This window comes from Rattus rattus, chromosome 7 (genome assembly GCF_011064425.1).
Source record: "Rattus rattus isolate New Zealand chromosome 7, Rrattus_CSIRO_v1, whole genome shotgun sequence".
Classification (NCBI taxonomy): Eukaryota; Metazoa; Chordata; class Mammalia; order Rodentia; family Muridae; genus Rattus; species Rattus rattus.
In genome coordinates this window covers 31,413,240-31,485,328 of record NC_046160.1, presented here as the reverse complement: position 1 = coordinate 31,485,328, position 72,089 = coordinate 31,413,240, and the positions used below count along the sequence as shown (strand labels likewise).

General features: G+C 39.7%; 2 protein-coding genes and 1 pseudogene across 2 annotated transcripts in view; 1 reads left to right on the top strand and 2 right to left on the bottom strand.

Moving 5' to 3' along the window:
• Positions 1 to 27,173: 27,173 nt before the first annotated feature.
• Positions 27,174 to 33,935, bottom strand: Rad51ap2 (RAD51 associated protein 2). Its single transcript, XM_032908690.1, has 4 exons — positions 32,712 to 33,935; positions 30,884 to 32,384; positions 30,238 to 30,312; positions 27,174 to 27,292 (listed from the first exon to the last, which is right to left on the bottom strand). The coding sequence occupies exons 1-4, from the start codon at positions 33,933 to 33,935 to the stop codon at positions 27,174 to 27,176; spliced, it is 2,919 nt and encodes a 972-aa protein (XP_032764581.1).
• Positions 33,936 to 37,381: 3,446 nt separating this feature from the next.
• Positions 37,382 to 37,885, bottom strand: LOC116906027 (annotated as a pseudogene).
• Positions 37,886 to 64,147: 26,262 nt separating this feature from the next.
• Vsnl1 (visinin like 1) overlaps positions 64,148 to 72,089 on the top strand; it is a 111,266-nt gene continuing 103,324 nt past the window's right edge. The window contains exon 1 of the mRNA XM_032907481.1: positions 64,148 to 64,425. The gene's annotated coding sequence lies outside the window, so the exon portion shown is untranslated. The remainder of the gene's footprint in view (positions 64,426 to 72,089) is intronic.

The following is a 72,089-nucleotide window of genomic DNA, read 5'->3' as shown; positions in this document are numbered from 1 at the left end:
GAAGACCCAAGCAAGGGTATTGACTCCATTTAGAAGGGGGAATAAGATGGTTATCGGATGCAAATGAATGGAGAGAAGTGAGCGGGAGAGGGGATGGGGAAGGAAATGGGGACATCCAGGATCAGGTGTGGGGAGAGACGGGAGACATGGACCAGAGGGCTGGGAGAGTAAATGGAAATTGGGAGCTGGCAGAGTAGGAGCATCTCTATGACATGCCAGAGACCTGAGATACAGGACGTTACCAGAAGCCTATGGCAATGACTCTAGATGAGACTCCTAGCAGTGAGGCATATGGAAAGTGAAGTGGTCACTTCTTGTGGCTAGGCAGGACCCCCAGTGGAGGAATAAGGACACCAACATACCCACAAAACTTTTAACCCAAAATTTTTCCTGTCTACAAGAAGTGCAGGGGCAAAGATGGAGCAGTGACTGAGGGAATGGCCAAACAATGACTTGCCCAAAGGCAAAATCCAATCCCTGACACGACTAGTGATACTGTTATGACAGGAACCTAGCATAACTGTCCTCTGAGAGACTCTACCCAGCAAGTGACTAAAACAAATGCAGAGACCCATAGCCAAACATTAGTCAGAGCTTGGGAACTCTGAGGGAAGAGTTGGGAGAAAGACTGAGAGCCCAGAGGGAATAGGAAGTCCATAAGAAGACCAAAACGTCATCTAGCCTGGACACTTGGGTGCTCCCAGAGACTGAACCACCAACCAAAGAATGAGCACAGGCTGGACCTAAGCTCCTGCACATATGTAGCTGAGTCTTCATGTGGGTTCCCCAACTGGAGCAGGGGCTGACCCTAAATCTGTTGACTGCCTGTGGATCTTGTTCCCCTTACTGAGCTGTGTTGTGCAGCCTTAGAGGGTGAGGATGCAGTTAGTCCTAAAGAGACGTGATGTGCCAGGGTAGAGTGCTACCAAGGGGGCCTCCAAACTCTCAGAGGAAAAGGGGAGAGGAAGTAGAGAGAGATGCTGTTTGAGGGGTTACTTGGAGGGGGCCGTGATCAAAATGTAAATAAATTAATTAGTGAATGAAAAAATATTTAGAAACAGAAGAGAAGAAAACAATAATTAAAGAGGAAAGTATTGAAATGGTCATTTATTGAATAATTATTTTAATGCTGAGAGAGACAATTCTAAGACAAAGAATCTAAAATGCATTTCATCCAAGACCTCACAGTTGTATGAGAGAAATAGGACAGTAAAATGTCCAGTAGAAGTTAAAGTAATAAATCTCATACTACTGTGAAGACATATACCACAATGTCTCAGTACTGAGTTCATTTTACATTCCCATGCATAAACAGCTTCAATCAGGAACATTATAAAAGTCAACAAGGAAGCAGAGAGTAACTATAAAAAGAGTGATGTTTGGGGAGGAAGAAGACGACTGAAAGGCAAAGATAAAAGTTGAAGGAAGTGAATAAAGATGGAAAGAAGAGAAGAGACGCACAGGAGGAGCAAGGACCCTACAGGCAGGAGAAGAGGGAGCTGGTGTGCTAAGCAAATGGAATTTGTACCCATGCTCCTGAGATTCCCAGTCAGTTTGCTAAGATATATAGCAATGTGTTGGCCATAACTAGGAAATCTACCATAATACATGCTTGAAGAAGGAAGGAAGAGAGGGAGAGAAAAGAAGGAAGAAAGTGAGCATCGTGCCTTAGATTTTTATTATGAACTTTGCATTCATTGGCAATTTCATACATGTATATATTTTTTGTTCATATTACCCTCCCATTTCCTCTCTAACCCTTCCAAGACCCAGTAACACCTCCCTCTCCAATTCCATAGCCTTTTAAAAGTGAAAAATAGCCAACTGAATCTGATCAGTGGTCTCCTTGTGTTCATGGGTACAGAGCCATTCACTAGAACATGAGCCATTTCTCTGCAAAAAAACTGACTCCCCCTACCCCAGTAGCTTTCAGTTGCCAAAGCTCCTCAGGTAGAGGTGGGATATCATGAGCCCCTCCTCCATCCAAATTTTGACTGACTTGCTCTTGTCCAGACCTTCTTTATGATTTGTGCAGACAAAAAGAACTATTGTTGATTCCATGAATGCAATGACCCTGACATGGCCAGATTACAGACTGATAACAGTCCTCCCTTATCTCTTGCTCTTACAATCTTGCCCTCTCTTCTCTGTGAGCCATGCAGGGAGAGAGTATACTATAGATACCTCATTCAGGGCTGAGCACTCCACAGCTACTTTATCTGCATTCCAACTAGCTATGGGTCTCTGTAAAAAAATTGTTGTACACTGCAAAAATAAACTATCCTGATAAGAATTGAAAGCTTCTGCAGCCAACCATTGAACTGAGAATGGGGTCCCCAATGGAGGAGTTAGAGGAAAGAGCTTAAGGGGTTTGCAACCCCATAACAACAATACCAACCAACCAGAGCTCCCAGGGACTAAACCACCATCCAAGAGTACACATGAACAGACCCATGACTCCAGCTGCATATGTAGCAGAAGATGACTTTGTTGGGCACCAATGGGAGGAGAAGCCCTTTGTCCTGCCAAGACTGGACCCCTCAGTGTAGGGGAATGTCAGGGCGCAGAGTCAGGAAGGGGTGGGTGGATGGGTGGGGGAACACCCTCATAGAAGAAAGGGGATGGAGATGGGATATGGGGCTTATGGATGTGAAACCGGGAAAGGGGATACCATTTAAAATGTAAATAAAAAATCCAATAAAAAAGGTTTTTTTTTTTTTTTGGTTCTTTTTTTCGGAGCTGGGGACCGAACCCAGGGCCTTGCGCTTCCTAGGCAAGCGCTCTACCACTGAGCTAAATCCCCAACCCCCCAATAAAAAAGTTTATATATATATATATATATATATATATATATATATATATATATATATATATATATCAGTGCATTAGCCCAAAAGCTCAAATTACCCAAGATACAATCCACAGACCACACACATGAAGCTCAAGAAGAACAACCAAAATGCGGATGCTTCAGTTCTTAAAATGGGGAACAAAAATATTCATAGGAGGGGATATGGAGACAAAGTTTGGAGCAGAGACTGAAGGAATGGTCATTCAGAGCCTGCTCCATTGGTTACACAGCCATATATATATATATATATATCTCCACCAAAACTAGATAAAAAAAGTACATGCTGACAGTAGCCTGATGTCTCATTGGTGAAATATGATGAGAGGCACAGCCAGAGCATGTCAAATACAGAGGCGAATGTTAGCAGCAAACCATCGAACTGAGAACATGGTCCCTGGAGGAGGAATTAGAGAAAGGATTGAAGGAGCTGAAGGGGTTTGCAACCCCATAAGAACAACAATACAACCAACAAGAACTCCCAGGGACTGAACCACTACCCAAAGAATACACATGGACAGACCCATGGCTCCAGCTGCATATGTAGCAGAGGATGGACTTGTTGGGCACCAATGGGAGGAGAAGCCTTGGTCCTGCCCAGGCTGGACCCCCAGTATAGGGGAATGTCAGGGAGTAAAAAGGGGGTTGGTTGGGAAGGGGGAACACCCTTATAGAAGAAGGGGAGGCAGATGTGATAGGGGGGCTTATGGTCAGGAAACTAGGAAAGGGAATAACATTAGAAATGTAAATAAAAAATATCCAATAAAAAAAAAGAATTGAGAGCTTCACTAATCAGTGGGTATACAATATTTAGAAGTAGTTAGTTTGATAGTCTATCTATTTAACATAATAATAGTAGCAGTTTCTCCTCAATAGTCTATGGCCTACCCATCAAGTATTCTTGGCCAGGTTTAGTACCAGGCATGAATTTCCTTCTGTGGAGTAGTACTTAAATCCCATCAATATTAACCCTATATTGAATAAACCAAAACTTTCGTGTTACTATTTCACCAATGAGCATATCTTTTTATAAGGACAGTTGTTATTGTAGCTCAAAATGTTCACAGCTGCGTAAGAATTGGTGATTTTTCTCCTTCAACAGCCTGCATAACACCTTCTGGCACTATGAAAGCTAACTAATGGAGATGATGGTTGCAAATCAGCTCCAGATTAATATTTCCATGCCCTCTGACTCAAGTGTGCGATGTTTTCAAAAATAAGCCCTTAGCATCTAGTTTTGGTAGGTAGCCAAGAACGATGCCTTGCTTTTGAAGTATGCATAATTAAATAGGAGACTCTTGGAGAAAGAATTTCTCAAAAAACTCATGAATCACTATAAAATGAGAATATCCATTATTCTTCACTAGCTTTGTGATTTGTAAGGAACCAAAAATAACTTGTTCTAAGTCCTGATATTTCAGTATACATCTGCTTAACACAGAAAGCCTCTTTAAATTGTTTGGCTTACTGAAACAAATTAAATTCCAAAAATTAGAAGGGGCATCAAAAGGTTAAATAAGGAATTTTTACCATAAGATGACGTTCATGAATGATAAATTCTTCGTGATCTAGAATCCTTCATGGTTTTATATAAAAATTGAAGATTTGCCCCATTAACAATTTTATAAACTTCCAGTTAAAATAAATTATTTATTACTTTCTGTTCTAAATATAACTTTCTGCTACCTTCCTCTGATCTATAATTTTAACCTTTCAAGGTTTAACTACCATATATATTATACAAATCCCCTTCCCAATCAGAATAAATCTTCTCCCTCCAGACTGTTTGACTAGTCTGTTGCCTGTTAATGTGTTCTGCTCTTTGGTTAGATTGAAATGTCATATTTTATCTCCCTTTGAAACCATCATTGTACTTAGAATAGTACTAAATCTGAAAGACAGTAAGACAAAGTCTCCCAGTGAAACTGACAGCCACCAATTCAGCTAGACAACTGGCCAGAAATTCTCCAGGAGCCACCTGTTTCTGTCTCTGATCCTCCAGCACAGGAGAGGGGACAGGGGACTTTACAGATTGGTGCTCCCACACTAGGTGCTAGGACATGGTGCTTATATAGGTGCTAGGACATGAACTCAAGTCCTTATGATTTAGCCAGCACCTTATCCACTGAGCAATCCCCTATCCTCTTGTCTCATGTAGTATTATATTCAAACAATACTTCACACTTTCAATTTTGTCAATATTCAATTTATTTACAGGCCTAAATATTTTTGAAATTTTAATTGCACTTCAAATGCAATTTTATTTCCATTTTTCAATTCTCATTTAAAATTTTCCTTAGTCTAGTCTTTATAAGAAAAAAATATGAAACAGAACTTTGTCTTCGAGTTCTAACACATTGCTCAGCAATGTCTTCAAAGACCTATGGGAATGTGTGAGTCACAGCTAAGAATCCATCCATAAAATCAGCTAGAGTCAAAAACTAGAGCGAATTGCATAATTGAGAGCTTTTACTTTTTTTGTCATGTTGTCACTCATGATAAAAAAAAAGGAAAAAACAAAAAGTGTAAACTATACTTTTTAAATAAAGAAGACTTCAAAGGTTGTACACATAAATAAAGTGAATATAATTAGAATCTGGCTGCAGATAACACTTGAAGAGCTTCAAATGTTAAAGCTAAATATCAGTGTAATAATTAATGTGCTTGTAGCTAAAGGTCCTCCATGACACTGGACATAGTCTGTGACACTTGTCAAAACAAATTGCCCCAAACATGTGTATTGTTTGAAGCCTATGTTAACAAAATAGGTATTCTGATAAATAAATATTTAAACCATATGATGGATACTTCTGAAATAAATGTAAATAATTTCATTCCCATGCTTCAGATATGGATTTTCTTTTTAAGGCAAGAGACAAAATGCAAATATTTTTCATTTATAACATGCAAGAGATGAGAAAACCTATTTTCTAAAACATGGACCATGCTAATTATTGGGAAACTATGTTCCAGGAGTTGTATTGGACATCATATACCTACACTCTCTTAGTGTTGTTCTCATGAAAACCAACTAAGTAATCTCTTTCACACCCATGTTTCCAGTCACCACAAACTTTTTTCCAAATTGAAAAGTAAGTCACACCTAAGATTTTCTTCCCAGCGTAAATGAAAAGGTTGAAGCAGCCATTTATTAGTTTGTCTTGTGTTATCAATACAGACTGGCAATCAAGTTACAAACGTGTCTTATCAGTTGAACAGATCTGAACAATTTGACAGATAGAGTCCTTTAAACATTATTTTATGAAGGATTGATTAATATAATGAGTTTTATACATGAAAGAATTTAGATATAAAGTCTTTTATTCGGTTTCAAGTTCACACCACACTCTCAATAAATGTTTCTTGAAACCATAAATGAATGAGTTAAGAAAAAGAAGATATTTCCTGTTTAAAACACATGAAAGATGAATTATAAGAACTACCCTAATCTCTATTTCTTTTATTTTTAACATCCTTTAATAGTGTGATAAACTTACTGAGATACCTAACTATATTATATGTTCTTTATTGTTTATATTTAGTTTTCATTTATATAATTCCTTTTATTTCTCCTAAAAACCCACATAGTCTGCTGAGTAGATAAGCAATCATTTTAGTGACCACAGTAACAGACCAAAGGAGGAAACATCTGAAAACCAGTGAGGCTACAAGACATATTCTAGGTCATGAACAGTCAGAACAGATGTTCATGTCTCTTGACAATTTTCATAGCTTTTAATTAAGGTAGTTTATGTCTTAAATTTTTGTCAACTAAAGTTGCATACTCTCTAAAACCAAGAGATGTGCAAATTCTACATGGTACTTGGGAAGCAGCAAGGCATATTAGGTTTCAGTTTCTGATGGTCAATATTAACATCCCTGTAGTCACAGGTTTCTAGGCCAGTGTTCCAGGCTCACATGGAAAATCATGTTGTCTGTCACACAAGACACCACAGAGCAACGCACCACAGTATCCCCTTATGTTGCTTAGCACTATGGGTTGTTTTTTTTTGTTTTGTTTTGTTTTTTTGGTTCTTTTTTTTCGGAGCTGGGGACCGAACCCAGGGCCTTGCGCTTCCTAGGCAAGCGCTCTACCACTGAGCTAAATCCCCAACCCCAGCACTATGGGTTTTAATTCACAGGGATTTTGATGTTTACTTTCATGCTGACCACTTTAGTCTGTGGCACATTTCAGCTCCTAAAAACAATTCCTGATAACAAAATAGAAGAGAAAAACCTTTTGGGGGCCATTTTTCAAGAGTTAACATGTTTTGAAACATCTCTTCTCATAGGAAATCTTTTGTTAATGTTCACGGTGTAATTTTCTTAAAATTCAGAATGCCTGTATGGAAAAATCCATAAGGAATCCATTCAGGGGACACAGCCATAATTTAAAGTAGAACTGTTTTTCTTTAAAAGGCAAAAATCTAAAATGGTTTCACTGTAAGTCTGTATTAAGCAAAAATCCATTGCTAGAAAAATTCACTATTGTGGGAGCTAAGTGCCTATTGGTTTGTGAAAAGAAGCAATCTTGGAAAGCTGCAAAATACAGTGTGCTCCCAGCTCTCTGATGTTCTGGGAAAGCAAGAATATAGTGGCAATAAAAAGACCAATGGTTACCAGCGCTTTTAAAGGGAGAATGGGGAGAAATAAATAAATGAAATAGAGGAAATTTTCAAGCAAGTAAACCTATTTTCCTCTTTGATACTATGGTGGTGCATGTATGGAAGTATGTACTCAGAAACCCTTTGGAACTTTACAAAGCAAAGGTTAAACCTACTATAAATGTGGGATTCAGTGAACAATAATATATGAATATCAGTTTGTCATGTAGATTGCGTAGACCAGTGCAAGGTGTTAACAGTAAAGAAGCAGGAAGCCACGTGCAGAACCCCTTTAATTTCTGCTCTATTTTTCTGAAAACCCAAAACTATTCTAATAAAATCCATTAATTTTTTACAAGTCACAATTATAGACATGTTAATGGCCTATAAAAGCTGTACTCTCCTGTCTTAAGAAGAGTTTTTGATCTCTGAAGCATTTGTAGCTCTTAAGCAAATACATTTGTAGCCTACTCAACTTTACTATACTGTACCTTTAGGAATTACTGTTGTGGTCACTATTTATTCTTTGGTCATTGCTTTCAAAGTACTTTGTATTCAGTACCCAAAATATATCTGGATATAATGGTACTCTACAGTTTTATTAAAGTCAATGAACTTTCCAGTTAAAAATAATTTTTATTATTAAAATTTGAAAAATATGTGTTGGGGCTGGGGGAACAGTTTAATGGTTAAGAGCATGCTACTATTTCTCTAGAGAACCCGAGTCAATTCCCAGCATCCACATTTGATGGCTCACAGCCCCTGTAACTCTAGCTCCAGGCCAGAGCCTCTGTGAGTACGTACACTCAGGTGTACATACTTACATTTAATTAAAAATATAATAATAACAACATCTTTTAAAAAAGAAAAAATGTGGGCTGGAGAGATGGCTCAGCTGTTAAGAGCACTGACTGTTCTTCCAGAGGTCCTGAGTTCAATTCCCAGCAACCACATGGTGGCTCACAACCATCTGTAATGGGATCTGATGCCCTCTTCTGGTGTGCCTGAATACAGCTACAGTGTAGTCATATACATAAGATAAATAAATAATTCTTTAAAAAAAAAAAAAGAAAAAATGTGTGAATAAAGTTTGTGCTGGGAGAAATGAATCAACATATACCCCCAAAAACATTGGGCTAAATTTTATATTATAGAACTATTAAAGTTAAAATTTTCCATCAGTAAATTTGTTGTTTGTCATTCTCTCCTCCACGGCAACTCACAAAATGAGGGGAAGTGTGAGACAGAAAGAGATATTTTGAAAATATATACTAAAGTATGGATGAAACGTGCTACCCAAACGATTTTTTAAAAGTTAAGTACCAACTGGAACAAGTGTCTGTGTAGCTGACAACAAGGTATCAACTGGCTCCATGGTTGGTTCTTGTAAAGAAGCAATCGCCAAATGTCGATTGTTGATGCCAATTCTATGAAGCATTTTGCAACTTCTCCTGCTCAGGAGAACAGTTGGTGACTGATGGCCATGACGACAGAACAGTAGCAGTATATGTAGGAGATCATGTGTTGTACCATAAACTCAAAAAGGTAAGAAGAGAACCAACTTTAATTTTTGCCTATTGATGAAAATATTCAAATATTTTCAAAGAGTTTGTTGAAATGTAATAAAATAAATAAGTGCCTAACTAAATTTAAGTAAGTTTTAGTCTTATGAAAAGGTCATTTAACAACACACTTGGGAAAGGAAAGTTTTACTTTGAAACTGGCCAAAATAGTAAAAAGATATAGAGTCAGGAAGAAGGAAGAAGATAGGTATAGAGGTCATTGCCTGTTATCTGAGCATTTGGAAAGAAGAGGTAGGAGGATCAGGAGTTAAAAGTCAGTTTGGAAGAGGAATGCTGCAAACTCCTAGACTTATCAATATAAATATAAGCCCAAACATAAGAAATTATGAAGTAAATGCTTAAGTGATACTAAGTATATAATCAATAAACAACGTCAGTACAAAGCACTGACCAAGTGCTTTGGAGACTACCAAGAAGTTTCTAAGACAGTTTCATGCACAACCTCAGATAAACAAGGAGGCAACAGAAGTGTAGTAAGTGCCTAGCTAGCGAAATTTAATAGTGTATTATTCATTCAGTGCACCCAGCAAGCAGGAAACGTTCAGAAACTTGGAAACAGTGTTATAAAAGTGAATGGATTAAGAACAGAAAAAAGATTTAAACAGGTAAGTGAGAAAAGTACAAAGAGGAGAGGAAAGATTGTGGGCAAATGAGAAAATATTAGTTGGGAAAGAGTAGAACATCAGTAGGCTAGTTTGGTTGTAGGGAATTGTGGTCAGTCTCAAAAGCTACATTAGGCAAGGCCCCATTATTAAGGTACTGACTTTAAAAGAATGCATGGATTAGAAAATCCATTATGAGGAAGTGTCCACCTATTTCACAATGTGCAGAGCATGTCAAGAGTTAGACTGCATGAAGAAAGATGAGATTTTTAGATAAACTGAATTCAAGTTAATGAACTATAACCAAAGAACCCATATAAAATAAGAGTCGGCCATGTTTGTCTGACCGAGCACTCTCACCAAGTGTTAGAATGCTGATTCTCCCCACTCCAGGATTCTCTTGAATCCCCAGAAGCTCAAAGGTGAGTTAGTCTCACATGTGCAGCAGCAAGAAACCTTGTTTCAAACCAGACAGGTGAGAACCACACCTGAGACTTTCCTCTGGCCCCTACACATGTACACATGCCTTCATACACAAGCATGCTCATGTGCACACATACACACACACACACACACACTCACACACACACACATACAAGACATAAATAAATAAATAAATAAATAAATAAATAAATAAAGGATTTAATGAAGATAGATGAATAAACAATAAATAAATGTTGTTAAGAAAAACATAGTAATTGAAAGTTTGACTCTCCAGTCATTCTTTCTAACCATTGAGTCAATGTAACTCACAATCCAAAGTGAAAAATGCAATTATAGCTGACAGGAAGGTTACTTGAGGAGTAAGGGTTTAATCTATGTACAAACTGTTTTGAAACACACGCCTAATAAAAATTGGTGTTTTCAAAATTATTGGGCTATTGAAATAAAGTTTGAGAAAGAAAAATTTTGCTGTCAAACTCATACAGTTGAGAGCTGATAAGATGGATAAAGATGACCGGAAGTCCCATACCCGCGGATCCCGGCCCGCAGCAGCTCTCTGCTCCCAGACCCCGTGGGAGACAGACCTTACCGCCTGGTCAGGTGGGCACTCCTGAGGCTGCAGAGCGGAAGAGACCACCAACACTGCCCACCCCTGCCCACATCCCTGGCCCAAGAGGAAACTGTACAAGGCCTCTGGGTTCCTGTGGGGGAGGGCCCAGGAGCGGCAGAAGCCCTGCCTGAGACACCGCCGGAACCTGAAGGAAACAGACCAGATAAACAGTTCTCTGCACCCAAATCCCGTGGGAGGGAGAGCTAAATCTTCAGAGAGGCAGACACGCCTGCGAAACCAGAAGAGACTGCTCTCTGCACACATTACTGATTCCAGAGGAAAGCACCAGAATCCATCTGGAACCCTGGTGCACGGAGGCTCCCGGAAGGGGCAGCGCAGATCTTCCTGGTCGCTGCCGCCACGGAGAGCCCGTGGGCAGCACCCCGCGAGTGAACTTGAGCCTCGGGACCACAGGTAAGACCAACTTTTCTGCTGCAAGTGACCTGCCTGGTGAACTCAAGGCACAAGTCCACAGGAACAGCTGAAGACCTGTAGAAAGGAAAAACTACACGCCCGAAAGCAGAACACTCTGTCCCCATAACTGACTGAAAGAGAGGAAAACAGGTCTACAGCACTCCTGACACACAGGCCTATAGGACAGTTTAGCCACTGTCAGAAATAGCAGAACAAAGTAACACTAGAGATAATTTGATGGCGAGAGGCAAGCGCAGGAACCCAAGCAACAGAAACCAAGACTACATGGCACCATCGGAGCCCAATTCTCCCATCAAAACAAACATGGAATATCCAAACACATCAGAAAAGCAAGATCTAGATTCAAAATCATATTTGACCGTGATGCTGGAGAACTTCAAGAAAGACATGATGAACTCCCTTAGAGAACAAGTAGAAGCCTACAGAGAGGAATCGCAAAAATGCCTGAAAGAATTCCAGGAAAACATAAATAAACAAGTAGAAGCCCATAGAGAGGAGACACAAAAATCCCTGAAAGAATTCCAGGAAAACACAATCAAACAGTAGAAGGAATTAAAAATGGAAATAGAAGCAATCAAGAAAGAACACATGGAAACAACCCTGGATATAGAAAACCAAAAGAAGAGACAAGGAGCTGTAGATACAAGCTTCACCAACAGAATACAAGAGATGGAAGAGAGAATCTCAGGAGCAGAAGATTCCATAGAAATCATTGACTCAACTGTCAAAGATAATGTAAAGCGGAAAAAGCTACTGGTCCAAAACATACAGGAAATCCAGGACTCAATGAGAAGATCAAACCTAAGGATAATAGGTATAGAAGAGAGTGAAGACTCCAAGCTCAAAGGACCAGTACATATCTTCAACAAAATAATAGAAGAAAACTTCCCTAACCTAAAAAAAGAGATACCCATAGGCATACAAGAAGCCTACAGAACTCCAAATAGATTGGACCAGAAAAGAAACACCTCCCGTCACATAATAGTCAAAACACCAAATGCACAAAATAAAGAAAGAATATTAAAAGCAGTAAAGGAAAAAGGTCAAGTAACATATAAAGGCAGACCTATCAGAATCACACCAGACTTTTGGCCAGAAACTATGAAGGCCAGAAGATCCTGGACTGATGTCATACAGACCCTAAGAGAACACAAATGCCAGCCCAGGCTACTGTATCCTGCAAAACTCTCAATTAACATAGATGGAGAAACCAAGATATTCCATGACAAAACCAAATTTACACAATATCTTTCTACAAATCCAGCACTACAAAGGATAATAAATGGTAAAGCCCAACATAAGGAGGCAAGCTATACCCAAGAAGAGGCAAGAAACTAATCATCTTGGCAACAAAACAAAGAGAAGAAAAGCACACAAACATAGCACATCCAAATATGAATATAACAGGAAGCAATAATCACTATTCCTTAATATCTCTCAACATCAATGGCCTCAACTCCCCAATAAAAAAGACATAGATTAACAAACTGGATACATAACGAGGACCCTGCATTCTGCTGCCTACAGGAAACACACCTCAGAGACAAAGACAGACACTACCTCAGAGTGAAAGGCTGGAAAACAACTTTCCAAGCAAATGGTCGGAAGAAGCAAGCTGGAGTAGCCATTCTAATATCAAATAAAGTCAATTTTCAACTAAAAGTCATCAAAAAAGATAAGGAAGGACACTTTATATTCATCAAAGAAAAAATCCACCAAGATGAACTCTCAATCCTAAATATCTATGCCCCAAATACAAGGGCACCTACATACGTAAAAGAAACCTTACTAAAGCTCAAAACACACATTGTACCTCACACAATAATAGTAGGAGACTTCAACACCCCACTCTCATCAATGGACAGATCATGGAAACAGAAATTAAACAGAGACGTAGACAGACTAAGAGAAGTCATGAGCCAAATGGACTTAACGGATATTTATAGAAAGTTCTACCCTAATGCAAAAGGATATACCTTCTTCTCAGCTCCTCATGGTACTTTCTCCAAAATTGACCATATAATTGGTCAAAAAACGGGCCTCAACAGGTACAGAAAGATAGAAATAATCCCATGCGTGCTATCGGACCACCACGGCGTAAAGCTGGTCTTCAATAACGATAAGGGAAGAATGCCCACATATACGTGGAAATTGAACAATGCTCTACTCAATGATAACCTGGTCAAGGAAGAAATAAAGAAAGAAATTAAAAACTTTCTAGAATTTAATGAAAATGAAGGTACAACATACCCAACCTTATGGGACATGATGAAAGCTGTGCTAAAGAGGAAAACTCATAGCGCTGAGTGCCTGCAGAAAGAAACAGGAAAGAGCATATGTCAGCAGCTTGACAGCACACCTAAAAGCTCTAGAACAAAAAGAAGCAAATACACCCAGGAGGAGTAGAAGGCAGGAAATAATCAAACTCAGAGCTGAAATCAACCAAGTAGAAACAAAAAGGACCATAGAAAGAATCAACAGAACCAAAAGTTGGTTCTTTGAGAAAATCAACAAGATAGATAAACCCTTAGCCAGACTAACGAGAGGACACAGAGAGCGTGTCCAAATTAACAAAATCAGAAATGAAAAGGGAGACATAACTACAGATTCAGAGGAAATTCAAAAAATCATCAGATCTTACTATAAAAGCCTATACTCAACAAAACTTGAAAATCTGCAGGAAATGGACAATTTCCTAGACAGATACCAGGTACTGAAGTTAAATCAGGAACAGATAAACCAGTTAAACAACCCCATAACTCCTAAGGAAATAGAAGCAGTCATTAAAGGTCTCCCAACCAAAAAGAGCCCAGGTCCAGACGGGTTTAGTGCAGAATTCTATCAGACCTTCATAGAAGACCTCATACCAATATTATCCAAACTATTCCACAAAATTGAAACAGATGGAGCACTACCGAACTCCTTCTATGAAGCCACAATTACTCTTATACCTAAACCACACAAAGACCCAACAAAGAAAGAGAACTTCAGACCAATTTCCCTTATGAACATCGACGCAAAAATACTCAACAAAATTCTGGCAAACCGAATCCAAGAGCACATCAAAACAATCATCCACCATGATCAAGTAGGCTTCATCCCAGGCATGCAGGGATGGTTTAATATACGGAAAACCATCAACGTGATCCATTATATAAACAAACTGAAAGAACAAAACCACATGATCATTTCATTAGATGCTGAGAAAGCATTTGACAAAATATAACACCCCTTCATGATAAAAGTCCTGGAAAGAATAGGAATACAAGGCCCATACCTAAACATAGTAAAAGCCATATACAGCAAACCAGTTGCTAACATTAAACTAAATGGAGAGAAACTTGAAGCAATCCCACTAAAATCAGGGACTAGACAAGGCTGCCCACTCTCTCCCTACTTATTCAATATAGTTCTTGAAGTTCTAGCCAGAGCAATCAGACAACAAAAGGAGGTCAAGGGGATACAGATTGGAAAAGAAGAAGTCAAAATATCACTATTTGCAGATGATATGATAGTATATTTAAGTGATCCCAAAAGTTCCACCAGAGAACTACTAAAGCTGATAAACAACTTCAGCAAAGTGGCTGGGTATAAAATTAACTCAAATAAATCAGTAGCCTTCCTCTACACAAAAGAGAAACAAGCCGAGAAAGAAATTAGGGAAACGACACCTTCATAATAGACCCAAATAATATAAAGTACCTCGGTGTGACTTTAACCAAGCAAGTAAAAGATTTGTACAACAAGAACTTCAAGACTCTGAAGAAAGAAATTGAAGAAGACCTCAGAAGATGGAAAGATCTCCCATGCTCATGGATTGGCAGGATTAATATAGTAAAAATGGCCATTTTACCAAAAGCGATCTACAGATTCAATGCAATCCCCATCAAAATACCAATCCAATTCTTCAAAGAGTTAGACAGAACAATTTGCAAATTCATCTGGAATAACAAAAAAACCCAGGATAGCTAAAACTATCCTCAACAATAAAAGGACTTCAGGAGGAATCACTATCCCTGAACTCAAGCAGTATTACAGAGCAATAGTGATAAAAACTGCATGGTATTGGTACAGAGACAGACAGATAGACCAATGGAACAGAATTGAAGACCCAGAAATGAATCCACACACCTATGGTCACTTGATTTTTGACAAAGGAGCCCAAACCATCCAATGGAAAAAAGATAGCATTTTCAGCAAATGGTGCTGGTTCAACTGGAGGTCAACATGTAGAAGAATGCAGATCGATCCATGCTTATCACCCTGTACAAAGCTTAAGTCCAGGTGGATCAAGGACCTTCACATCAAACCAGACACACTCAAACTAATAGAAGAAAAACTAGGGAAGCATCTGGAACACATGGGCACTGGAAAAAAAATTTCCTGAACAAAACACCAATGGCTTATGCTCTAAGATCAAGAATCGACAAATGGGATCTCATAAAACTACAAAGCTTCTGTAAGGCAAAGGACACTGTGGTTAGGACAAAACGGCAACCAACAGATTGGGAAAAGATCTTTACCAATCCTACAACAGATAGAGGCCTTATATCCAAAATATACAAAGAACTCAAAAAGTTAGACCCAGAGGGAGACAAAATAACCCTATTAAAAAATGGGGTTCAGAGCTAAACAAAGAATTCACAGCTGAGGAATGCCGAATGGCTGAGAAACACCTAAAGAAATGTTCAACATCTTTAGTCATCAGGGAAATGCAAATCAAAACAACCCTGAGATTTCACCTCACACCAGTGAGAATGGCTAAGATCAAAAACTCAGGTGACAGCAAATGCTGGCGAGGATGCGGAGAAAGAGGAACACTCCTCCATTGTTGGTGGGGTTGCAGACTGGTACAACCATTCTGGAAATCAGTCTGGAGGTTCCTCAGAAAATTGAACATTGAACTGCCTGAGGATCCAGCTATACCTCTCTTGGGCATATACCCAAAAGATGCCCCAACATATAAAAAGACACGTGCTCCACTATGTTCATCGTAGCCTTATTTATAATAGCCAGAAGCTGGAAAGAACCCAGATGCCCTTCAACAGAGGAATGGATACAGAAAATGTGGTACATCTACACAATGGAATATTACTCAGCTATCAAAAACAACGACTTTTATGAAATTAAGTAGGCAAATGGTTGGAACTGGAAAATATCATCCTGAGTGAGCTAACCCAATCACAGAAAGACATACATGGTATGTACTCACTGATAAGTGGCTATTAGCCCAAATGCTTGAATTACCCTAGATGCCTAGAACAAATGAAACTCAAAACGGATGATCAAAATGTGAATGCTTCACTCCTTCTTTAAAAGGGGAACAAGAATACCCTTGGCAGGGAAAGAGAGGCAAAGATTAAAACAGAGACTGAAGGAACACCCATTCAGAGCCTGCCCACATGTGGCCCATACATATAGAGCCACCCAATTAGACAAGATGGATGAAGCAAAGAAGTGCAGACCGACAGGAGCCGGATGTAGATCGATCCTGAGAGACACAGCCAGAATACAGCAAATACAGAGGCGAATGCCAGCAGCAAACCACTGAACTGAGAACAGGACCTCCGTTGAAGGAATCAGAGAAAGAACTGGAAGAGCTTGAAGGGGCTTGAGACCCCATATGTACAACAATGCCAAGCAACCAGAGCTTCCAGGGACTAAGCCATTACCTAAAGACTATACATGGACTGACCCTGGACTCTGACCTCATAGGTAGCAATGAATATCCTAGTGGAAGGGGAAGCCCTGGGTCCTGCTAAGACTGAACCCCCAGTGAACTAGACTGTCGGGGGGGAGGGCGGCAATGGGGGGAGGGTGGGGAGGGGAACACCCATAAGGAAGGGGGGGAGGGAAGTGGATGTTTGCCTGGAAACCGGGAAAGGGAATAACACTCGAAATGTACATAAGAAATACTCAAGTTAATAAAAAATAAATAAATAAAAAATTAAAAAATAAAAAAAAATAAAAAAAAAAAGATGGATAAAGATGTGTTCCTGACAGCCTGAGTTCAGTTCCCAGGAACCAACATGGTTAAAGGAGAGAGCAACTAACTCCAGAAAGTTGTCATCTGATGTCCATCCATGGTATGCACACAGAATCACTCATGAAAAACTTTTTAAAGGAAGATATATGACCATATATGGTCATAGTCACTGAAATATGGATGTTTTATTAAAACCAAAAAGAAAGTATGCTTTTTCTAAACTCATATTTACATATTATTAATATATTATATTATTTAATATATAATATGTTATATTATATAAATATATACATTTAATCATATATTTATATGATATAGTATATATCATATATCTAAACCTCATCGTGAGATACAATTACTATGTTCATTTTACATTGCAAATTAAATGACTTAAGGTCATAATGCATGTTTGAGAAAGTAAAAGCTTAGAATTATTGCTTTAAAAATTAATCAATTTGGGCTTGGAATATAGCTTAATGTAGAGAGAGTGCTTATCTGGCATTCATGAGTACCTGGGTTCAGTCCCCAGCATTGACAAAGCAAACTAAACTAACTAAAGATGAATGTAATTTTAGTTAAAATGCCAGACTTGCTTCTGATTTTTCAAGTTTGTTTCTTTAACACTGAAAAAGACATAACACTGCTAATGTGGCCAAGAACTGAGACTAGACAAATCTCGGGCCTAGGGGAAAACCTCCCACTATTAGTCTGCTAAAGGAACACAGCAACAAAATGACTCCTGATATCACATTGCTATGCTGATAGATCAGAGAATCACTCAACCCTCTCAAAGAAGGTACTTTTTGCAGTTCATGCTAATTAACAAAAAGATCAACAACTGCAAAGAGTGAGAGACTCTAGATCACTTAGTCTTAAATAATATTTTATCAAACCCCTCTCTTGAAGGCTCAGGTTCAGAAAAATTCGAAAAGTCAGTGGTGGTGCATAATTCCAAGGAAAAAAACAGGTGGCCAGCACATAACAGATTCCATGGGGTGTGTGTGTGTGTGTGTGTGTGTGTGTGTGTGTGTGTGTGTGTGTGTGTACTTTTGTTTTGTTTGGGTATATTTTGTCTTATATATTTCCTTTTTGTTCAAAGTTTGTTTGTTTGTTTTGATGTTCCTTTTTGATATTCATTGCTTTATTTTCCTGGTTTTTGAGAGAGAGAGAGAGAGAGAGAGAGAGAGAGAGAGAGAGAGAGAGAGAGAGAGAGAGAGAGAGAGAGAGAGAGAGAGATGGAACAATAAGTTGAGTGAGGAGAGAGGTGGGGATGATCTGAGAGAAGTTAGGGGAAGGGAAAAAATATGGTCAAAATATATTGTATAAAAAAGCTTTTAATGTGAAAGATTTTCTTTCTATTCTTACACTTTTAAATACTTAAATATCTAAATTGTTGATTAATATACTATAATAACCAAATCTACTGTAAAAATATAGAGAACGAATAAAAAGGTAAGAATAAGATTCAGTGACAAATGTTTATTTAAGTGTAGTATTCCTAAAGCACCCTATGTGCTTTATAATAATATTACCATTCATAGAAATATGTAATGGCAAGAAGCTGTTAACCTTTTCCAGTAACTAATGTAAAAGGAGCATTTGGTCAAGTTCTATGGGAGTGACAGAGTGAGCTATAAGCCTAGCTTAGCAAGCATACCAGGAAAGGAAGGCAAGTGCACAGAGCCTGAGGTAGCACCTACCATCTCAAAGAAGGCTAGTGGAACAAACAAGGAAACAATAGTAGGGACTTAGGGAGCTGAAGAGATGACTCCAAGGCTTTTGCCCTGAGCCACTTAATGGAACAACTCCTCCTCCTCCTCACTAAAATGAGAAGTATATGAAGGGGGACTTATAGAGAAAACAGAAGGAGCTTCTCCTGGACTATGACATGTTTGAGGTGCCTGTTAAAAGTCAGCATGACAAAGAAGCAAACCACAGAGCCTGGAGTTCAGGATACACAGTGCTTCATTTAAATTGTTCCCCAAGGCTGTGAGTTTATTGTTTTTGCCCTGAGGTTGGGCAGATGGATGAACTGAGTATTTCCTCCAAATGCTCTCCTACAGCACATACTGTGCCTTGAAAAATAAGTGAAGTCTGTCTATCTAGTAAATTATGGTGTTTTCCAACACAGTAAGAAAATACAATTTAGTGTCTGATATGTGTGTGTGTGTGTGTGTGTGTGTGTGTGTGTGTGTGTGTACGGTCTGTGTAAGTGTATATACACATATTTACACATATATTATATATAATTACATATAATATGTATATATTTCCCCAGCCCAAAAAAGGTATTTTATTAATGCAAACTATTCCTTGAAATAATATATGTCTATGTCAAGAAAATATATAATATCTACATAATTAGAGAAATTTCTCAGAAGATGGGCACAGTGGCACACACTAATCCCAGTATTTGAGAGGCAAAAGTACTAGTGCAAATTTGAGACCAGCTGGGCTACACAGTTAGATCCTGTCTGCACCACCAGGGCAGAGAAATAAAAGGACAGAGAAGAGGCATGATAGAAGAAAGAGAGGAAGATAGGAAAAGGGTAAGTATTCTAATTGCCCATTATTATGAAGTTACTATGTATCAATACATATTTATGGTTAAGCATTAACATTGTATCCAAGCTGTTACACTTTCAGAGGTTTAGTCTGTTACTGTCAGTGGTGAGAAGCAAGCCAACATGGTACTAGAGAGTTCTACATGAAGATCACAGGCAGTAACAAGAGAGTACTTGATACTGGGCTTGATCATTTCAAACATAAAGCCCATCTACAATGATACATTTCCTTCAACACAACCACACCTACTCTAACAAGGCCACACTTCCTAATTCCTATTAAGTAGCAACACAAAACCTTCAAATATATGAGCATACTGGTACCATTCCTGTTTAAACCACCACAGTATGTCAATATTATTTATCGGTGTAGTATTTTTAAATATGCTATATTCTTTTGACTGTTACTTTAAAAATATGTATATTCTATATTTCCTTACAAATATCAAGCACAGGAAGGAAGCTACAGCACAGGAGGCAAGGGAGACAAGAGTTCAAGTTCATCATCATAAGTATGAGACCAGCTTGAGATAATAGATAGATATGCTGTATGAAGGAAAGAAGGAAGGACTGAATGAAAGCAGGGAAGGAAGGAGGAAAGGAAGGAGGAAGGGAGGGAGGAAGGAATGAAGGCTCTATAAGGCAAAGTCCTATATACCTGCCAAAATGTAGAGAGTGCATTAGAACAGAGGTGCATTGCCCTTTTATAAGCCATAGATCCTTTCAGAAAGTAGTCAAAGTTATATATTTTTCTCTACAAAGGGATTGTATGCATATATCATGAAAACTTAGAAACTGAAATGGTTTAAATGTTCATGAAAATACTTTAATGTGTATACTGATCATATGACATGAAATATCAGTGAAAAGTTTTCTTTTAAAGTCAATTAAGACACCCGCGGATCCCGGCCCGCAGCAGCTCTCTGCTCCCAGAACCCGTGGGAGAGATACCTTACCGCCTGGTCAGGTGGGCACTCCTGAGGCTGCAGAGCGGAAGAGACCACCAACACTGCCCACCCCTGCCCACATCCCTGACCCAAGAGGAAACTGTACAAGGCCTCTGGGTTCCTGTGGGGGAGGGCCCAGGAGCAGCAGGAGCCCTGCCTGAGACACCGCCGGAACCTGAAGGAAACAGACCAGATAAACAGTTCTCTGCACCCAAATCCCGTGGGAGGGAGAGCTAAACCTTCAGAGAGGCAGACACGCCTGCGAAACCAGAAGAGACTGCTCTCTGCACACATTACTGATTCCAGAGGAAAACACCGGAGGCCATCTGGAACCCTGGTGCACGGAGGCCCCCGGAAGAGGCGGCGCAGATCTTCCTGGTTGCTGCCACCGCAGAGAGCCCGTGGGCAGAACCCCGCGAGCTAACTTGAGCCTCGGGACCACAGGTAAGACTAACTTATCTGCTGCAAGTGACCTGCCTGGTGAACTCAAGGCACAGGTCCACAAGAACAGCTGAAAACCTGTAGAAAGGAAAAACTACAGGCCCGAAAGCAGAACACTCTGTCCCCATAACTGACTGAAAGAGAGGAAAACAGGTCTACAGCACTCCTGACACACAGGCCTATAGGACAGTTTAGCCACTGTCAGAAATAGCAGAACAAAGTAACACTAGAGATAATTTGATGGCGAGAGGCAAGCGCAGGAACCCAAGCAACAGAAACCAAGACTACATGGCACCATCGGAGCCCAATTCTCCCATCAAAACAAACATGGAATATCCAAACACACCAGAAAAGCAAGATCTAGATTCAAAATCATATATGACCATGATGCTGGAGAACTTCAAGAAAGACATGATGAACTACCTTAGAGAACAAGTAGAAGCCTACAGAGAGGAATCGCAAAAATGCCTGAAAGAATTCCAGGAAAACATAAATAAACAAGTAGAAGCCCATAGAGAGGAGACACAAAAATCCCTGAAAGAATTCCAGGAAAACACAATCAAACAGTGGAAGGAATTAAAAATGGAAATAGAAGCAATCAAGGAAGAACACATGGAAACAAGCCTGGATATAGAAAACCAAAAGAAGAGACAAGGAGCTGTAGACACAAGCTTTACCAACAGAATACAAGAGATGGAAGAGAGAATCTCAGGAGCAGAAGATTCCATAGAAATCATTGACTCAACTGTCAAAGATAATGTAAAGCGGAAAAAGCTACTGGAAACATACAGGAAATCCAGGACTCAATGAGAAGATCAAACCTAAGGATAATAGGTATAGAAGAGAGTGAAGACTCCCAGCTCAAAGGACCAGTACATATCTTCAACAAAATCATAGAAGAAAACTTCCCTAACCTAAAAAAAGAGATACCCATAGCCATACAAGAAGCCTACAGAACTCCAAATAGATTGGACCAGAAAAGAAACACCTCCCGTCACATAATAGTAAAAACACCAAACGCACAAAATAAAGAAAGAATATTAAAAGCAGTAAGGGAAAAAGGTCAAGTAACATATAAAGGCAGACCTATCAGAATCACACCAGACTTTTCGCCAGAAACTATGAAGGCCAGAAGATCCTGGACTGATGTCATTCAGACCCTAAGAGAACACAAATGCCAGCCCAGGCTACTGTATCCTGCAAAACTCTCAATTAACATAGATGGAGAAACCAAGATATTCCATGACAAAACCAAATTTACACAATATCTTTCTACAAATCCAGCGCTACAAAGGATAATAAATGGTAAAGCCCAACATAAGGAGGCAAGCTATACCCAAGAAGAGGCAAGAAACTAATCGTCTTGGCAACAAAACAAAGAGAAGAAAAGCACACAAACATAACACATCCAAGTATGAATATAACAGGAAGCAATAATCACTATTCCTTAATATCTCTCAACATCAATGGCCTCAACTCCCCAATAAAAAGACATAGATTAACAAACTGGATACGCAACGAGGACCCTGCATTCTGCTGCCTACAGGAAACACACCTCAGAGACAAAGACAGACACTACCTCAGAGTGAAAGGCTGGAAAACAACTTTCCAGGCAAATGGTCGGAAGAAGCAAGCTGGAGTAGCCATTCTAATATCAAATAAAGTCAATTTTCAACTAAAAGTCATCAAAAAAGATAAGGAAGGACACTTTATATTTATCAAAGGAAAAATCCACCAAGATGAACTCTCAATCCTAAATATCTATGCCCCAAATACAAGGGCACCTACATACGTAAAAGAAACCTTACTAAAGCTCAAAACACACATTGTACCTCACACAATAATAGTAGGAGACCCCACTCTCATCAATGGACAGATCATGGAAACAGAAATTAAACAGAGACGTAGACAGACTAAGAGAAGTCATGAGCCAAATGGACTTAACGGATATTTATAGAACGTTCTACCCTAATGCAAAAGGATATACCTTCTTCTCAGCTCCTCATGGTACTTTCTCCAAAATTGACCATATAATTGGTCAAAAAACGGGCCTCAACAGGTACAGAAAGATAGAAATAATCCCATCGTGCATATCGGACCACCACGGCCTAAAGCTGGTCTTCAATAACAATAAGGGAAGAATGCCCACATATACGTGGAAATTGAACAATGCTCTACTCAATGATAACCTGGTCAAGGAAGAAATAAAGAAAGAAATTAAAAACTTTTTAGAATTTAATGAAAATGAAGGTACAACATACCCAAACTTATGGGACACAATGAAAGCTGTGCTAAGAGGAAAACTCATAGCGCTGAGTGCCTGCAGAAAGAAACAGGAAAGAGCATATGTCAGCAGCTTGACAGCACACCTAAAAGCTCTAGAACAAAAAGAAGCAAATACACCCAGGAGGAGTAGAAGGCAGGAAATAATCAAACTCAGAGCTGAAATCAACCAAGTAGAAAAAAAAAGGACCATAGAAAGAATCAACAGAACCAAAAGTTGGTTCTTTGAGAAAATCAACAAGATAGATAAACCCTTAGCCAGACTAACGAGAGGACACAGAGAGCGTGTCCAAATTAACAAAATCAGAAATGAAAAGGGAGACATAACTACAGATTCAGAGGAAATTCAAAAAATCATCAGATCTTACTATAAAAGCCTATACTCAACAAAACTTGAAAATCTGCAGGAAATGGACAATTTCCTAGACAGATACCAGGTACCGAAGTTAAATCAGGAACAGATAAACCAGTTAAACAACCCCATAACTCCTAAGGAAATAGAAGCAGTCATTAAAGGTCTCCCAACCAAAAAGAGCTCAGGTCCAGACGGGTTTAGTGCAGAATTCTATCAGACCTTCATAGAAGACCTCGTACCAATATTATTCAAACTATTCCACAAAATTGAAACAGATGGAGCACTACCGAACTCCTTCTATGAAGCCACAATTACTCTTATACCTAAACCACACAAAGACCCAACAAAGAAAGAGAACTTCAGACCAATTTCCCTTATGAACATCGACGCAAAAATACTCAACAAAATTCTGGCAAACCGAATCCAAGAGCACATCAAAACAATCATCCACCATGATCAAGTAGGCTTCATCCCAGGCATGCAGGGATGGTTTAATATACGGAAAACCATCAACGTGATCCATTATATAAACAAACTGAAAGAACAAAACCACATGATCCTTTCATTAGATGCTGAGAAAGCATTTGACAAAATTCAACACCCCTTCATGATAAAAGTCCTGGAAAGAATAGGAATACAAGGCCCATACCTAAACATAGTAAAAGCCATATACAGCAAACCAGTTGCTAACATTAAACTAAATGGAGAGAAACTTGAAGCAATCCCACTAAAATCAGGGACTAGACAAGGCTGCCCACTCTCTCCCTACTTATTCAATATAGTTCTTGAAGTTCTAGCCAGAGCAATCAGACAACAAAAGGAGGTCAAGGGGATACAGATCGGAAAAGAAGAAGTCAAAATATCACTATTTGCAGATGATATGATAGTATATTTAAGTGATGCCAAAAGTTCCACCAAAGAACTACTAAAGCTGATAAACAGCTTCAGCAAAGTGGCTGGGTATAAAATTAACTCAAATAAATCAGTAGCCTTCCTCTACACTAAAGAGAAACAAGCCGAGAAAGAAATTAGGGAAACGACACCCTTCATAATAGACCCAAATAATATAAAATACCTCGGTGTGACTTTAACCAAGCAAGTAAAAGATCTGTACAATAAGAACTTCAAGACACTGAAGAAAGAAATTGAAGAAGACCTCAGAAGGTGGAAAGATCTCCCATGCTCATGGATTGGCAGGATTAATATAGTAAAAATGGCCATTTTACCAAAAAAGCGATCTACAGATTCAATGCAATCCCCATCAAAATACCAATCCAATTCTTCAAAGAGTTAGACAGAACAATTTGCAAATTCATCTGAATAACAAAAACCCAGGATAGCTAAAACTATCCTCAACAATAAAAGGACTTCAGGGGAATCACTATCCCTGAACTCAAGCAGTATTACAGAGCAATAGTGATAAAACTGCATGGTATTGGTACAGAGACAGACAGATAGACCAATGGAACAGAATTGAAGACCCAGAAATGAATCCACACACCTATGGTCACTTGATTTTTGACAAAGGAGCCAAATCCATCCAATGGAAAAAAGATAGCATTTTCAGCAAATGGTGCTCGTTCAACTGGAGGTCAACATGTAGAAGAAGAATGCAGATCGATCCATGCTTATCACCCTGTACAAAGCTTAAGTCCAAGTGGATCAAGGACCTCCACATCAAACCAGACACCTCAAACTAATAGAAGAAAAACTAGGGAAGCATCTGGAACACATGGGCACTGGAAAAAATTTCCTGAACAAAACACCAATGGCTTATGCTCTAAGATCAAGAATCGACAAATGGGATCTCATAAAACTGCAAAGCTTCTGTAAGGCAAAGGACACTGTGGTTAGGACAAAACGGCAACCAACAGATTGGGAAAAGATCTTTACCAATCCTACAACAGATAGAGGGCTTATATCCAAAATATACAAAGAACTGAAGAAGTTAGACAGAAAGGAGACAAATAACCCTATTAAAAAATGGGGTTCAGAGCTAAACAGAGAATTCACAGCTGAGGAATGCCGAATGGCTGAGAAACACCTAAAGAAATGTTCAACATCGTTAGTCATAAGGGAAATGCAAATCAAAACAATCCTGAGATTTCACCTCACACCAGTGAGAATGGCTAAGATCAAAAACTCAGCAAATGCTGGCGAGGATGTGGAGAAAGGGAACACTCCTCCATTGTTGGTGGGGTTGCAGACTGCTACAACCATTCTGAAATCAGTCTGGAGGTTCCTCAGAAAATTGGACATTGAACTGCCTGAGGATCCAGCTATACCTCTCCTGGGCATATACCCAAAAGATGCCCCAACATATAAAAAAGACACGTGCTCCACTATGTTCATCGCAGCCTTATTTATAATAGCCAGAAGCTGGAAAGAACCCAGATGCCCTTCAACAGAGGAATGGATACAGAAAATGTGGTACATCTACACAATGGAATATTACTCAGCTATCAAAAACAACGACTTTATGAAATTCGTAGGCAAATGGTTGGAACTGGAAAATATCATCCTGAGTGAGCTAACCCAATCACAGAAAGACATACATGGTATGCACTCACTGATAAGTGGCTATTAGCCCAAATGCTTGAATTACCCTAGTTGCCTAGAACAAATGAAACTCAAGACGGATGATCAAAATGTGAAGGCTTCACTCCTTCTTTAAAAGGGGAACAAGAATACCCTTGGCAGGGAAGAGAGAGGCAAAGATTAAAACAGAGACTGAAGGAACACCCATTCAGAGCCTGCCCCACATGTGGCCCATACATATAGAGCCACCCAATTAGACAAGATGGATGAAGCAAAGAAGTGCAGACCGACAGGAGCCGGATGTAGATCGATCCTGAGAGACACAGCCAGAATACAGCAAATACAGAGGCGAATGCCAGCAGCAAACCACTGAACTGAAAACGGGACCCCCGTTGAAGGAATCAGAGAATGAACTGGAAGAGCTTGAAGGGGCTTGAGACCCCATATGTACAACAATGCCAAGCAACCAGAGCTTCCAGGGACTAAGCCACTACCTAAAGACTATACATGGACTGACCCTGGACTCTGACCTCATAGGTAGCAATGAATATCCTAGTAAGAGCACCAGTGGAAGGGGAAGCCCTGGGTCCTGCTAAGACTGAACCCCCCAGTGAACTAGACTGTCGGGGGAGGGCGGCAATGGGGGAGGGTGGGAGGGGAACACCCATAAGGAAGGGGGAGGAAGGGGATGTTTGCCCGAAACCGGGAAAGGAATAACACTAAAATGTACATAAGAAATACTCAAGTTAATAAAAAAAAAAATAAAGTCAATTAAATAATTTATACACAAAAGAACCTCTCTATACTTTATTTTTAAAAAAGCACAAATTTTGCAAGCTAAAGGAAAATACTTATACAAGCAAAAAATAAATCATTCCTAGATATGCTGAACTGTTCTAGTCCAGAAGCTTCTTGTAAGTCTTTATAACTCATTCATTTCAGATAAGGATGAAGCTGTTTCAGCCTAGCTCTTCTTGACAAGCCAACCCTAATGGGACGGCTGCATGTTTTAAGAGGCTGTACTCTGGAAATCCCATGCGAAACATGACTGCCTGCAAAGAGGACAACATAATTTATAGACTGAGGCAAAAATTACCATCTGCTTAAAAGTCCTTATTTTAATCATTATATTAGCCACATTTGCCAAGAATTTAATAGCAATCACTTTAAATGCATTATTGTACTTAATCTTACTATATCCGGTTCTAAAATATAGAAAGGCAAATACAAGAGAAAAAAACAAGAAGCTTTTCAAGGTATATAACATCTACATAAGACCAGTACTCCAGTTAAGAAATCTGGTAAAAGAACAATAAAACCAAACACTAATTAAGATTTAATTCAACTTAATACTGTGCTTTATGAATGTCATTTTTCAGTTTTAAGGGAAGCAACTCTGCCATGTTGTTAATAGTTATATTTGGTATCTAAAAGAGATTTTTATTTAATAAAATGCAAGTATAAGTATAGCTATGGATTACTCTGATCTTTAGTTTTATTTGACATCACGTTACATCACTTTCTAAGAAATTCAATTGTTTCAAAAAGCTCTATTTCTTCCTAGAGCCGTTAACTTAGACAGGTAGATATGTTGTATTACCATTAAGAGGAGGTTTTTTCCACATTAACTATATAGTGCATTTGTAAACCTTGTAAGTTGGGCTCTAGTGAATTAGTATGACTTTAATACATTATATAAAAACACTGTCATCGAGCCATTGTTAAATTTAACAAAACTAAACACCATGACTTCAAAGTTGAGCAAATTGCATATATCTATGTAAACACTGATGAAATCAATTCCAAATTTAAACTGCATATAAATAATGCTCCTGAGAAAACAAGGTAACCCTCCAAAAAGCTATAAATGCATTTTAATACTCAATTTAACATTAAAATCATAAATTTAATGATAAGCAAAAGTTTCATTACTAGAGTTTTGGAAATCTTTTAAATGAAAGGGATATTCAACTCAAATTATTGGGTCATGCTGATGTTAGTACATTTGGTTATATATTAGATAGTTTTAGGAATTTTATATAAAATGAACTTCTTCATTAAAAGATTATTTCAGAATAGAGCAAAATTAATCATCTATTCCTTTTCAAACTATGCTTTACTCTTTTATATTTTAATATAACAGTGACTTATGGTAATTTTACAATGGGTGAGAAATTATTACATTAATTTCCATCAATAATAGGTCTTTGTAAAATAATGACCTCTCTCATTAAGCTATGTGTTGAAACTATATTCCTTTGCAAAGTAAATCATAGTCCTTTTCTTATTGTTATATGCTTGATTAATTTACTCACAGTTTTTAACAAATCTGGGCATTCCAGAATGCTTTGTGAAATTGCTCTTAAAGTCAGTATTTAAAAATATGTCATGATTAGTGCATAGTAGTGCTCGATTTTAATCCCAGCACTGGGTAGGCAGAGGCAGGTGAATCTCTGAGTTCTAGGCCAGCCTGGTCTACAGAATGAGTTTCTGGGCATCCAGGGCTACTACTGGTTTGGTCAACAGGCTAATAAAATCTGTGTCTGCTAGGAAATTGTTAAAAATCCAGAATCCTAGAGCTTGAGTACAGTGAAACAGAATCCTTTAACGAGATCTTCAGGAGATCCACAGCACATTAAAGTCAAAGCAATAGTGGCCTAAAGGACATATAACATACCAGGTGAACAGGCAGTTGCCACATAGCATGCAACAATGTATGAACAATGAACAATGAACAATGTTCCTTCTCCTCCTGTTCTCCATCAAATAGGCTCCTAAAGCCAAGTGTTCCCTGTCTTTCTCTCCAGCCTAACGTTTTAGACCTATAGAATACCAGTCCCTCTATCATCACTTGTTTTCAGGGAAGAAGACACTGCCTGTATACTTTTAAGCTTCCAAGGCATCAATTAACTATTGTGGTTAATTCATCGTAAGTTAAGACAAAGGGAAAGAGCCAAAAGAAAAGACAAAATGAGGCTGTAGGTTGTATTCTTCTATTGATGAGAAGTGTGTGTGTGTGTGTGTGTGTGTGTGTGTGTGTGTGTGTGTGTGTGAGAGAGAGAGAGAGAGAGAGAGAGAGAGACAGACAGACAGAGAAAGAGAGAGAGAGAGAGAGAGAGAGAGACAGACAGACAGACAGAGAGAGAAATTATGGCTCACTTAAGATATTTGAGTGAATACATTTTCTTTCCAATGTGACCATTTTAGATCCAATATTGTTATGCAAATCTCTGACAATACTATAACTTCACCTTGTTTCCTAATTTTAATCCTATCCTTATCTATACACATTTGTACCAGTTAGAATAAATATTATATTTTGCTTTATTCTTATATCAAAAACTACTTAGGTAAGGATTTTTAGCAACTGTTTAACTTTGCTTTGGTTGTTTCCCTTAACAGCAATTACAAGAAAAATAAGTATAATAGCCATGTTCAAAAATCATATTAATACCTAAATAATAATAAATAATTGCTAGAACATTTGGGCCTTGGTTTCTGGCCTCAAACCTGTACCAGAATCTTCTGTCAACACCTCCCTAGTGCAGAGATTAAGGGATGAGCCATCATAGCAAGATCAGTATTAGTAAATTGTTTTTATTTATAAAGTATCTACATGAGAAGATATATAAAGGTAAAGATGTATAGAACATAGTGGGAATGGCATTTCAAGAATGGGAATCTATTTGGGAGTCTCCTTTATTTGTTACTTTGTCGATTAATAGTATATACACCACAAATCACACATTAATAACACATCTTATCATTTAGATTATTGTCATACATAACTACAAATATTCAAACATACTTTGCAGAGGAAAATCAGTATTACTCTGATATTTAGCCAGTGTCTACATATTGGAATTAGTAACTTCTTGATATTTTTCAAAGTATGAAATTTTGTATTTGTTTTCTACCAAACATAGTAGTTTGATCATGCTCAAAAAATATGACAGCCATATTAAAACATACTCCAGAAAATAACAAAAGATCTTACCTCCCTTCAATAAAGTTTCTTTTTTACATTCATCACGAGAAAAAGTAGAGCTTTTAGGTAAAGGTTTCTTATAATCTGAAAATAAACATTAACATATTATAACTCACTTATGACACTGCATTGACTAGCTAGTTAAAACTCTTTCTAGAGAAAGTGACTTTTGTCTATAAATGTTAACAACATTGACAAACTATGTTTTTATAAATTCTGCTTTCAAATGACTCCCAAGATTTAGAAAAATTAAATAAGATTCCACAGCTTTTATTAATTAATTTGTTTCCTTCATCTCCAGTTTATTGTCTAATATTCTAATAGATCTTTGTAGGAAATAGTATACATTAATGAACAGTCTTTTCTATTTTATTTGTTACCAGAATTGTATATTTTCCCTACACAGGAGAAAAAAGGCAGTGACTTTTTATCATGAGTAAGAAATTATAAGCCAGGCAATGGTTGTGCATGCCTTTAATCACAGCACTTAGGACCAGAGGCAGATGGATCTCTGTGAGTTAGAAGCCAGTCTAGTCTACAGAGAGAGTTCCAGGACAGCCAAGGCTATACAGAAGCCCTGTCTCAAAAAACAAAAACAAAAGCAAAAACAAAAACAAAAACAAAACAAAAAAGAAATAAAATTTAAATGGCATACCTTCCTCAGGAGTAGAATGGAATAATTCTTCCTCTGATCCTGGACAAGACTCATTGGGAACTGCCTGTCCTCCATGAGTAGGTATTGCTTTCCAATTAAATAAACGTTGGTGCCTTTTATGTTTTTTGAGGCCTGCTTTCACATCACAAGGCAAAAAAGGTGTATCTCTTGTGCTGGTTTCAACCATTTCCAGTTTGTTTCCTATCTCCATTCTTGCCTCCTTAACATCATTACTTTCTCCAAAGTAATTTTCTTCCCTATTGTGTGTTTCCATGGTACTTGGAATTTCATTTTCCTTACTAATTTCATGAAACATACGAAGTTCTTCAAGTACTAAATCAAACTTGCTCTTCATCTCAAACTCTTTTGCTATTGGCAGAGTTTCTGTTGATAAACATTTAGCAGTTAAGCCCTGAAAACATTCATTGTTCTCCCCACTTGAATCACTTTCAAACTGATGATTAGCATACAATGCAGACTCCTTCTCTGGATGGAAATGCTTTGAATTAGTTAACTCAATTTCTTGCAAAATACCTCCATCCTCTTTTGCACTAGTCCCATTATTTTGATTAACAGATTTAGTTTCTTCCACATTTATGCTCTTCCTCGCTAGCGAAGCTGACTGCACTGAAGACCTTCTGTCCATTGGGAGAAAACTACTCTCTTGCTTCTCTGTGTCAATAGCTTTATGAGCTTGGCAACTACTTGAACTTTTTGCGACCTTCATTTCTTTCTTCAAAACAAAATCATATATTTTCCCTTCTATTTTACTTAACAAATCCTCCAAGTTGATCTTCAGAGTTATGGCCATTGCATTAATCTGGTCACTGTGTGATGTATTTTGGCTTAACAACATGCACAGTTGTCTAACATTAAAGACATCTTCAAATATGAACTTAAAAATTAAGTGAATGGCCTTATGCTTCCATTTTCTTTCAGTATCTAAATCTTGACTACACATACTACTTTCATAATATTTTTCATTAATATGTCCACAGTTATTCTGTATAAATAAAAGATCAGACTTCACATGTGAGTTGCTAATACCAAACATATAATAAGCCAAATCTCCCATATTTAGGAGTTGTTCAGCACAATTTGTATTCTCATAACTAGGTTGTTTTGTCAAAGAAAGTTCTTCTGTGCTATTAAAATTCATTAAAAGGGGAACATTTTCACATATTTTGTAAACTGGAAACTTTTTAGTTGTCATAGTAAGAGAATTGATGTTTTGTTTCTTAGCCCATTCAAGAACATGTTCCATTTTAAATAGCTTCCTTTTCTTTACTGTAGATTTTGTATTATGTTCTAATAGTCTTGAAGAAGTCAACATCTTTGTTAGATACACAATATGTCTTTCCTGTATTATATTTTTCAAATAATTCAAATTCACTATATATTTGAAAATACAACCCTCTTCTGATTCCCCGTCATCTGCATTTCTTATGAAAGAATCAAAGTTATCGAGCAAAGAAACTGTATTGATTTTCAGAATCATATTTAAGAATTCTGAAATACTATTTTGTAAATATTTGCTCAAAACGCCACTCTTTTGAATATCAATCTGCTTTTCACATGTTGACATTTCATGGCAGATTAAAGTACTATCTTCTTTATTTCCTGAAATGTATTTTTGTACAGTATAGTATCTCAGCTGTAGCATATTGACATTTTCACCTTTACCATTAAACCAAACAACCTTTATTAAATTGGGGGGAGAACCCAGAGTTCCTATCATTACATTCCTGACTTTCACACTGTGATAATCTCCCATGTGTAAAAGGTCTCCGCATAACGCCAAATTCAAATGTTCTCCGTGTTTATTCATATTCTCACAAATAATCCTAAATTTTTTCATTCTCCAATTTTGCTGTTTTCTTTTCAAAATAGATTTGTTATAGTTTGGGCTTTGAAATTCTTCTTGTCTGGTAGGTATGTAATAGTCTTGATTCCTTTCTGCTCCCTCCAAATTTGCATTTTCTAGTGTTAGAGTGATGTTCTTTTTAGAGTCTCTTACATCACACTCGATACTACCATGCCAATAGTAGTTTAAATTGATCAAGTCTATTTTCCCTTCAATTGTGAGTGACTGGTGGTTACTTTCAGAATAGTCAGAAAAATCATTTTCCACATGTACGTATTTTTTATCCTGTAACTTTTGTTTCTTAGCATCAGGTCTATTTTGGGACAAGAAAATGTTTGTGAAATCCCTAACATATGCCACAATTTTGTCATTCTTTTTCTTTGCTACTTCCTTTAAATAGACAAAGGACATGTTGCTATTTAAATCCCTTGGAAACTCAGGGAAATTTTTTGTGATGCTATCTCTAAAATAGCTGGGTTTGGCACTTTCCAAGCAGGCCTGGTTTTGAATTTTTGGTATTTTTAGTGTAGATGATGAAACGTTTTCTTTTTCCTCTGAGGTTATAACACTGTCAACTTTACATCTGTCCTTAATTTCATGTAATGCTGACTTAGTTTCCTCAGAAAACGTTCCATCTAGAAATGGGTTTCTTGGCTGTCTCGCCGCAGAATTCTTTTCTTTCAGAATAGTTTCCTTCTCAGGAAGTTCTTCAGACTCCTGTTTAACTCCTTGGACATGGGGCATGAGGGTATTGGGTGGAGCATGACTCACTTCTGCTTGGTCACCAAGGTACACACCCTCCCCGTCCTTCAGTCCTGCTTCACAAGACCTTCCTGGAGCCCTCGAACAAACTGCTCTTCCTGAGATTCCAGACTGCCAACAGTTCTGTGTCTGGAATGTTCTGTCTCCACATCCCGGGTCACACCGCTGCCTCCCACCGCCTGAGCTCCCCGGGCTCTTTGGAATGAGGAACGCTGTGAAGGGTCTGGGCGACCACTCCCAGACTTTTTCTACCTCAGACAAGCGAGGCACCACAAGTAGTGGCCATCCCGCCTCACAGACGCCGTCAGGCTCCTTCAGACGACGCCGCTTGCTGCTGGGTGACGCCGCAGCGGGGTCCTGAGGAGGCGCTTCTGAGGAGAGCGGCCAGGCAGGCCCTGAAGGCCACGCGGGGCGGGAGAGAGACATGAGCGCCCAGCAGAAACATCTGTCAGAGATTCCCGCCTCGCTCCGGCCTTTTAAAGGGCGCGGGCGGGCGACGCCCCGCCCCCGGCATCGGCCCTTGTCACACCTCCACCACGCCCCTCGAGGCCAGACCTAGGCAATCGGTCCAGGCCTCGCCCCACTCTGGTCCCGCCCCGACACGCCTCCTCGTAGCTCCGCCTCCACCTGTCTGTCTGAGCCCCAAGCGCTCCTGACCGTTACACCAAGTTTTAGCGCCGTTTTGAAGACAAGAACATTAGCTGTAATACGCGTTTCAGGCCTTGTAGAACTGAGGGGGAAAGTTGGAATCTGTGTTTTGAGTTTTGTGGGGGCAGTCTTATTTGTTTAAAGTTCGAAAATCGGTGCTTTCCTCTTGAAGCTGTTTTTCCTCGGGGCTTTTTTGTTTTGTTTATTTGTTTCAGGTGGATTGTCCCATACAATCCAGTGGCTCTGTCAGCGCCAGAGCAAATCTTTCTGTATCCGGGCATAAAAAAATAAATGAAACATCCCATTTATAGTTAAAGTCAGTTTTCCCTCTTCATTAAATTAAAAATGTGAAGAAGGGGCTGGTATTTAACCATATTTAGGGGAAAGTGGTCAGAACTTTCTACCTAGAAAATTACTTTTTCTCCAGTTAAGACTAGGACTATATTTTTCACAGATGTTGTAGAATTTACTTCCCAAATATTATGGATAAGTTTACTTAGAAATAAAAGTTACATGTTTGAACTTTAATGTAAATACAATAATCCTGTAGTGGCTCATAATAATGCTATTTCATTTTTCCCTCTGCATTAAGAAAGTTGTCTTACCAACCAGAGCTTCCAGGGACTAAGCCACTACCCAAAGACTACACACGGACTGACCCTGAGCTCCAACTGCATAGGTAGCAATGAATATCCTAGTAAGAGCACCAGTGGAAGGGGAAGCCCTTGGTCCTGCTAAGACTGAACCCCCAAGTGATTGTTGGGGGGAGGGCGGTAATGGAGGGAGGATGGGGAGGGGAAAAATGACATAAATAATTTGGCATAGTACTGAACTATAAAAAATAATTTCTTAATTAAAAAAAAGAATGTGATGCATGCTGACAAATTTTTGATATATTTGTGCTGCCTTAGGAATTCTGCTTCTGAGGCTGAGCAGTGTGGGCCTGAGTAAATGCCAATTTACCATCATCTCTACCTTCATCTGGTTTTGTCATCCAACAAAAGAAATGAATATGAAATTAGAGCAATAAGAAGCAAACAAAAGTTGGAGCTGAAGACCTCAACTGCTCACTCTTTGCCCGTTGGTCAGATACACTAGAAATAAATGCACAATGTATGCAGCATGGGTCTTTATTATTTTTATCAAAAATCTCCCTTTTCAGAAATAGTAGATAATATGAGAAAAAAAAGGTTTGTTTTTTCTCAATACACCTTTAATGGTTTTTAAATGGTTTCCTATCTGGTCAAGTTGGATTTTCAAAAATTTCATTTTTAATTTTTAATAAAATGTTACAACTTGATCTTTTTCCAAAAAAAAAAAGAAATGAAATGAACTGCAAGTATTTTTATTAAATACAATGAATAATACAAAAGAAATTATTGTTAATAAAAGGAAGATTGTAGGAGACATATTTTAAGTTCAAACTTTTCTTCAAGTCTTCTGCATTGCTGTGACTAGTGGTAATGGCATTACTCCTTCCTGCTTTTACAACCTTTTAATTATGTTTTCTCCTTAATTTGAATTGATATGTGAAAGCACAAAACTGCACACATATATGATGTATGCAGGCCTACATGTTATATAATTTTTAATCAAGTTAGAGATGTTTACATTCTAAACCATCTATAAATTTTCTAGTGAAAAGCTTTAAACATCTCTTCCAATCTAGTTTTTTTGTCTGATTATGTACATGAGCAAAATGCAATGAGAATTCATATCAATTGTCAATCTAGCAATAAACTTATCTTGTAAGTATGATTAGCACATATTTAAACTCATTGTTTACAAAATAAGTAGTTTTATAAAATCTGTGCTGAAAACAATAGTAAAAATATAATTTCTGGAGATGTACTAATTCCAAAAAAAAAACAAAACAAAAAAAAAAGAAAGAAAGTTGTCTTTATGATTTCTGGCCAGTGCCAATTTTTGTAAATCCTGTAATCATAAAGAAGAAAAGGATCTTTTAAATGTCTATTATTATATACATGTTTATTAAAAACATGTAATTTTTGTAAAGTGAGCATAAAGCCCAGTCCTCTTGATGGTTGTTTCTATGTATGCTGTATTTTCCTTTAAACTACAAAAACATACTCTCTTCTAAGCCCTCTTTAACAACTATGAATTTTAAGGACTAGAAGTCAAAATATAAATGTGATAAAACTTAATTCAATAAAATATCCAGAACTACATCCAAGGCATTATTAGGTATACATAAATGTTTAATGCTTTCTTCCCACCTGTCTCCATAGATATGGATATACAAATGTGTGCATATATATGTATACATATATAATGAGCACATATATAAATATATATCCTGCAGAAATATACAGCAATTGAGACCAAAATAAATTCATTTTCTTCTATTCACATATTTAAAATCATACTAGTGACCACTTCTATTTATAAATAATGCCTATTGTAGTCACTTACTATTTATATTTTTCCCTTTCCATTTCAAATGCTACCTCAAAAGCAAATGGGATGTAAGAAATACAGAAGGTTGTATGTTCAACTCATAGGCTTGTTTGAAAGCTCGTCTCAAATGTCATACCTCTGTATCCTTTTACCTCCCTGTCCTTTGAAAGTACTTGTCTCTTTTAATAACAGTAAACTGAGATTCCAGGGCAGCACCTGTCTACTTCCTTTCAGCCTGTGTCTTATTGCGGTTCAGATCTGAACTGAACAAGTGAAATACTGATTGAGTTCATGAGATAAGCCCCACTAAGGAGCTTTGCACTGCGCCTGTCAGAACCGTTCAGAGTCCGTTCTGTATGTTGGGATGCCAGTGCTGAATGCCAATGTCCTCAGCATGGCTTACCTCATCTACAATGAAGACTTACGTCATCCTCTTCTACTCCATGTTTTCCGTGTGTTTGTTTTTTTAACCACTTGCCTCAGAATGTTTGATTGATACTGTTCTATTCCATGCATATTCTCAATGTTCTACTCTTAATCCACCTGGCCGATCCCTACCAATATTAGGTAACTTTTTTTTCTTTTTGTTTAAATCTGGTTCTTTTGTTTCGGGTTATACAGAAGTTTGCTAATGTTTGTTCAAATCGGAACACAAGCATAATCTGGTATACAGAACAGACTGATACAGTGGTTGTTCCCTGAAACCCAGCTTGGCTGCCCTGGTGTGAGAACCCAACAGAGCAAGGGCAGGGGGCCCTGACTCTCCTTACCAGGAGTACTCTCCCTGTAACACATACCAGGCCTACTCAGTTCAGATCCTGGCACAGCCGCTGTCCCTGAGCCTTGCTTTCTTCTTTCTCCTCGGAAACTGTTTCCCACATTGGCTCCTGCTGTGTTCTGGCAACTGCTGTATCTGTGACTTTGTTACTTCCGTGGCCACCCCTTCAGGTAAGTTTCGCTGGATATATTCCAGATAGACATTGGCTGTGCATCCAGTCAAACGTTTTAACTCCAGACAACTGTAAAGCGTCCTCATCTCATACTGGACTCTGTGCTTCTTGAAGATGTGTACTTGGGGAGAGTGAAGCACTCATTTTTCTTGGTGGCTCGTGTACTTTAATAGAAATGCCAAGTTCTTTAGCAGCGACCATGGCAAAATACTCAGAACTGTCTAATACAGCCTTGTCATGGGCTTTCACTAAAACGGACATGGCTCATCGGAAGTGGTTTATCGTAGGTCTAGTTAGATCCTTTGGGACATCCATGTGCATGTTTGACAATAGTACCCACTTCATACTGGCACTGAGCAGGAGGTTACCAGTTCTGATTATACTGCTCTTAGACCCATTTACAGATGAATTCCCCAATTCCTGCAGCAGGCGCCGGCACATAGCCACACACGCAGGCAACACGCGCCACCATCTTGGTCTGCTGTAACTTTTGAGATGCAGGAAAGCATCTCTACTTCATCCTAGCTGTATTGACTCCCTAGGCAGATGACCTGCAGACTCAGCACTCTTTTAACAGTGGGGAAAAAAGCAATAGATGGGAAACAGAGTAAAGGATGATACATTCAGGAGTCATTCAGCAGAGCAATAGTGGTACATCGCTTCTCAATTAAAGCGAAACAATGTATCCGTAAATGGTTTAAACCAAAAGCAGTCTCTTCCTCTTCCAGTTTTAGTGTCCCCTTTATTGGTCAACCTCTCTCTTAAACTAGAAACTGTTAGTGTTACTCTCTTCTGCCTACTTACTCAAATTCCCCAGCACCTAACACCTTGACTCTACACAAAATGTGACCCTGACATTAAGCCCCATGATTTATTCCTAGTATTTCATCTTTATTTCAATCCCACACCATTCTTTCATAATCCCCTATAATGAGCTCCTTTGTGTTTTATTAGACTCTCCTCAATTTCGTAATACTACTGCAGCATTTTCCTAATAAAATATGAATTGTTTTATTTCTTTGCTTTAGGATTTCATTGAACACTTGGACACTTTAAAATAATAATACACAAATTCTAATTTATCATATTTTGAGTTTATTCATTGTTTAGCTCTGTCCTACTTAAAGGGTTTGGTTATCATTGTCATTTTGTTTTGTTTTTCGTCAACTTGACACAAACCTGAACATATCTGCTAAGAGGGATTCCTAATTGAGGAACTGCCTCCATGAAATTCCACTGGTCTTTAGGAGGCCAAGTTCTTTATGATTAATGATGGGGATGAGTTGTGAAAGAAAACAGAGAAAGCCAGAAGGAGCAAGCCAGTGCAGCCTGTGCTTCAGTTCCTACCTCTAGATTCCAGCCTTGACTTCCCTTGATAATGGCCTATATAAACTATAAACCTTTTCTTCCCCAGGTTGCTTTTGGTTCTATCACAGCAATAAAAAAAAAACACAAACTCTGTGATGGTCAAATAAAAATGGCCCCATAGGCCCATATAGCTAAATCCTTAGTCATCAGGTCATGATACTACTTAAAGGGATTAGGAAGTGGCCTCGTTGGAGTAGGGGTGACCTTGTTGGAGAGAATGTGCACCAATGCAGGTGGCCTTTGGGGTTTCAGAAGCCCAAGTCAGGCCCTGGTTCTCTCTTCCTGCCACCTGAAGACCTGGATGTAGAACTCTCAGCTACTTCTCCAGCACTGTCTGTGCCTCCATATCTGCTCAAGGATGACAATGGACTAAACCTCTGAAAATATAAGCAAGCTTCAACTAAGTACTTTACAAGAGTTGCAAAGGTCATAGTTTCTCTTCACAGCAATATAACATTGACTAAGACAAACTCCATTACCTTTCATTTCTTCTTATATATTATTAGAGGTCTCTAAAGGAATAGAACTCATAGAAAATACGTATTTAAAGGGGTCTAGTAGATTCGCCTACTTGTGTTCTGGGTCATCCAACAATAGCTGACTCATACAAGAGAGGCCAAAAGTTGCTTGGTTCCCAAGGCTGGATGTTTTAGCAATTACAATCTGATGCAAAAGGGTTGGAAATTCAGGAAGAACTGGTAGGCTTCATGTAGGAAGCTGAAGAAGCTTGTTCTAATATTGTTAGAAGAATGCAGCAGGGGCAGTATCAGGATAGAAGAACTTGCCTCCAAGCATAAAAGGAGTCAGAAAATATGCAAAGGTTTCATTCTTGCATGTACTACTGACACTTAGGGTGGGCCTGCTCACATAAAATATCCCATCAAGAAGTGCCATTAGCCAACCTTTAAGTTGATTCCAAATCTACTCACTTTAACAGCCAAGAGTTGCCTTGACACATTATTTGTCTTCCTGAAGGACCACATATCTTGTCACTCCTTGAATATGTAAAGTGGAGCTTCAACTTTGGACAGAACATGAATTTTTGGATTAAAGTGGTAGATTTCACTTACTTTTCCACAGTGATTCCAAAACACAACTGCCTTGCATCTTTATAGATCCACAGTTCTATCTGTTGCCCACCCATCTTTTCCACCTCTAAATCTTACCTAATTTATGTACCATGAATGCTTAGCTCAAAAGGTAGAAGTAAACTTTCCAAGATCCCAAACTATTAGAGAATCAATTGAGATTTACAACATCTGCCGGATAGTTTAATAAATGTCAGCATCTCCTCCATTGTTGGTGGGATTGCAGACTGATACAACCATTCTGGAAATCAGTCTGGAGGTACCACAGAAAATTGGACATTACACTACCTGAGGACCCAGCTATACCTCACTTGGGCATATACCCAAAAGAAGCTCCAACATATAAAAAAGACACGTGCTCCACTGTGTTCATAGCAGCCTTATTTATAATAGTCAGAAGCTGGAAAGAACCCAGATGCCCTTCAACAGGGGAATGGATACAGAAAATGGGGTACATCTACACAATGGAATACTACTCAGCTATCAAAAACAATGACTTTATGAAAATCAGAGGCAAATGGATGGAACTGGAAAAATATCATCCTGAGTGAGGTAACCCAATCACAGAAAAACACACATGGTATGCACTCATTGATACGTGGCTATTAGCCCAAATGCTTGAATTACCCTAGATGCATAGAACACATGAAACTCAAGACGAATGATCAAAATGTGAATGCTTCACTCCTTCTTTAAAAGGGGAACAAGAATACCCTTGGCAGGGAATAGAGAGGCAAAGATTAAAACAGACACAGAAGGAACACCCATTCAGAGTCTGCCCCACATGTGGCCCATACATATACAGTTATTCAATTAGACAACAGGGATGAAGCAAAGAAGTGCAGGCCAACAGGAACCGGATGTAGATCTCTCCTGAGAGACACAGCCAGAATACAGCAAATACATAGGCGAATGCCAGCAGCAAACCACTGAACTGAGAACGGGACCCCAGTTGAAGGAAGCAGAGAAAGGACTGAAAGAGCTGAAGGGGCTTGAGACCCCATATAAACAACAATGCCAACCAACCAGAGCTTCCAGGGACTAAGCCACTATCCAAAGACTATACATGGACTGACCCTGGGCTCCAACCTCATAGGTAGCAATGAATAGCCTAGTAAGGACACCAGTGGAAAGGGAAGCCCTTGGTCCTGCCAAGACTGGACCCCCAGTGAACGGGATTCTTGGGGGGAGGGCGGTAATGGGGGAGGGTGGGGAGGGGAACACCCATATAGAAGGGGAAGGGGAGGAGTTAGGAGTTGTTGGCCTGGAAACCGGGAAAGGAAATAACATTTGAAGTGTAAATAAGAAATACCCAATTTAATAAAGATGGAAAAAAATAAATAAATTTCAGCATCAATTAGAAGATGGAATGACAGAAGGAAATAAAGTTTTCTTCCACTGAGGAATTCCCTAATTAGTTATTCAATGCCATGTGATCAGCTTTGACATCATGTACATGCAACACTGAGTGGACTGAGGACTATATTCTTATACATATGTGTGTAACAATAATAAAGGAGTAAAAACCAGGAGTTTGAGAGGAAATGAGAGGGAGGCAAGGATGGAGTTGGAGGGAAGAAAGGGAATGGAGGGAAATAATGTCATTATATTTTAATGAAGTGTTAATAAAACCAAGAAAAAAGGAGAAAAAAATCATTGTCAGTCTACTAAAAGAGTTTGAATTTTATTAGAATTCTTGTAGTTGCAAGGAATATCCCTTTTAAAAATAATTGTGACATCCTTTTAGTTAACCCTTTGGAAGAGATTTTTGAACTTTTTGAATGGCAGTGTCTACACTTGTTTAATCATCCAAATCTATGCTTTGCATTTCTGCACAGCTTTGAGTTTTCTGCTGAGCCGAGTCATGTTGCTTGGTTATATGATAAGCGTTTTAAAAGTCAATGAAAATTCCTATACTCTCACTCACTTTGTATTTTTATAGAAGTACACATATCCACATTAATATATAAAATACATTTAACAGGAAAACAAAAGTGGAGGTTTTAATTCAAGAATTATAAGTAAGACTTGCATGAGTAAGACCAGGACTTGATTGTCCAGTTCACATTTGGGAGTCTGGAGCAAAAAAGATTAATCCTTTCTGTTTTACATTTATTTGCATATTATGTATAGTTCTGAACGTACATGTACCACCACACACTTGTCATGGTCAAAGGAAAATTTGCATGAGTTGATATATATATACATATATATACATATACATATACATATATATATGAGAGAGAGAAAGAGAGAGAGAGAGAGAGAGAGAGAGAGAGAGAGAGAGAGAGAGAGAAGGTGGGAGGGAGGGAGAGAGGGAAGCTAGGGCTGAGCCTGGAAACATGGTTCAAGTAGCAATAAGCTTTCTGCACAATCATGAGAAGCTGAATTCAAATCTACATCAAGGATATAAAAGATGAGTTGTAACGGCATGCAGCAGTAATCCCAAATGCTGGGGACATAAAGACAAAAGGATACCTGGAGCTTACTAGCTAGGCAGGGTGGCTAATTCAGTGAGCTAGCTCCTAAGAGGTTTTGTTAATCAATCAATAAAAAATGGAGAATTAGTGAGGAAAACATCTGACACACTTGATCTACATACACACTCACGCTACACAAAAGAATGCATTCTGATGGAAGTTGTGCATATTAAAGGATAATTAAGAATACATGGCCTAGAAATCAGGTTGTTCTTGATTTTTTTTTTTTTTGAGAGCCTTTTGCTTCTGTTACCTCCAGACGTCTCACTCTTCCCTCCTGTCTATCACACTTTGCAATGCAAAGCTCCTTCAAATCTCACATGTCTGGGTTTTTGTTTAGTTTTTCATTCAGTAGACATCACAGGACATCAGAGTTATACACTCATCACAGTTTTAGGTGAGAGTGGTTCAGATTAAAAGGGTCTTTTCTTTCCAGGCTTACAATATGGGACAGGGACATGCATACATGTCAGCAAACCAGTAAGCACCACAGTGAAGGTATCTGCTGGTACTAAAGAAAGGAAGAAACTAATCTGAAGACTTAGAAGACTACAGAAGTAATGGTACCCAGTATCTGATTTTTATAAAAGTTATTCATTCACTCATCCATTCACCCATTCCATTAATCTAAGCTTACTGTTTCGTTATCTCTATACCAAGCAACTATTCATCCATGTCCCTTTAGCTTTGCAGACACCTACCATAATACTCAGAACTCTGCAATGATCAGTCGTATACACTCTATCCCTTCTTTGCCTTTGTACATCCAGTACTTATAGCATAAGACCCTTCATAAGACAGGCAATATTTTTATGATCGGCTTAAACGCATATCATATGTAAAATAAATAGGATTTAAATATAAATGAAATTTTTATTTTGAGGTATAAAGACTGGATTATAGCAAGGAGTTTTGAATTCAACCAGCATGTACTTTTTCACTGTGGCATGTAGATAAACACTCATAAAGCATAGGACTGGTGATACTCATATGAAAAATAAAATGAAGACTATTTAAACTTTTACTAAGGCTTTAGAAGACTAGAATCAGATCCAAGGAAGCAAATAGAGAAAAATGAACCCTAGCACATATACACAAGTATGCACACACAAGAGTGCACATGCGCGTGTGCACACGCACACACACACACCTGTTTAAAGCAGGATGTACGCATATTCCTTGGCTTTCAAATGGTTACATTGGTTGCCAAAAGATGATTTCTGCATCTATTGCCAACTATAAGCACAGTTGCCCTGTCACATAAACCTAGAAATTCCCTCTATCAAATCCGAATTCCTTTTTTTAATCACTCTAACTATAGAGAAATTAACTCAAACATTATGTCACATTCTATTTAAGTAATTCTAAAAATATTCCATTATACTTTGCACAACCTGATTGCTTAATAAGAAATAGAATCACTGGTGCCCACAGCTAAGGCTGTACGACAGCCCTTCGTACCCAAATCCTGCCCAGAGAGAGCTGGTCTCCCAAGAGTGCTCTCACTCCTCAGATCACAGGCTCCAGGCCCACAGAAGGGACAAGCTCCAGTCAGAGATAGCAAAACCAGAGACAACCAGATGGTGAGAGAAAAGTGCAAGAACCTTAGGAACAAAAACCAAGGCTACTTGGCATCATCAGAACTCAATTCTCCTACCACAGCAAGTCCTGGATACCCCAGCACACTGGAAAAGTAAGATTTGGATTTAAAATCACATCCATGATGATCATAGAGGACTTGAAGAAGGACATAAATAACTCCCTTAAAGAAATACAGGAGAACACAGGTAAACAAGTAGATGCACTTAAAAAGGAAACACAAAAATCCCTAAACCACCAACCAAAGAGTACACTTGGAGGGGAGACCCATAGCTCCAGCCACATATGTAGCAGAGGATGGCGTTGTCTGGCATCAATAGGAAGATAAGCCCTTAGGCCTGTGAAGGCTTGTTTCCCCAGTGTAAGGGAATGCCAGGGTGTTGAGGTGGGAGTGGTTGGGTGGGAGGGGGAGCACCCTCATAGAAGCAGGGGGCGGGGGGGATGAGAGAGGAGGGAACCTGGAAAGAGGATAACATTTGAAATGTAAATACATAAAATATCCAAGAAAAAAAAGAAAAAAAGAAATATAATCACTTACTAGACCATCTCAGATTCTTCCAATAGATGCTTATTATCATATGACATTGTGTTTAACAAATGAATAATCTATATAAATTATTATATATAAATTATATTTGAACAAATATATGCAATTATAATTTGTTGAATAATAAAAAATAAAATAAATAGTCTTAAATTTTTCTCTTTAAAGTCGGCATACAGACAGTTGTTCTTAGCACATTTCGGTAGTAAAACATTTGGTAGTACCAACATTGTGTATACCAACTATAAAATAGAATGATTCTTAATTTGTAAGAATACTTTTTTAAGATTCATTTTTATTTATGTGTGCAATGTATGTATCTGAGTGTATGTTTCCGTGACTGTGTATTAGGACCTTCAGAGACCAGAAGAGGGCATCATATCCCTTCCAACTGGAGTTTCAGGCAGTTGTGAGCCATGCTTTGGAAGAACAGCAAGTGTTCTTAAGCCTTAAGTCATCTCTTCCGGCCCAGAACAGTATTTTAAATCATCAGAACTGGGGTAGGTAGGAAGTTCCATGGTAGAATGCTTGTTGGAGATGCATCAAGTCTCCTCATAAAGAGCCAAAATCTCCAACGGATTCATTCTGCTCGATTACAAAACCACAGCAACATAACTTACTGAGCATGATACACAAAGAACAAGAAAAATGACTTGGCCAAATAATTGCAGAGGTCTATCTTGAGCCAAGACCCTGACAATTTAAATAATCCAGGGACGAACTCTACCCCACAGGTTCTGCTTCATAATAAAGTTGAGCATAAAGTCAAAAAGAACTTTATGTCCTGGTTAATTTCATTAACCATTCTAACTATCATGAGTCCACTGAAAGTGTCTGGGGTGGTCAGGGGGAAGAAATGTTCTAGGAGAGAAAAGAAAGACATACGATGTAATTAAGACATTGGAATAGGGGCCGGAGAGAGCTCCCAGCTCAGTTGCAGTTGGATTTTTCTGTATCTTGTAACCAAAGTGTGTGGTGTCTTCAGCAAGTTGTCTCTAGGTGACTATAGGAATCTAACGTTATGTTATAATGTATATTTTCCCATGGAAACCTGCTAATCCATTGAGAACTTCCTCATTTTGGTTATAAATCTGAAAGGGATTCTTAATACTACAGAGAACAGGCAGGACTTCCTTTAGCTGTGGAAATCTGAGTGAGTCTGCGGTGGCTTCTGCTCTTCAGTTTAGACATACAATTTGGTGGGACCACTCATCATCATAGCATGTCACTTACTCTACTCAGAGTTTATCCCACAGAAGGAATCACCATATGCCCCAGAGAGTGCTGTCCTCCTCTGAGGGAATACAGTTTGTCACAGAACTGAGGACATTCATCTTTCGTATCTTTCCACACAGTTACACTATTGAATAAAATACACCAGCAAGGGGCTGGGGAGATGGCTCAGCTGGTAAATGATTGCCCCACAAATGTGATAACCTGAGTTCAGAACCCTATCTAGCACCCATGTAAAAAGTTGGGTATGGTAGTATCTGTCGGCAATACCAGCACAAGGTAGGAAAGTAGAACAGACAGATCCCAGAAGATCAGTGGCTAGTCAGTCAGTGAGCTCCAGATTCAGTGAGAGAAACTCTTTCTAGAAAAGAAAAAATAATAGAAATACTGAAGAAGACATTCAACTTGGACTTTTGACCTCCCCCATACACCTAGACACATGTGCAGATACATCCATAAGTACATGGGTACACACCAAAGTGAACACATCCATATTCCACACACATACTAAATAAATTAAATAAATAAATTAGGTAGATAGATGGCTAGCTGGATAGATAGACAGATAGACATAGATAAATAGATAGATAGATAGATAGATAGATAGATAGATAGATAGATAGATAGATAGGTAGATAGATAGATAGATAGATAGATGATAAGTGGTTTGAATATGCTTGGCTAAGAAAGTGGCATTTTAAGAGGTGTGGTCTTGTTGGAGTAGGTGTGGCCTTCTTAGAGGCAGTGTGTCACTATGGGCATGGGCTTTGAGACCCTCTTTCTAGCCATGTGGGAGCCAGTCTTCTGTTCATCTTTGGAACAAGATGTAGAACTCTCAACACCTCTAGTGCCATGTCTGCCTGCCTGGATGCTTCATGTTCCTGCCTTGATGATAATGAACTTGTAAGCCAGCCTCAATTAAATGTTGTCCTCATAAGAGTTGCCTTGGTCATGGTGTCTATTCATAGCAGTAAAACCCTAACAGAGACAGACAGACAGACAGACAGACAGACAGACAGACAGACAAAATTTCAAAACTAGACCAACAAGTATTCATTATTCATTATGGGAAAGACCAAACTGAAACATCCAGAGAAATAAACAAGAAACCCACTCCCTTGAGAGCACCCATTTAATTTCTCCATTAAATTCATTCTTCACGTTACATAATGGCTGCTGGATAACCCCTTAACCACTGCTATGAGAACTGGAAGCCCATACAACAGTAGCAGAGTACAGTGACTGTGCTCTCTTTTCTACACTTAAGTAGCAAACTGTTCGCTCAGCTTTTAGGTTAAGTAAATACAAGCAAAAATAATATCATTAATTGCCCATCTCTTAGATTGACATAGTTATTACCTTAAATAACAAGAAAAGGGCATTAGAAGGGTCTATTTTTAATCATTTAAATTGGATGCCTACAGACAATGGAATAAACTTGAGCTTTGTAAAATTGTCTTTAATCCATCGGATTCAGCTTGCTTTCAGAGTAGATTCACTCTCAAGTTCCAATTATTTATTTTTCAAATAGTACAAGACATGTGAAATTTTTCAAATTGTTCCTAAGTAGTAAGAATTTAGGAGATCGTGGCTGTCACAGAATTTATTCTTAGGCCGTACCCATTTATTAATGACCCTGAACACTATGATAGCAGATGATAATATGTTATGTTGGTCAAACTCAAATGTGAATGCTCTACAACTCTAAAACTGGTCCCTTTAATTGAGTCTAGTCAAGTGGCCACACCATGCGTGCTATTACTGTTTTGTTATTACTTATTTGTCTACTAACGGGAATAAGAACATACAATATGTTCAAGAATTTTTTTTTTTTTTTTATTAACTTGAGTATTTCTTATGTACATTTGGCAAACATCCCTTCCTCCCCCCTTCCTTATGGGTGTTCCCCTCCCCACCCTCCCCCATTGCCCCCCCCCGACAGTCTAGTTCACTGGGGGTTCAGTCTTAGCAGGACCCAGGGCTTCTCCTTCCACTGGTGCTCTTACTAGGATATTCATTGCTACCTATGAGGTCAGAGTCCAGGGTCAGTCCATGTATAGTCTTTAGGTAGTGGCTTAGTCCCTGGAAGCTCTGGTTGCTTGGCATTGTTGTACATATGGAGTCTCAAGCCCCTTCAAGCTCTTCCAGTTCATTCTCTGATTCCTTCAACGGGGGTCCCGTTCTCAGTTCAGTGGTTTGCTGCTGGCATTCGCCTCTGTATTTGCTGTATTCTGGCTGTGTCTCTCAGGTTCGATCTACATCCGGCTCCTGTCGGTCTGCACTTCTTTGCTTCATCCATCTTGTCTAATTGGGTGGCTCTATATGTATGGGCCACATGTGGGGCAGGCTCTGAATGGGTGTTCCTTCAGTCTCTGTTTTAATCTTTGCCTCTCTCTTCCCTGCCACGGGTATTCTTGTTCCCCTTTTAAAGAAGGAGTGAAGCCTTCACATTTTGATCATCCGTCTTGAGTTTCATTTGTTCTAGGCAACTAGGGTAATTCAAGCATTTGGGCTAATAGCCACTTATCAGTGAGTGCATACCATGTATGTCTTTCTGTGATTGGGTTAGCTCACTCAGAATGATATTTTCCAGTTCCAACCATTTGCCTACGAATTTCATAAAGTCGTTGTTTTTGATAGCTGAGTAATATTCCATTGTGTAGATGTACCACATTTTCTGTATCCATTCCTCTGTTGAAGGGCATCTGGGTTCTTTCCAGCTTCTGGCTATTATAAATAAGGCTGCGATGAACATAGTGGAGCACGTGTCTTTTTTATATGTTGGGGCATCTAATGTATTGCTTTATTTTATTCTTTTTTATTATTATTATTATTAACTTGAGTGTTTCTTATATACATTTCGAATGTTATTCCCTTTCCCGGTTTCCGGGCAAACATCCCCCTCCCCCCTCCCCTTCCTTATGGGTGTTCCCCTCCCAACCCTCCCCCCCTTGCTGCCCTCTCCCCAACAGTCTAGTTCACTAGGGGCTCAGTCTTAGCAGGCCCCAGGGCTTCCCCTTCCACTGGTGCTCCTACCAGCATATTCATTGCAACCCACGAGGTCAGAGTCCAGGGTCAGTCCATGTATAGTCTTTGGGTAGTGGCTTAGTCCCTGGAAGCTCTGGTTGGTTGGCATTGCTGTACATATGGGGTCAAGAGCTCCTTCAAGCTCTTCCAGTTCTTTCTCTGATTCCTTCAACAGGGGTCCCGTTCTCAGTTCAGTGGTTTCCTGCTGGCATACGCCTCTGTATTTGCTGTATTCTGGCTGTGTCTCTCATGAGCGATCTGCACTCACATTTTGATCATCCGTCTTGAGTTTCATTTGTTCTAGGCATCTAGGGTAACTCAAGCATTTGGGCTAATAGCCACTTATCAATGAGTACATACCATGTATGTCTTTCTGTGATTGGGTTAGCTCACTCAGGATGATATTTTCCAGTTCCAACCATTTGCCTCTGAATTTCATAAAGTCATTGTTTTTGATAGCTGAGTAATATTCCATTGTGTAGATGTACCACATTTTCTGTATCCATTCCTCTGTTGAAGGGCATCTGGGTTCTTTCCAGCTTCTGGCTATTATAAATAAGGCTGCGATGAACATAGTGGAGCACGTGTCTTTTTTTATATGTTGGGGCATCTTTTTGGGTATATGCCCAGGAGAGGTATAGCTGGATCCTCAGGCAGTTCAATGTCCAATTTTCTGAGGAACCTCCAGACTGATTTCCAGAATGGTTGTAGCAGTCTGCAACCCCACCAACAATGGAGGAGTGTTCCCCTTTCTCCACATCCTCGCCAGCATTTGCTGTCACCTGAGTTTTTGATCTTAGCCATTCTCACTGGTGTGAGGTGAAATCTCAGGGTTGTTTTGATTTGCATTTCCCTTATGACTAACGATGTTGAACATTTCTTTAGGTGTTTCTCAGCCATTCGGCATTCCTCAGCTGTGAATTCTCTGTTTAGCTCTGAACCCCATTTTTTAATAGGGTTATTTGTCTCCTTTCTGTCTAACTTCTTCAGTTCTTTGTATATTTTGGATATAAGCCCTCTATCTGTTGTAGGATTGGTAAAGATCTTTTCCCAATCTGTTGGTTGCCATTTTGTCCTAACCACAGTGTCCTTTGTCTTACAGAAGCTTTGCAGTTTTATGAGATCCCATTTGTCAATTCTTGATCTTTGAGCATAAGCCATTGGTGTTTTGTTCAGGAAATTTTTTTCCAGTGCCCATGTGTTCCAGATGCTTCCCTAGTTTTTCTTCTATTAGTTTGAGTGTGTCTGGTTTGATGTGGAGGTCCTTGATCCACTTGGACTTAAGCTTTGTACAGGGTGATAAGCATGGATCGATCTGCATTCTTCTACATGTTGACCTCCAGTTGAACCAGCACCATTTGCTGAAAATGCTATCTTTTTTCCATTGGATGGTTTGGGCTCCTTTGTCAAAAAAAATCAAGTGACCATAGGTGTGTGGATTCATTTCTGGTCTTCAATTCTGTTCCATTGGTCTATCTGTCTGTCTCTGTACCAATACCATGCAGTTTTTATCACTATTGCTCTGTAATACTGCTTGAGTTCAGGGATAGTGATTCCCCTGAAGTCCTTTTTTATTGTTGAGGATAGTTTTAGCTATCCTGGGTTTTGTTATTCCAGATGAATTTGCAAATTGTTCTGTCTAACTCTTTGAAGAATTGATTGGTATTTTGATGGGGATTGCATTGAATCTGTAGATCGCTTTTTGGTAAAATGGCCATTTTTACTATATTAATCCTGCCAATCCATGAGCATGGGAGATCTTTCCACCTTCTGAGGTCTTCTTCAATTTCTTTCTTCAGTGTCTTGAAGTTCTTATTGTACAAATCTTTTACTTGCTTGGTTAAAGTCACACCGAGGTATTTTATATTATTTGGGTCTATTATGAAGGGTGTCGCTTCCCTAATTTCTTTCTCGGCTTGTTTTCTCTTTTGTGTAGAGGAAGGCTACTGATTTATTTGAGTTAATTTTATACCCAGCCACTTTGCTGAAGTTGTTTATCAGCTTTAGTAGTTCTCTGGTGGAACTTTTTGGGATCACTTAAATATACTATCATATCATCTGCAAATAGTGATATTTTGACTTCTTCTTTCCGATCTGTATCCCTTGATCTCCTTTTGTTGTCTGATTGCTCTGGCTAGAACTTCAAGAACTATATTGAATAAGTAGGGAGAGAGTGGGCAGCCTTGTCTAGTCCCTGATTTTAGTGGGATTGCTTCAAGTTTCTTCCATTTAGTTTAATGTTAGCCACTGGTTTGCTGTATATGGCTTTTTACTATGTTTAGGTATGGGCCTTGTATTCCTATTCTTTCCAGGACTTTTATCATGAAGGGGTGATGAATTTTGTCAAATGCTTTCTCAGCATCTAATGAAATGATCATGTGGTTTTGTTCTTTCAGTTTGTTTATATAATGGATCACGTTGATGGTTTTCCGTATATTAAACCATCCCTGCATGCCTGGGATGAAGCCTACTTGATCATGGTGGATGATTGTTTTGATGTGCTCTTGGATTCGGTTTGCCAGAATTTTGTTGAGTATTTTTGCGTCAATGTTCATAAGGGAAATTGGTCTGAAGTTCTCTTTCTTTGTTGGGTCTTTGTGTGGTTTAGGTATAAGAGTAATTGTGGCTTCATAGAAGGAATTCGGTAGTGCTCCATCTGTTTCAATTTTGTGGAATAGTTTGGATAATATTGGTATGAGGTCTTCTATGAAGGTCTGATAGAATTCTGCACTAAACCCATCTGGACCTGGGCTCTTTTTGGTTGGGAGACCTTTAATGACTGCTTCTATTTCCTTAGGAGTTATGGGGTTGTTTAACTGGTTTATCTGTTCCTGATTTAACTTCGGTACCTGGTATCTGTCTAGGAAATTGTCCATTTCCTGTAGATTTTCAAGTTTTGTTGAATATAGGCTTTTATAGTAAGATCTGATGATTTTTTGAATTTCCTCTGAATCTGTAGTTATGTCTCCTTTTCATTTCTGATTTTTGTTAATTTGGACACACTCTCTGTGTCCCTCTCGTTAGTCTGGCTAGGGGTTTATCTATCTTGTTGATTTTCTCAAAGAACCAACTTTTGGTTCTGTTGATTCTTTCTATGGTCCTTTTTGTTTCTACTTGGTTGATTTCAGCTCTGAGTTTGATTATTTCCTGCCTTCTACTCCTCCTGGGTGTATTTGCTTCTTTTTGTTCTAGAGCTTTTAGGTGTGCTGTCAAGCTGCTGACATATGCTCTTTCCTGTTTCTTTCTGCAGGCACTCAGCGCTATGAGTTTTCCTCTTAGCACAGCTTTCATTGTGTCCCATAAGTTTGGGTATGTTGTACCTTCATTTTCATTAAATTCTAAAAAGTTTTTAATTTCTTTCTTTATTTCTTCCTTGACCAGGTTATAATTGAGTAGAGCATTGTTCAGTTTCCACGTATATGTGTGCATTCTTCCCTTATTGTTATTGAAGACCAGCTTTAGGCCGTGGTGGTCCGATAGCACGCATGGGATTATTTCTATCTTTCTGTATCTGTTGAGGCCTGTTTTTTGACCAATTATATGGTCAATTTTGGAGAAAGTACCATGAGGAGCTGAGAAGAAGGTATATCCTTTTGCTTTAGGGTAGAACGTTCTATAAATATCCGTTAAGTCCATTTGGCTCATGACTTCTCTTAGTCTGTCTACGTCTCTGTTTAATTTCTGTTTCCATGATCTGTCCATTGATGAGAGTGGGGTGTTGAAATCTCCTACTATTATTGTGTGAGGTGCAATGTGTGTTTTGAGCTTTAGTAAGGTTTCTTTTTTATTTATGTAGGTGCCCTTGTATTTGGGGCATAGATATTTAGGATTGAGAGTTCATCTTGGTGGATTTTTCCTTTGATGAATATAAAGTGTCCTTCCTTATCTTTTTTTGATGACTTTTTAGTTGGAAATTGATTTTATTTGATATTAGAATGGCTACTCCAGCTTGCTTCTTCTGACCATTTGCTTGGAAAGTTGTTTTCCAGCCTTTCACTCTGAGGTAGTGTCTGTCTTTGTCTCTGAGGTGTGTTTCCTGTAGGCAGCAGAATGCAGGGTCCTCGTTGCGTATCCAGTTTGTTAATCTATGTCTTTTTATTGGGGAGTTGAGGCCATTGATGTTGAGAGATATTTAGGAATAGTGATTATTGCTTCCTGTTATATTCATACTTGGATGTGAGGTTGTGTTTGTGTGCTTTTCTTCTCTTTTGTTTTGTTGCCAAGACGATTAGTTTCTTGCCTCTTCTTGGGTATAGCTTGCCTCCTTATGTTGGGCTTTACCATTTATTATCCTTTGTAGTGCTGGATTTGTAGAAAGATATTGTGTAAATTTGGTTTTGTCATGGAATATCTTGGTTTCTCCATCTATGTTAATTGAGAGTTTTGCAGGATACAGTAGCCTGGGCTGGCATTTGTGTTCTCTTAGGGTCTGTATGACATCAGTCCAGGATCTTCTGGCCTTCATAGTTTCTGGCGAGAAGTCTGGTGTGATTCTGATAGGTCTGCCTTTATATGTTACTTGACCTTTTTCCCTTACTGCTTTTAATATTCTTTCTTTATTTTGAGCGTTTAGTGTTTTGACTATTATGTGACGGGAGGTGTTTCTTTTCTGGTCCAATCTATTTGGAGTTCTGTAGGCTTCTTGTATGCCTATGGGTATCTTTTTTTTAGGTTAGGGAAGTTTTCTTCATGATTTTGTTGAAGATATTTACTGGTCCTTTGAGCTGGGAGTCTTCACTCTCTTCTATACCTATTATCCTTAGGTTTGATCTTCTCATTGAGTCCTGGATTTCCTGTATGTTTTGGACCAGTAGCTTTTTTCCCCTTTACATTATCTTTGACAGTTGAGTCAATGATTTCTATGGAATCTTCTGCTCCTGAGATTCTCTCTTCCATCTCTTGTATTCTGTTGGTGAAGCTTGTATCTACAGCTCCTTGTCTCTTCTTTTGGTTTTCTATATCCAGGGTTATTTCCATGTGTTCTTTCTTGATTGCTTCTATTTCCATTTTTAATTCCTTCAACTGTTTGTTTGTGTTTTCCTGGAATTCTTTCAGGGATTTTTCCGATTCTTCTCTGTAGGCTTCTACTTGTTCTCTAAGGGAGTTCTTCACGTCTTTCTTGAAGTCCTCCAGCATCATGATCAAATCTGATTTTGAAACTAGATCTTGCTTTTCTGGTGTGTTTGGATATTCCATGTTTGTTTTGGTGGGAGAATTGGGCTCCGATGATGCCATGTAGTCTTGGTTTCTGTTGCTTGTGTTCCTGCGCTTGCCTCTCGCCATCAGATTATCTCTAGTGTTACTTTGTTCTGCTATTTCTGACAGTGGCTAGACTGTCCTATAAGCCTGTGTGTCAGGAGTGCTGTAGACCTGTTTTCCTGTTTTCTTTCAGCCAGTTATGGGGGACAGAGTGTTCTGCTTTTTTGTGTGTGTAGTTTTGTCCTCTACAGGTCTTCAGCTGTTCCTGTGGGCCTGTGTCTTGAGTTCACCAGGCAGGTCACTTGCAGCAGAAAAGTTGGTCTTACCTGTGGTCCCGAGGCTCAAGTTCGTTCGCGGGGTGCTGCCCACGGGCTCTCTGAGGTGGCAGCAACCGGGAAGATCTGCACTGCCTCTTCCGGGAGCCTCCGTGCACCAGGGTTCCAGATGGCCTCCAGTGTTTTCCTCTGGAATCAGCAATGTGTGCAGAGAGCAGTCTCTTCTGGTTTCGCAGGCGTGTCTGCCTCTCTGAAGGTTTAGCTCTCCTTCCCACGGGATTTGGGTGCAGAGAACTGTTTATCCGGTCTGTTTCCTTCAGGTTCCGGCGGTGTCTCAGGCAGGGCTCCTGCCTCACCTGGGCCCTCTCCACGGGAGCCCAGAGGCCTTATACAGTTTCCTCTTGGGCCAGGGATGTGGGCAGGGGTGGGCAGTGTTGGTGGTCTCTTCTGCTCTGCAGCCTCAGGAGTGCCCACCTGACCAGGCGGTAAGGTATCTCTCCCACGGGTTCTGGGAGCAGAGAGCTGCTGCGGGCCGGGATCCTCGGGTGTGGGACTTCCGGTAAACACAGGACGTGCCTGGTCCTAGAGGGATTCTGCCTCTGTTGTCCCGATTCCACCCGGCAAGTCACTTGCAGCAGATAAGTTAGTCTTACCTGTGGTCCCGAGGCTCAAGTTCGCTCGCGGGGTGCTGCCCACGGGCTCTCCGCGGTGGCAGCGACCAGGAAGATCTGCGCCGCCTCTTCCGGGAGCCTCCGTGCACCAGGGTTCCAGATGGCCTCCGGTGTTTTCCTCTGGAATCAGCAATGTGTGTAGAGAGCAGTCTCTTCTGGTTTCGCAGGCGTGTCTGCCTCTCTGAAGGTTTAGCTCTCCTTCCCACGGGATTTGGGTGCAGAGAACTGTTTATCCGGTCTGTTTCCTTCAGGTTCCGGCGGTGTCTCAGGCAGGGCTCCTGCCTCACCTGGGCCCTCTCCCACGGGAGCCCAGAGGCCTTATACAGTTTCCTCTTGGGCCAGGGATGTGGGCAGGGGTGGGCAGTGTTGGTGGTCTCTTCTGCTCTGCAGCCTCAGGAGTGCCCACCTGACCAGGCGGTGGTATCTCTCCCACGGGTTCTGGGAGCAGAGAGCTGCTGCGGGCCGGGATCCGCGGGTGTGCTTTATTTTATTCTTTAACCCAACCCGCAATCAGTGTATTTGTGCCATAATGACTATAATTTACACAACCAAATACCTTTTTCCAAATTTAGATGATTCCTAAAGTTTCACCCTCTCACCCCGCCTCTCTACAGTCACCTCTCTTCCTCCACCATCAACCCCCATGGTCTTAGCTCTTTACTGCCTGTGGGTAACTCTAGTTCTGTATCCCAGACATAGACCTCTCATCAGTCTCACCTCTGCTTAATGTCTACTGACCTCTCTGTGTGGATGTGAGACAGCTTCCCAGATAACAAACACATCCAGAAGTGAAATTCTTTCCCCTGTTTACATACTTGCTGTATATTGTTATTGAGTTTCTATGTGTAATGTGACTAGGCACATGAAAGTCAAAGGACAGACTAAGGTGTCCTTGCTGGTTTTCCACTGCATACTCCAGAGTAGCTGCTGCAGGAGTTTCTGGAGATTCTTTTGTCTCCTTCTCCTTCTTTTCTGGAATTTCAAATACTAACGCAAGGATTTTATGCAAGTTCTGGGATTTGAACTCAGTTCCTCACAGTTGCCTGACAAACTTTTGTTTTAAATTTTTACTGGGCCATCTCTCAGTCTCTCTGTTTATTTAAAAATGTGTTTCTTTTATTTCTGAAAATCAGTATCATGGTTTGGGAAGCCCAACTACAATTGGATGATTTTGCTTTACTCTACCTTCCCCTTTTATGTAAGTGAACATCAAATTCTGTAGACCTTCCTGTATGTTTAGATATTTCAAAACCTAGTTTTAATGAGGGCTCTCAAACACTTCATCACCTCTTCTAGTCCACCATCCAAAGGTAGAAGAGAAAAAATGGTAAATAGGACAAGGGGATGTGGATCTGTTTAAAAATAGTTCTTGGGGAGATTCAGTAGTGTCAGGATACCAAACATGAATCAGCAGCGGCAGGAAGATCCAGCAGAAACCACCAGGCCTCAGCCGAATCAACACAAGTCAGCAGGAGTGACCAGAATTAGCTAGGACACCAGGAGAAGTTCTCTGCTGTGCCTCTCTCCACACACTAAAGATGTGTAAAGACATGAGACCAAGAAAGCTTTGCAAGGCTAGCTATGCAGGTGCCCTGTAACTGTCTATTGAGTCTTATTTACACTCTTTCCAAACATCATGCATCCTCCCACAGGTCTTACCTCAGCAAAACACCACATGAGTCTGCATCACATGACACAACCAGAAACTTCCACTTCACCTTCCCTTGACAGCTTCAAATCAATACTATTTCCATGTCCTTGGCAATTTTTCTCTGATAAGCCCATAGTCTGATGTGATTATAAAACTTTTTCTTACAATTCTCTTCACCTCCAATTAAACCTGTTTTATTGCCTGTTTTAGTTTCAAAACTAAAAACAAAATGGGAGAGTGCAATTTTGCCTTCTAATAAAATCATATGCAAAAATTGTATTTATATAAAATACATATATTAGTTATTTTTCTATTGCTATAAAAAGACACCATGACCAAGGCAGTAACTTACAGGGAGAAAAAGGAATTTATTAGAGCCATAGTCCAGAGGGTGAGTGGGAGGCATGGCAGCAAGCAGGCAGGCATAACACTGGAGCATTAGTTGGGAGCTCACATTTGATCTACACATAGGAGATAAAAAGGAGAGCACTAACTGGGAATGGCATAGGTTTTGGAAAATTCAAAGTCCATCTCCAATATCACACCTTCCGCAACAAGGCCACACTTCCAAATCCTTACCAAACAGTTCCACCAACAATGGAACAAGCATTTAAATATATATGTGAGCCTATTGGGAACATTCTCATTCAAACCACCACACCATATAAAACTGAACCTGTCCTTGATTGAATATATTGCTTTAAAAACTCTTCAATTAAGTGCCTTGGATTCCCAGTTTAACTTTTTCATGGAATTCAGTAACAAATGGTTAATAAACTGTCCGTGTGTGTGTGTTTTTTTAATCTAACCAAAGAAAACAAATTGAGTCAAATAATTTTATTTGTCTTCTAGGAGTGTAGATAATAATAATTCCCATTCTTTTTACACTTGAACCCGCTACTCGATATTCTTGGGATTCCAAATAAGAACTTGAACCTGGAAAATGAAAGCAACATTCTGTAGCCTCAGAAGAGTAACTGAGACATGTGATTAGATTTCTCAGTCACACCTACTTCAACAACAGTATAGGTGTAACCTTTACAAGGTGTTATCATATGGCCTTCTTTGAAATATTAAAAATAAAGATACTGGTATCTGGAGATCAAATAATATGAGATTGTGAAGTTGTGTAAGAATTGTAAAACAAAAGATTTTTCTCTTGTTGACATAAATTATTCTTTTATTTTATTTTCTACAACTTTAAAATACGGTGACTGCATAAACAAGATCTGAACAATGGCAATATCAGTAGACATGCCAATGTGGAGGTGGGAAATCTTATAGCTTTTTTCTCTGTTTAAAACATGTCCTATATTTGTATTTATTCTTTGAATGTCATACAATGTATTTTAACTATATTCACCTCCTTTCCACTCATGAACTCACAGCACTTGTTGCCTGCACAAACCTGATCAAGCCAACTCTGGCTTCTTGAGAGGAAAAGTCTGTTTTCTTCAATGGTATGGACTCTGGTAAGTCAACATGTTCCACTGAATGGCCCTACACCCATGAGTACATGGGCAGCATAAACCAGAGTCGGTGGTTATTTTTAAAAGAGAAGATCATGAAGTTGGGGGGGGGTTGGAGAAGAGGATTTCTCTATCTTTAAATTTTCTTTTGTGGCAGTTTCATACGTGTATACAATGTTGACAATTGAATATACACCTGCAATGTATTTTGAACATATTCATCTCCATTATTCTTTATTTCCCCCTCCTTTTCTTGGTGAACCTGTTATTATTTCCAACAATTTCCCCTCCTACTTTCATGATGTTTTCTTAAATAACTACCTACTGAGTGTATGAGTTGGGTGGGAGGGTGAGGCAGAGTTTGAGAAATTTACCATTGGTCATAGCACTGAGGAAATAGGACTTTCATTCCATACAGAATTCATTACTAAATGAGTTGTCATTACATTGCAGCCTATCTTTACTCAGAGACATACATTTTATATTTTGTGTGTGTGCTTGGTTGTCCTTTGGAGTTGCCTTGTGAAATGTGTACATTCTGTGAGAAGAAAGATTTTTCTGTTAAGGGACATTATCTCAGTTGAACTTGAAGGATTAATAGGCCTCTTAAAGGTCGCCATTAACTGCCAATAGTTTCTCAAGAAAGAGTAGAGTTTCTTGCATTCCTTTTTCCATCCATGATGGAGTGTTGACAAGTCCCATCTTGTGAAGATCTCATTCATGAAACTAGCTACTGGGTGTTTATGGTTTCACCAGCCATGTCCCATCCAGAAGACATCATTTCACAGTGCTCCTCCACATTCTCGGGCCCTTACGTTTTTCTTTTTTCCCTCTTCCACGATGTTCCTTGGGCTTCAGAGAAGGTGATATGTGTGTCTTCTTTATACCTGAGCACTTGGCAGCCATTTATTCTTAGCCACTAATAACTCTGCATTAACTGCTGTCCACTGCAAAACAAGCTTCTCTATCCAAGGCCAAGAGCAGCACTGTCTGTGACATGAATATTTAGAAAGCATTTTGACAGCATGTCTATTTTGCAAAACAACTGTAAGTAGGCTCCCTCATAAGCCCTATAACCTTCCCAGCCATATGATTTTAATCAAGCATGCAATACCAGGTATTAGCTCCCTCTTACAGAGTGGACCTCAGGTCCAAGCAGAAAGAGGTTGATTGCTGCGTCCATATACCAGTGGTGACACTGTCACAACTGTGGGTTTATCGTGGCTGGCAGGTCGGTATTGTCACACGGTGCCCATAGATGAATAAGACTGTGGATGACTTTTCTCCCTCCGTAGCTTGCCTTGCATCTCCCTGCCCTAAGCACTGTGGGTACAATAGAAAGAGAGCTTCCAGCTCAGCTGCAGTTGGGTTTTTCTGTATCTTGTAACCAAGTGTGTGGTGTCTTCAGCAAGAGTCTTATAATAGTGAAACTTGCAATGTATTCCTAATGTCAGAAAACAATAATAAAAAAAATGAAGAATAGGTTTGTTAATGTTTTTAAACAGTTTGAATGTGAATTCTCGACTTGATCACACTCAATTCAAAGGAGAGTAATTTGAATAAGACACTCATGTAATGGCTATAATGTTTCTTCATACCATAAAGATTCTAAATACAGCTTAAATGACCATTTTAAAACAATGTAACATATTCATTTTGCTTTCAGAAATAAAATGTAGACAGCCTAAGCTATTCCTTAACAATTACTAAGTGGGTTGTCATTACATTGTAGCCTATCTTCAATCTGAGCTGTACAATTTCTATTTTGTATATGTACTTGGTTGACCTTCAGAGTGACCTTGTGAAATGTCTATGTACTGTGAGATTTGTCTGCTAAGGGATGCTATCTCAGTTGAACTTGAAGGATTAATAGACCTCTTAAAGGTCACTCAAAGTAAAAGAGTTTCCCAGAAGAAGGAATTCTTGCAAAAGGAGACATGGGTAATACATTATCATGTGCTTCGAAAGCTACAAGTGCCACAGTCTAACAGGGCACAGGGAGCTAAAAAGATACAGCATGGAGAGGGTTTGTATGGGCCCACAGGAGCCAGAAATGTTCTCTGCTAAGAGTGTTTTTTGTTGTTGTTGTTTTGTTTTGTTTCATTTATTCTGTATTGATTGGATTGGATTAAAAGGAGACACTACATAATAGTTTTAGTCACAAAGGTAATGATTTTGTGTTTGTAGTAATTGTGAGAATGGAAAGAGATTGGAGGTCTTTTGGCCCACATGCATGAGCTCGATTCCCCAGCACCCACATAAAAATAGCTGAGTACAATGAACTAACTACCTCAGAGCTAAAAGGCTGGAGAAAGTGAGCCCAGTCCAGTCAATTAGTGAACCTCTGTTTGAATGACAAACCCCATTTCAAAATAAAATATGGTGGAATGAATGAGTGAATGAATAAAATCAATAGTGACTAAGAACGATACCCAAAGAAGACTTCTGACTATCTGCATGACCACATGTGAATAGGCACACACACACACACACACACACACACACACACACACATACACATACACAAACGTGTATACATACAACACACATACCAAAGGAAAAAGCAATGAAAAAAAAAAAACTAATCTCAGACAACCATGAAAGGCTGAACTGTGCAGTGGAGGATGGATTGGAGTCCGAAGAGTAGATTCATAGGATTTCAGTGATGGTTTAATGAAGAAAGGTGCAGATGTGCTAGTTTAAATGACCTGCTTGGCACTATATCTATGAAATGCACACACAAAAATAACTGTAACTATTCTTTGTCAATTTAAATGAATTTTCTCCCACTGATTAAATTAAATTACACCTCTGTCCCTTTCTCTGCCTTGCTTTGTCCTTCACTTAGTTTTTATCCCAGTTTTCTGAATACTTTCATTTCAAGCTAGCTTATGTATTTTATACACAAGCACTTCAATGTCACCATGAGGTCACAGGCCCACAGGCTTTGACTGCTTGTTCTGATGGCATTTCATATATTCACTAGCATTCCTGTGCTCCTCTGCTCCTCTTAAAGCTGTGTATACTTACAAGCTATTCTTGGTTTTGTTTATTTATTTTAATCTAGAATAAAAATGAGATAGAAATTCTAGAATCTTCTCTAAAGAATATAATTTGTCAAGATGCCATGGTACTTCATCCAGCAATCTTGATATTTGAATGGCTTAAGCAGGAGAATTGTTGCAAGTTCAAGGTAAGCCTGGGCTACATAGTATGCTCCAGGTCTCCCTGTTCTACATAGTAAAACCAAAAAGAAAAAAACAAACCTCTATATAAATGCTGAGAAGATACATTTCAGTTATTCTGTAGAAATAAGTGGTATGTGGGGTGGTAAATATGCTAATTAGCTTGAGGCATTTGCTTTACATTGTATACGTCCATACTTATAGAATAGCATCATTTCGTATCTCATAAATACATCTTTATAACTGGTCAATGTGCAGTACAATTTTAAGAGTATAATTTGCAAGGAGAAAAAGGAAAATGACTCCTCAATTGTTTCTAATCCATTGAGGATTCATCTAGTATCCGTTAAAAAAAAAAAAAAACAACCTCTTCCTCCTTATAATATCTTCCTGACTAGCCTTCCTTATACTCACCCCATCCCATATTCATCGCGAATACCCAACGTGTGTAAGAGCGGCCAGTTGACTTCGTGATATAAAGGAGTGGTGTCATGTACATGACACTCCTCAGTCAACATGACGCTGTATTTCAGTCCTGCATCCTTATGTACATAGCATCTCTGGGCTACATATCTCTGCTGTAGTTCATGGTCACTAGGGACACCCACATTTGCATGAGGGAGGAGACAGTAGCGGACTCACGCTGAAGGAACCCTGGACAGTCCTATCTCAAATCTACAATCTGGAAGAGAAGACATCTTTCTGATCCTGCTGGCCGGTGTTTACTGTCTCCTAGAGCTGTTCTTCCACCCCTGGAACTCAATAAAAACCACTTAATTTTTAAAACGACCCAACATATTAGTAGTATAAAGTGGGTATAACATTGTAAGTGAAGACGAGATTAAGATGCCATACTTAGGACACCACACAACGCTGTGGAATTCAACGGAATTATTTCTGAAAACACAACCAACAGCCTGCTTTCTGAGAACAAGCAGCTAAAGTCAAATGTGCATTTTTTTTCCCTAAGCACAGAGCAAAGTAATTTATCTAAAACTGAATGTTGTCACCAGTGGGCCCCCTGGGGCTCAATAAGCTGGTTGGTCTGGTTAAAGCTGAGAAATAACATCGTGACCCCTTCAGTGAATACAGACTGCAGTGCATTGGCTGTTCTCCAAGGAGACACCAGACCGCCTCAGTGGGGAAAACAAGATGGGGCATTGCTTTGAAAACTCTCCTAGGTGATCTCCCTGGCTAACAAAAGCGACTTATTCAGACCGGACTTCAGCCACTAGTCCATTCGGAGAAACTGAAAGAACCCGCCTAGCCCGCGGGGATGCCCTACTGCGCAGTGCGCACTGCGGCCTGGGAGCGCAGGGCGGGCGCCTCCGGGATTCACTTGGTGCTCGGCTCTGCAGCGTGCCTTGTCCTAGCCCCCCCCCCCCCCGGTTTTCACTGTCACCCACACGTGGCGGAAGAGCTCTACAGGGAGGGGATGGCCACTACCTCTGTCCTGGGATTCCTGAAGGTGCGCTGTCTTTGACACCTTTCTGAGGAGTCTGGCCTGGAAAGAGCGTTCATTCCTGAGCTGGATGAGATTAGCTTTGAACCTGCTTAGTGTCATGGCCTGAGACCCTCTTCCAGTTTCTCTGGCCAGATTCTCTCTGCTCGCTCGGCCTTAGTAGCTTCAAATGCATTCCAAGTCGCTCTCCCAATTTGGAGACTGCTGCCGCCTGGCAACCGGTTTAAAGCTGGTTGACCACCAGGGGCGCTCTAGGAATTGCAGTTTCTCTGAATGTACCAAGGTGTGTAAACCGTGGGCAAACGCAGAGCACCGGGATAAAGGAAAACACTGGTTTTCATTAGGTTCCCAGACCCTCCTTTCCTTGAAAATGAAGTTCCCACAAGAATGAAACTCTAGATTGTCATAAACGCCATCAACCCTGTAAACACAGGGCAGTGCCTGCTAGTGGGTACCCCAAAGAAAAATCGGAGAATGAGGGAAACAGTAAATCGGAGAACCCCATCAGCTGGGAGTATTTGAGAATTCGTCCTTGCTTTCCAGGTAGAGAAGCCACCAGCATTTACTAGGCACTACTCCTTTGCCAAGTTTTCTAGGCTTTGGCAGGCCAATGGGCAGCGGGGTAGAGCTGGCAGACGACAGCCATTTAGGGAGGACCTTATGGATGATGAGGAAGGTGAAACCCCAAACCTTCAACCTGAATCTGAAGGGTTATTGGCTACTTTCTCTCCACACCTAACCCTTGCCCGATGCAAAGAATATTCAGTATGTAACTGCTTTGTGTATAAAAGATGGCACTTTTCAGCATTCGTGGATAGCCACCAAGGTTCAGAAGCCTGGAGACCAGCTCTCTAACACCCATTGCTTCTACATGGCCCAGCCACCAGACACTTGGCTCCCATTCTCCAGTAATTCTCTCAGTGGCGCAAGGGCAGGTGCTTAGGGCTCGCCTGGAAGCCTTCTCCCGCGATTTCTGCAGTTCTCTTCATCCTACAGTCTGACAAGAGGTGGTCAAAGGCCGGACTAAAACTGAGTGCGGAGAGGAAAACAAGCCCACGTGTTCTTGTCTCCTCTGGCATAGCTTTCAGTCACTTGGCCCCAGAATTTCAGGGCGTGGTGAATGAACACCATCTGCCCTACCTCGTGCCCATCCTGATGCAGGGGCTAGAGTTAGCCGGGCTCCTTTTCCCGATCTCCTTTTGAGTGTCTGCTAAAATCCGGAGCCTAGGAATCTGCAAAAACTCCGAGCCCTGCATCTGAGCATGCGCCATCGCCAAGCGGCTTTTGGTCACAACTCTCCAGGCTGGGCTGCGGAGCGGCGGGAGGAGGGTGGAGGGAGAAACGAGGGGGCGGGGGGAGTAGAGAGGTGGAGGCTCGCGCGCTTGCGCACGCAGCTCCAGGGACCCTAGGTTTTCTATGGGATTCCCAATCTGCAGCAGAGATTCACCCGAGCGTGTTGCAGCGGCCACTGGGCTTGCAAGGCGCAATCCAAGAGGGATTTAAGCAGCCCGGAGCTCCCAGAAAAGAAGCGAGAGAGAACCACTCACAGAGACGGTTTAGCCGTTAGTCTGAATTAAATATATATATTTTTTGAAAGAACTGTTTAGTTTTATCATTTTCCTTAAGTGACGGTGCACAGCGCTATAACTGTAAGTGGAAAATATCATCTTCGTTGCATTTTTTGCATGTGTAGCGCAGCCGATTGTCAAGAGATGCTTGGGCTATTGTCACGTATTTTGCTTTGCATAGATGCTACTAAATGCATGGTGACAGTTGCCTTGGTTAACGTTAGTGGGTCGGAATGTGCTGCTGGTTCATAGGGGACCTTTTGGAATAATGCGGTGGGGGAAGGAGTGTTTATATGCGGCGTGTTCAGGGGACTTCGGCTAGATTAAAGACAGGTGAGACTAGGAGCTTTTTCAGTATAAGACTACAAATAGGTGGGTTTCCTTAGACGGACTTAAGTAGCTAATTAAACGACTGTGAAGTTTCCCAGTTGCTGATAAAACTATTGAGCGGTTGCAGTTAAGTACCAACCTGTCATACGTGGGATTGGTGCACCATTTTTTTTTTTCACGGTGGAGAAGCACAAAAGGTGTTTGCTAAGTAAAACTGAGTGGACGGGGCTGGTGTGGGATTGGTTGCTATGCAGGATGCTAGTGTTTAAAACCCAAGGAGTTAGGCGCACAAGTATATTGCTTAGTACTTGGAAAAATGCTATTTTCTTTTTCTTTTCCCTATTCGTCGCAATGATGAATTGTTAAGAAAAGCAAAGCTCTGTAGACAGCATCTTTGATTTTGAGCAGAGTCGAGAGTGGCTGTATGAAGACCTAACTAGCTAGCTACCTGACTCTGCATTCCGCATTCGCCTTCCGGAATGCAGGGCTGGGAACTGCACCCCTTGGCATGTTGCATTTGCTAATGTTGCTTTAAAGGAGAAAAGGTCGTTCTGTGTTTTTAACTCAAATTGGGTTGTTTCTGCCTCAGAAAGTGGAAGAGGGGTCTTCACAAGGTCAAACCCTGTTTGAGGGAAAAACAGATTACCAAAATATACCCTCCAAGGTGTGAGAATGTGTAAGGGCAGGGGGTAGAGATGCAGGGATGTTTCTCACAGGCAGGAAGAGGGGGAGAGCTCATCCCTGCACGAATGTACTCAGTGAGATGCCAGAGTGGGAATCCATTTTTCCAGAGTTGCCCTCCTGTCCATATTTTGGAGACTAAACTGAGATGGAATTGCTGGTGGGTGTGGAAGGCACAAAGTACACACTGTCTGAGAGCCACATCCCACTTGAAGGCATGAGAAGCCAGGGAGTTTTATATCCACATATTTTTCCCCTTAATTTAAAAGAATTTTAGGCTGAGACAAATTTAAAATGAAACTTGTGCAAACTCATTTTAGCCCATTATCATTTAAAGTGTCTCCATCTGCGTGTGTCGTGGGGGTGGGGGTCTGCATCATTGTAGACCGTACTCACCAGTGTCCTCTCACCAAGATCGGGGAGCTAAACAACCCCCAGAAAATGCTGCATTGAAGCAGACTGGCAGAATGGTATGAGGCAGACAAGAGAAGAGGGGCTGCTGTGTACTGGATTTCCACAGAAAAGTCAATCTGATCTCTGGGGTGAAAATAAATGAATGTAAGAAAGAAAAGAAACAAAAGAGAGGAACATTTTGCTCATCTTTTGACGGTTTGATCAGTCCAGCCATTTTTCAGCCCCTCAAAGGAATATGCGATTTACTTCAATGCATAAATTTTGGGCTAGAAAATTCGAGAATAGCCTCTCCCTGGAAATCCAAAGTAGACATCACACAGCCTCTCTCCTCTTCCTTACTCCAGGGCAGAAAGACCAATCGTGGTCACATTTGAGTCATACTCATTGCCATCCCTGAGTTGGCATCGGTTCAGTGACCTCTGTGTGTGTGTGTGTGTGTGTGTGTGTGTGTGTGTGTTGCTCTGCATGGGTAAATAGGTGGCAGAGGAAATGGGGGAGTCACGTATTAAACATCGCTGATGCTGTGCCTCAGATTCTCTGGCTCCTAGGTTGACAGGTATAGAGGCTCAAATCAGCCAGAGCCCTTTATAGCTCTTGTTTTACAGATTTGGAAATGAGGCCCACAGCCATGCAACTAGATGAGACCAATTAACTTCCGGTCTATGGGACAATTAAAAAAGTCATGTTGAGTGCAAACATTCTCTTCTCCTCTGCAGTGTTCAGCCTCCTCAGCGATACTGCTGTGGTCTTCAGATGTATGTGCCGTGCTCATTTCATTTGGCTTGAGATGGTCTTGCTGGGTGAGGAGGGCCTTTTACGCTCTCCATTGCCCCTCACCTCTAAGAAACCGGACTCATGGCGTTATGTTTGTTTTCCCTTTTGACTTTTAGTCTGCTCTCCCTGGCATCCTGTGCATCTCAGTTTATTTAAGACCTTTAGTGTTTCTGGGAGGCATCAGCAAACCAGAGGCAAGGGTAGATCCTGTATGAGACCTGCCTGGGGTAGATCCATTTCTCCTGGCTCCACTCCCAGAATCCCTCAGGGCCTCCAGGCTACAGAGATACTGCAGGTGCCATCCCCACCCCTCTGCCAGTCTAGCCTCCTCCCAAGCTGCTGCAGCTGCAGGAATGGGAATGTTGTGGAGCAGAGGAGCTGCAGGATAAACATACAGTGGACTCTGCCAACTCCCCGGGCCCCTGGAAGGCAGGAGCCAAGACAGAGATGTGCATCTCCAGGCTGTATGGAAATCCTCCAGGGGAAGTCACCTGCTGTGGGGTGGGTCAGAAAGGCTATGGAGAGAATGCTTGGTGGGGTTAGAGAGAAGGGTAATGAGGCTCCGTGACCCCTTTGGCGCTTTCGAGTATGCATGCATGCATACGCACACAGCTTTTCTTTGGGGTGGTATGTTCTTCCCTCTACGCAGCTTCCTTCACTCGTTAACTGAACAAGCGCCATAGTACATATATAGCCCGCTTCATCCCTCCCCACCCTCCGAATTCTCTCTTCTTTTCCTTATCCTTTGCTCCACCCTTCCCCCAATCTTCTCATTTTCCCCCCTTTTCATCCATAAAAAATATTTCTAGAGTGCCTACACACAGTTCCATGCCTTTAAAAGATAATCTTGGCCCTCCTGTTCTTTCTCCAAAAATATAATCTCCCAGACACTCAGGAAGACAGCTACAACCAGCACAAATGTCCCCAGGAGGCAATGCCAGCTATTCCTATCCCCCAGATGATGAAACATGGGGGAAGGGAGATGCAAGGTGGTGCAGGGCAGAGGAAGGCCTTGGTGGTGCTTTTCCATTCACAAAAGGAGATAAACAGCCTTAGATGACGTTTAATCTAAAAGGGGAAGAGTTCTGTCTTGGATATGTTTTATATATAAAACATATACACATATATATACATATACATACATATATAAATATTTTTTTCTCAGTTAATTAGCTGTGATGTTGGAATTTTGTCCCAGGCTGTTCTGGATACCAGGTAGCCTCAATGGAGACCGAGAGACCTGTGGCTGCTAAGGGCCTAGGAATATGTGAGCTTGTTCTGTAATTGAAAAACACGCCCAGGAATATTAATAACCTTCCGATACAGGATTTTCTAGATAGAATAGCATGACCAGGAGGGTTGTGTTTAGTGGAGCTGTATACACATGTGGATTCTGAACTGTTCAGAGGGACTCGCAAAGGAGTTTTGTAGAATGGCTTCCAGCATCTAGATCAGTAGCAAACGTGCAATTTCTTCTTGCAAAGCCCAGTGTGTTAAGGCCCTTCCAAAAGGTCATTTTCGTCGTACAGAGTGGTTTCTGTGCACCTCAGATTTGTGATTATTGGGAATGTAAAACAATTGTTTTTATAGAGGGAATTAAATTGAGTTCATAGGGGTTTAGGAATGGTTCAGTGGGTGAAGTGCTTACATGCAGATATGACACTCCACATGCAGACCCTAACACCTGCATGAACACCTGGGTAGAAGGGTGTGAGTTTATAACCCCAGTACTGGGGTGGTGGGGATAGGCCAGTCCTTGCAACTCACTGACTTGCCATCTCGGCCTAATGAGGCAGCTCCAGATCCCAGTGAGAGATCCTGCCTCAAACACAGAAAACAACAACAACAACAAAGGAAAGAAAACAAGGGGTAGATAGAGTTTGATGTATGGCTTCCATGACTTCCATGCATATGTGCACAGACATGTACACTCACACATGTACGTGCAAACACACAAAGAAGGGAACTTATTCAGAAAATCTAAGGGTTGACTTTGTCTATCTCAGCTTTATGTAATATCATACATTTATCACAACCTGAAAAAAGAAGAAAAGATGTGTAATGCCAAAGAATGATTCCTGTTTCTATCTCCCTCATAGTTATCTAGTCCATTCCTCTAACACAAATAATGTAGATGGTATTTAAGGAAAACTATCACCTTTAAGACTTTCTGAACAGTATGAAATCAAGGTTTTAGTGAGCTTTATAGTATTTCTACAATATCTACATATATTTCATAGCAGAAACTCTAATATTTCTTAACTGAATATTTGCGTGTAACTTTCAAATAAAGTAAGTCAATAATTTCTGTGAAGACCATATGCATAATTGATTCTGTTTTAAGTGTCTTTGGGGGAACTGGGGAGATGACTCAGTTGGTAAAGTGCCTGCTGCAGAAGTGTAAAACCCAAGTTGAATCTTTGCAACCATAGAAATTCCAGGTACAGTGGTGTACATCCATCACCCTAGCACTGATGAGGGCAGAGACAGGCAGCTCTCTGGAGTCAAGCAAGCTCAGTCAGTGGACTCTGAGATCAGTAAAGGGTCCTGTCTCAACAAAGAAGATGGAGGGCAATAGAGGAAGACGTCCAATATCAATCTTATATCCACATGTGTGCTCGTGAACACATGTACCTTCATGTGCATACACACAAACAGATGGGAATACAGGCATCCCACACACACACACACACACACACACACCACACACACACACACACACACACACACACACACCACACACACACACACACACCACACACACACACACACACCACACACACACCCACAAACACACACATATACCCCACACACACACATACACCACACACACACACACATACACCACACATACCCACAAACACACACATACACCCCACACACACACATACACATACACCACACACACACACAATTTAATACATTTTTACTAAAATTAAATATTATATATGAAAGAATATTTTATAATTTACTTCTAGTAAATTATACATCAGTTTTTTTTTTTTTTTTTTTTTTTTCGGGGCTGGGGAATCGAACCCAGGACCTTGCGCTTCCTAGGCAAGCACTCTACCACTGAGCCAAATCTCCAACCCCCCAGTTTTTATTTTCAAAGTAGAATACTGGGCTAGAGAGATTGCTCAGCCATTAAAAGCTAGGCTTACAACCTAAAAGACAAGAATAGCATGTCAATCTACTCTTTTATTGATTTTTCTTTCTATTTATTGAAAATGGATTTTTTTCTCACATAATATATTCTAATTACAGTTTCCCCTCCCTCTTAATCTCCCAATTCCTCTCCCCTTCCCTTCCCATCTGAATCCATCCCATTTATGACTCTCATTGTAAAACAAACATGTTTCTAAGGGAATTTGATAAAAATAAAATATAGTAAGATAGTATAAAACTGCTTATTAATAAGCAATTATATTGTCTATATACTAGACTTGACATTGACAGGTCAACAAGGAAAGATAAACATAGACAATGACAGCTATGCACTGTATTTACTTAGATATGGTCTTCGAAGCTATGGAATTATGTTAATGTGATCCCACTGTGAAGGGACCACAACACTGCATTTCCCATCAATGGTTTGCTTCTAATGATGGCTTTCCTTTCCTGGTTTGATTCATTGAGAACTTTGCTAGGTGAAGGATCTTGGTGATGCATTAAAAACTACTTAATGAATGAAACAAAAAATGGAATAGCGAATTATTTAGGAATCTTAAAACTTATTGATGCTTTAATAATAAGGGGCCTGTGAATACATTACAGAGATGCTCTATAAATGTTAGCTACCTTAACACACACGAAACAGGTAAGTTTCTTTTTCTGGGTATCTCCATTGTCTTGCTTCAGTGCCAGCCTTACAGAGACGGTCTGATATGTAACCAACGATTGTTTACTTTTGATAAAACATATGATAATAGCCATTATTTCCCATGACTTGTTGGATAATGTCTGGGTGAGCATTTTATACTCTTTTGTTCAAATTACAATTAAAACCTAGAGTGCTCTCATCCACCAAGTGGCTCTCGATCTCAAGATAGATAATACAATAATTGATAGCCTTTATAAAATTAGAAATTGGGTCTCTTAATTAAAGATATTTTATTTTAAAGACAGGCAGTGGTGGTACATGCCTTTAATCCCAGCCCTCAAGAGGCAGAGGTTGATGAATCACTGAGTTTCAGGCCAATTCGATCTACAGACAGAGTTCCAGGACAGCCAGGACTATACAGAGAAACCTTGTCTAGAAAAAAACAATCATTTTTTAAAAATATTTCTCACAAAACACAATGTTGACAGATCAGTTGAAAATATTATCAGTTATTATAGGTCCACAGACAAAACCTTATTTTTCTCAATTACCACTTATGGAAGCATCTTCCTAAAAGCAGAAACTACTTCTGTTTGCTTGCTATTTCAGATGTTTGAAAGACCTAAAAGTTCTGAAGAGCTAGGTATAAATTGATTCTTTTTACACATTGTTAACAGGTTGAATAGGTTTCAAAGCCTAGGTAAAAATTTCATTAAGGCAAATAATAAGGCCCTAATGTTTCTATGGTTTTGTATGTTGGAATGATTTTTTAAAGTTTGTGGTTTCTTAAACAGTAGGCTCTGTGTTACAGGATTCTCTGGTGTTTTATATTTGACACTGGTTGTATTAATTTGTTGCACGCATATGCTTGTTTCTGGTTTCTTGAGATCCAGTATTTAAATTATAATTAAAATGTCCCCTGGAAGACTAATCAAGCATTATCAATAGTGTCAAATTGCTTATTAATGTAGTATTTTATTTCTGAGCATCATCTGGTATTGTTCACGTCCAACTCTTCAGCCGGAACTTCTACTTGTTAGAATTCTTTAATTAGGTTTTTGGAGATCATGAAAAACTTAGTTCATTTCGAAATTTCAAATGTTATTGTAATTTTTATGTAACATGTTTGATGTTTGTTTTCTTTCTCACATAGGAAATTTTATGAAAAGCTAAAATGTGAAATCAGTTTAATTTGCCAATATAAAATTGTTAGTTTTCCTTTAATGATCATATAAGTACTCATATCTGCAAGGGAGATGAAAACCAATCTTTTAATCATCCATCAGTCTAGGCAGTACTCGGAAAAGTCCTCACTAAGACTTCACTTGACTTTTTTTTAAAAAAATGACAAGAAATATAATCTAGAATATCCAGGAGGGTATGGTAGGTAGCCCAAGCATATAATGTCACCAACTTGAGAAAGTAGGGAAGAAAGGCCACAAGCTCAAAGCCTGGAGCTGACTCAGGAAAGTACTTGCTGCATAAGATAGGAATTGAGGAAAACACCAACATCAACCTCTGGATCATGAGTGCGCGTACACACACACACACACACACACACACACACACAATCACAGAAACATACATGTACACATGTGTCAGCACACATACATGAACATAATCAAATACATAAATACACACACACACACACACACACACACACACACACACACACACACACACACACACACACACACCTATGTGGCTACAGAGAACAATCAGAGCC

What these genes read in the sequence shown, in the direction of transcription:
- Rad51ap2 (XM_032908690.1), bottom strand. Translation starts at nt 33,935, where the DNA reads ATGTCTCTCTCCCGCCCCGCGTGGCCTTCAGGGCCTGCCTGGCCGCTC. An exon ending in TTAGGATTATTTGTGAGAAT is followed by an intron (nt 32,385 to 32,711) that starts ATGAATAAACAC and finishes TCAGAATTCTTA; the next exon opens with AATATGATTCTGAAAATCAA. An exon ending in CCATTCTACTCCTGAGGAAG is followed by an intron (nt 30,313 to 30,883) that starts GTATGCCATTTA and finishes GTTTATTTTCAG; the next exon opens with ATTATAAGAAACCTTTACCT.